Below are 72,089 nucleotides of genomic sequence, written 5' to 3' on the forward strand. Positions count from 1 at the left end.
ATCAAGCATATCTTCAATAAATCATAGACACCTGAATTTTGGTCTTAGGCTCTTCTTCTAAAAAGTCCCAACCCATGATCCCTCTCTTTTGCATTCTCCTCTCCAGCCACATTGCCCTTGACAAGAGAAAATTCTGAGAAATCCCAAATTAAATTACAGCAGGCTAGAGAAGACAGCTGAAACCAAAAAGACTGCTGACATTCCTGAATGTGTGTTAAAGCCACTGCAGACATTGACATATATGGCAGCACAAGGGCAGTTTGCTTGCTAAGGGAATAAAAACCTTACCTGATGAGCTATAGGCTTTTCCAGCAAATTCAGGTCACTCTATTATGGAAATGCACTGTAGTATCCTTTTTATTGTAACATATAGAAATAATAGAGAAAAATAGTCCACTGTCCTGGCAACCCTCAACTGTAAAAGGTACTGCTTCATGTTTATAAAGTTTGCCTAGAATATAGGATGATTTGAAAAGATATAGAGAAATGTGTGCGTGTGTTAGCCGCTTGTTTTCTTTGTTTTTGTTTTTTTTAGGAAGTAGTTATTTTTTTAGTATATTTTATTGATTATGTTGTTATAGTAGTTCCAATTTTTTTCCCTTTGCTCCCCTCTGCCCAGCACCCCTCTTCCCCCAGCAATCCCACCCCCCCTTAGTTCATGTTTATGGGTTGTGAATATAAGTTCTTTGGCTTCACCCTTCCCTATATTATTCTTAGCTTCCCCCTGTCTATTTTGTACCAACTAATTATGCTTCTCAATCCCTGCACCATATCACCATTTCTCCCCCTCCCCCCTCTCAGCTCATAATCCTTCAAATGATCCCTATACCTATGATTCTGTGGCTATTCTGGTTTGCTTAGTTGGATTTTGTTTCTATTATTTAGATTCAGTTGTTGATAGTTGTGAATTTGTTGTCATTTTAGTGTTCATAATTTTAATCTTCCTTTTCTTAAATACGTCCCTTTAATATTTCATATAATAATGGCTTGGTGATAATAAACTCTTTTAGCTTTACCTTGTCTGGGAAGCATTTCATCTGCCATTCCATTCCAAATGATAGCTTAGCTGGATAGAGTAATCTTGGTTGTAGGTCCTTGCTTTTCATCACATGAATACTTCTTTCCAGTCCCTTCATGACTGCAAAGTTTCTTTTGAGAAATCAGCTACAGCCTTATAGGCACCCCTTTGTAGGTAAGTCTCTGCTCTTCTCTTTCTCCTTTTAAGATTCTCTTTTTATCTTTCACCTTTGGCATTTTAATTATGATGTGTCTTGAGGTGGTCCTCCCTGGATCTAGCTTGTTTGGGATTCTCTGTGCTTCCTGGACTTGTATGTCTATTTCCTTCACCAAACTTGGGAAATTTTCCTTCATTATTTTTTCACTTAAGCTTTCAATTTCTTGCTCCTCCTCTTCTCCTTCTGGCACCCCTATGATTCAGATGTTGGCACGTTTAAAGTTGTCCCAGAGGTTCCCAAGCCTCCTCTCATTTTTTTCAATTCTTGTTTCCTCATTCTGTACTGGTTGACTGTTTTTTCCTTCCTTATGTTCCAAATCATTGATTTGAACCTTGGTTTCCTTCCCTTCATCATTGGTTTTGCGTGGATTTTCCTTCATTTCATTTAGCATAGCCTTCACTTCTTCCCTTATGCGTTTGCCGTACTCAAGCATATCTGTCAATCCTGTGAACATCTTTCACCAGTGTTTTGAATTCTGCATCTGTTAGGTTGGCTATCTCCTCATCACTTTGTTCTCCCACTGGAACCTTGATCTGTTCCCCCTTTGGGGCCATACTTCTCTGTCTCCTCATCTTGACAGGCTCCTGTGTTTGTTTGCCTCCGTGTCTTAGGTAGAGCTGTCGCTCCTGTTATGTTGTAAGGGGCGGAGACTTAGGTATTCATCAGTAGAGGGCGACCCAGTTCACCATGTTATGGCACTGTCTGGATGAGTATTTCTTCTTTATATCTTTATTTGTTGGACTTCCATGCAGCTTGCTTTCTGGTTGTCTCTAGTTTTGAGGTAGTTGTATTCCTTCTTAGTTGTGGAGGGAGACCCAGCATGTCTGTCTAGGCCTCCATCTTGGCTGGAAGTCTCAGGAAGTAGTTATTTCAAAGAAAGTTGTTTTTTTCTGGAAGAGTCCACCTTTGGTCCATATTTCCACTCTTTAGAGACTTAGAATGAGTTTAGAAGCCTTTTTCCTTCAGGAAAATAAAATCAATTTATAGGGGCTAAACTTCTAAAAAGACAGCTACCATGCTGCCTAATTGTGGAAGGTGTAGGTATTTCTCTAACCTCTAAACCCAGCTGTGTTCACAAGACCCAGAGAAGATGTTGGTGTTTTTGTTTGCCTCAGTATCCCCAGAAGCTAGAATTGAGCCTGACATTTAGTAAGCACTCAATAGATATTGGTCGGATGAAGAGTTACTCACTAATTCTAAGTTTCAAGACTGCCAACATGATCTTGGGTCAGTTTTTAACCTGCTAGTGTATCAATTTCCTCAAGGAAAAGAGACATGAATGAATCTGGGGTTATTGCAAGACATAATGAAACATCTCCTATAAAGCACTTTCACACAGTACTTGTCACTCAGTATCAGAGGATTCAAAATTATTTATATGTATATTTTTAAAAATGTTTTGCTTTAAGGAAATTCTGATGTGGTAACATCATAACAATTAATATTCCCATTTCTGAGGCAGTTTAGTAGGCAGAGATGAGTAATTTTCATAATTTTTCATGACTGTAAACTTTAACCTAATCATTTAAAGTTTTCTTATACACACCCATTTAATCTTAAAGACTTGTTGATAAATGTGCTGCTGTGACTCGTCAGGAAGTCCTTACAGCTTCTAAAGGTCAAAAGCTGTGTTTAAAGTAAGAGAAAGGAAAAATAGAAAAAAAAATTATTAAGCTGTACTAAAGATTCAAAATTGGCCAAAAACATTAAAAAAATAAAGCCACTGGGATATTAATTGAGGTACAGTACTTATCTAAGTGAAAACCTGAAACATAGTTAAAAATCATATTTACCCTCTTTCTGTTTTGTTAGTGACAAAGATAAACTGTAGTCCCAAATCATTATGTGTCAATTTGTTTGAAGGGATATATTTATAAAGGCAACTTATATTGTGTATTAATCAGAGTTCTTTGGGGTCCTTGAACTTCTTTTCTTCCATAACAGCCTCTGTTGCTATGGTGCTGATTTCCTGAGAGTCCAGGACAGTTGTCTAATGGAATGTCCCACCTTCGAGATTTGCCTGAATGTCTTGTCATGGTGTTTAGCTTGTCCCTGTTTTTTTCCATTTATTATCTGTCTTTTAGATACTCTTCTGATACTTAGAAGGGCAAGGAAGCAGAGCAGGTCTACAGACTGGTATAGAAATCTCTGAAGACTAAAGAGGGGAATGAGCAAGAATTAATGTCTAAAGGAATATTTTTGGATTACCTCTAGGTTTAATTTATTTGCGTAATTCCTGGGTGAATGATCACCAGTAACTGACAGAAGAAAAAAGAAAAAAACAAAACCTAAACCTCTTTCATTCTGAGCAAGGGCTAAGAATTGCTAGACACAGGCAGCTTTGTGAAATGGATGCCAATAGGCAAAGCAGGATTTTGATTTTTTGTCTAACAGGCATTCTCATTTTAGGTGGGGCTTTGTGGTACAAGTTCTGACTGGAGACGCCTGTCTTTCCAGAACCAAGTGTAAAGCAGCCAGGCTTAGTTGCTTAGGAAACCAGCAATGTAAGGCTGGTGAGTTATAAATTCTACTTGTTGCTAACGTGCAGTCACGAAAGTCTTTTGAATCTTTGTTCAAAGACAGATCATTTCAATGTGCTTTAAATACTCAGGAAATAGCCGTGAAAAACCTCTATTTAAACCTTTAGGCAAACAAAAACTGTTTCTATGATACTATTGAAATAGACTGGATACATTTCAAAATTATCTACTCACCAAATGTTTGATGTAGCTACTTTTGCCAGGACTGTGGACATGTCGGAGGAGTTGCAAATTTTATTCACTTCACTAAGGGTCAGAGAAAGCCTTATTTCTTTGTGTCCCAATTAAAGTTACATTTGTTCAGAGTCTGCACCTGCTCAGGAAGGTCAATCTCCTGAATTAGGTGTGAGGGGGGAGGTAACCCTTCTCCCTAGGGTGGAAGAAGGGACCTGGCACAGTCCAGACCACTTTTAGAAGGCCCTCTGATCCCCTCTGGCCATTATTGAGATATTCCTGTCAAAATCCACATGGTCCCTTAAAAGCAGTGAGCCAGGGCCCAGCCCTAGAGCTCTTGAAGCCTGGGAAGGTAAATGTTTACTAAACCTCCTCCCACCAGGCACCCAGCAGCTTTTTAGCCTGCAGTCCTTCTGCAGCCAGAGCTGTGATCTCTACCACTCCAGGACCTGCTCTCCTCTGTTCCCTTCTCAGTTTCTCAAAAAGCTCAAAATCTTTTCTCTAGGATTGGGCCACTACTTCCTCTCTCAGCTGGTGCTTCTTTTTTCTTTCTTTCTTCTTCTACCTCCCCCCCCCCTTCCTGCAAGATTCTATACAGTTGTGATAGTCTGGAAGCTTGCTTTGTGCTTCCTTTATGAACCCTCCTTTTATTCCTATAATGCAAAAGTCATTAACAATCCTGGCCGGGCGGGCACCCTCAGCAAACCTCTTGGAATGGGGAAGGGAGAATACATTCTGTGTTTGGGCTGCTGAATTAACAACGTAAGTTAATATCTCAATTTTATGTGTTTTTCCAGCTATAGACATGAAGGGGAGAAAGACAGTCCCTGCCTTCAGGAATCTCACATTTTAGAGTAGAGGCAAATAAAGAGGTCATTAAAATACAGCACTAAAGAGGGATCCCTGCACCAGAGGCTAGGGGGGCTTTTCCTGGAGAAAGTGGCATGTAAAGAGCACTGCCTACCTCTGTGCCAGGCACTGTTTCAAGCAATTATTTATATATAGATATAGAGTTACAGTGGGGCCGTAACTGAAACTCAAGCACTGTAGTTCCAGAGTGCATGCCCTAAGTCCCTAGTCCACAGCTGTCTCCAACAAGACCTGAAGAGTAAGTATTAAATATGAGCTTGCCACCAAAGAGTGCAGCTGTCTGAGAGTGGGGTAGGATGGACACAGTGTCAGGTGCCCTGAGAGGCGCCAGGAAGAGGGAAGTTGAAGTTGTACTACCTGAAACAGGTGTAGCTGAAGCTCCAACAACCCTTCAGAAGTGCGCAACCAAGAACCTGACGCTTGTTTCCCAAGTGCTGAGGAAATGGATCAGGTGAGGAGGGCTGATGAAAGGAATGAAGGGATTCCAGAAAATTCCTTTCAAAAGTAAAAATCTTCACTGACAGCATCTGATACTGGCAAAGATGTAGAGCAATAGAAATTCTCGTTGATGGCTGGTGGGAATGCAAAATGGTACAGGCACTTTGGAAGTCAGTTTGGCAATTTCATACAAAACTAAACATACTCTTACCATATGATCAGCAATTACGCTTCTTCATATTTCCCTCAAAGGAGTTGAAAACTTACATGCATGCAAAAACTTGCATACAGGTGTTTATAGCAGCTTCATTCATAATTAACAAAACTTGGAAGCAACCAAGGTAACTTTCAGTAGAAGGATGATAAACTGTGGCATGTCTGGACATGGATTATTCAGCACTACAAAGAAATGAAGCTTATCAAACCAGGAAAAGACATGAAGAGACCTTAAATGTGTATTAACAAGTTGAAGCAAATCCGAAAAGGCTACGTACCATATGATTCCAACTATATAACATTCTGGAAAAGATAGAACTATGGAGACACTAAGAAGATCAGTGGTTGCAGTGTTGGGGGGTCAGGGGGTGGTGGTGATGAACAGGCAAAGCACAGAGGATTTTTCGGGCAGTGGAGCTACTCTGTATGATACTATAATGGTAGATATATGTCATTACATATTTGCCCAAACTAACCAGATATAAAACACCAAGAGTTAACCGTAACGTAAACTATGAACTCTGAGTGATAGTGATGCATCCTTGTATGGTCATCGGTTGTAACGAACATACTACTCTAGTGGGGGATGGTGATGATGGGGAAGCTGTGCATCAGAGGGAGGAAAGGGGCCATGGGCAATCTCTGTATCTTCCTCTAAATTTTGCTGTGAATCTAAAACTGCTCTAAAAAAATAAAGTCTATTAAAAAAAGTAAGAATATGTCTTCACCCAACTTTCTATCAATTAGATTTTGATTACTAACCCTTTCTCCTGAAATGGAATTATGCCCTGCAAGGAGTTAGGTCTATGTTTGGATTTATACCCTGTTATGAGGTGTTGTTGTTTTTTCACCAGAAAATCAAATTGCTTTTCTCCTACCTGACTCTAGCTGGTTGGGGAGGCTGCTCTAGAAATAGGCTCAGGACAGACACCAGGTGAAAAAGACAACAATACTCTTTTAGAATAAGGTCAAAATATCTGCCACAACATATCGCTGGCCTCTGCTTGACCACATGCTCTCTCTGCCACTTCAGCAGCATTCTGTTTTATGTATTCAAAGGGCTTTGCCTGTTGTAGGCTATGGCAAGCAGTTCTAGAATATTAAAGTACTAGAGTTACTCTTGGGATGTCTGCAGCAGCACTCATGAGTGAAATAAAGGATAGGCCTGTCTCAAGGTACACTTGAGAAACAACTGTTCAATGTATACTCATCTTGGTATTTTAGATTTTCCCCACTCAGGCTGAAATCGCGCTCTTCAGGGCCTGGTTTGCCTCTCGCTGAGTCTGGCAGTCTGAATATCAAATCCAGATGAACTGAAGGCAGCCAGAGCTCTGGGTCAAAGGCCCTGAAGCTGAAGCTGAGCTGGCAACGTGCCTGTCGTGATGACAGTGACAGCTTGTGAAGGAAAGCAGAACCTGAGCGCAATCTTTCGAGTGTCACCTCATTTATACCCGACTGCTCTGCTTTTGTGAGATTTGACATTATTTGCTCCTTAGAGAGGCAACAAGTGACTCATGAGGTCCTGTGATTCACAGAGCCTCTCCCAAAGCTAGGCAGATGGCAAGTGGAGAGCTGGGACAAGAAAAGATGGCAAGTGAAGGGTGAGGGCTTCAGGGGCCACCAAGATGCCCCCCCCTCCCCACACTCACACTCCAAGAAATCTCCCCACCAGGAAACCAGCCAGAACCCCTTTTGCCAGCAGGGAAGAGGTGGTTGTGAGTTAGTCCAGAGCTCCTGTGGCGGTGATCTAGGTTCCTACCTGCATTTTGATTTTAATCCATCTCACTCCTTCCCCGCTAGGGCTAGTCTTCAGCCAGCCACACTGCATAGCACTCTTTCCTGCCTCCCCTAAACTGCTTGTCTGGGTCCCTCTCCCTCCCTTGCTGTCCAAGCTTCTATACTTGTCTTTAAGAATAAAAGATCCCTGGCCAGCGTGGTTCAGTTGGTTGGCTCATTGTCCTGTAAACCAAAAGGTCACAGGTTCAATTCCTGGTCAGGGCACATTCCTAGATTGCAGGCTCTGTTCCTAGTTGGGAAGCATACAAGAAGCAACCAATTGATGTTTCTCTTTCCGTAGACATTTCTCTGCCTCTCTCTTCTTTCTTTCTGCCCCTCTCTCTAAAATGAATAGGCATGTCCTCAGGTGCAATTTTTTTTTTTTTTTAAGAACAAAAGAAAGAGGGGTGGAGAAGCAAAGGAAGGCTGAAGCTCCAGCACATGCAAAAGAATGAGAAGGAAAACATCAGCCAGTCCGTAAGGCCCTTGGAGAGCCTAAGATAGATGTGTTGGAGAGGCAACAGGAGCTGAATCATGCAGGGCCCTGCTAATGAATTTGAATCTTTCCAGAGGACAGTACAGGAGCTATGGAAATAGTTCAAGCTGGATGGAGTCTGCCATGAACACTTTGGCACTAAATTAGCCTCATTTTTCATAGCATTAGCCAATGATAATCAACTCTGTGGTCATGACCCTGAGACCCAGTAGGAAGCTAAAGCTAAGCCTAAGAAAGGTTCTCTTTGGTATTTTATACTTCTAGGACAAATTATATTTTATTTCATATTGATTTTATTTTATTTCCTTTTAATTCTTTGGGAAGTGATCAATTCTTTGTGGGAAGGATCCTTGTATTTTTTTCTCTCATCTATGAAAGCACACACCAGATTTGTCCAACAAATACCAAGTGACTAGTTCATATAAGCTGTGTACATCACATAGTCCTAACTTTTAGCTGTTTAAGGCAATTAACTGGAACATTCTGAAGCAAAGTAGAAATGAAGGTGGGGACATGGGCTAAAAGACAAATGTCCTTGGCCTATTTGTTGGAAGTTAGACTTCTGTGTAATGGAGCGCCGTTCATTTTAATCACAAAACCAGTGAGAAAGCTGTTCCTTTCAGACCACAAAATGGCAAAAGGTTATTTCTGACTTCTACTAGCACAATATAAAATTAGCAATAGAACTATATCCCCTTTCATTTGGAGGGGGAATACCAGTGAATCGCATGGAGGAACATGGTCTGGGGGATGTACTAGGGAACACGGATCCTCCCAAACAAGAGCATGTTGATGAACAGCCTTGAACCCAGGATCACTCATTCATTTTTTCAACTGCTATGCATTGAGCTCCTCCTATATCTGGGATGCCAGGTAAACAACAGTGAACAAAACAGATACCATCTTGTGCTGTAGCTCATGAAAATTACACTGAAGCAGGGGAAACAGGCTTGAAACAAATAAACACCCTAGCAAGTATAATACATAAAAACAACTTGTAGTAGGTGCTATGAAAGAGAAAAAGAAGGGAGCCTTTACTTTAGGCTGAGCCGAGGTCGAGACAAGTCGTCCTGAGGTAGGGTCAGAGAAGGATGAGTAGGAAAATGCCAGGAAAAGACTGGTGGTGAGGGGACCCCAGGCAGGGGAAGTTTCCACGCCAGGGCTCAGGTAGAAAAATTCAGGTAAACATGAGGAACAGAAAGGAGGCCATGGTGGGCAGTTGGAGGTACCCACGAAGGGGTGATCACTGTGGAGCGGCTAAGGTAGGAGGCACAGAGGCCAACATCAACAGGGGGAAAAGACGAGAAAGGATGAGGCCTTGCTACGTGGTCCACAACCTCTCTTTCAAGTCAACACAAGTAAAGGCACCAGCAGCTTCCTCCCACAAGTCAGAGGCTAGGAGTGGCAGGGAAGCTAGGGGACAAGGACAAGGAACAGTTGAAAAAGAAAGCCTGGGACCAAGCTGACCCGGCTTTGACTGCAAACTCCCAGTGTGGCCTTGCACAACTCAGTTTCCTAGCCCATCAAAAATGGATAATGGTACCCACCCTAAAGGGTTAAGGAAAGAATTGCCTGGGGGTGGGTGAAATCGGTGAAGGGGATCAAAAGGTACTTCCAGTTACAAAATAAATGAACCATGGGGTTGCCATGTACAGCATAGTGACTATAATTAATAACACTGTATTACATATTTGAAAGTTGCTAGAGAGTAGACTCTGCCCTGGCCCGTGTGGCTCAGTTGGTTGGGCATCATCCTGCAAAGCAAAAGGCTGCTGGTTCCTATTTCAGTCAGGACACAGGCCTGGGTTGCAGATTCTGTCCCAGGGTGGGGGCATAAAGGAGAGGCAACTGATCAATATTTCTTTCTCCATTGATCTTTTTCTCCCTGTCTTTCTTCCTCCCACTCCCTCTCTCTAAAACTAAATAATATATTTTTTAAAAACAAAGAGTAGGTCTTAAATCCTCATTCCAAGGGGAAAAATTTGGGAAAGAGTAACTAGGTGACTATGTATAATGATGGATGTTAACTAGACTCACTGTGGTGATCATTTTGCAATGTATACAAATGTGGAATTATGTTGTACAACTAAAACTAATACAATGTTATATGTCAATTGTATCTCAATTTTTTTAAAAAAAGGATTGCAGTTAAGTGAACGTCAATGCCCAACCCAGGAAGGGTGTTCCATAAATGATTGTTTCACTATTGACTTTAGACGAGAGGAAAGGAGTTACTTGAAAGACATGGAAGAGGTAGGATCTACCAGATGTCAAGACAATTCATGAGAGTGGGGTGGGAGTTTGTAGCAAGAGCCGGGTTTGGGCCTGAGAGTTGAGTGTGGGTGCTGATGCTGCCGACAGAAGAAGGGACGGCAAGGTGGGGAGTAGAGGTGCGCCAGCTGCCTGAGAAGCCTTGAGCGAGGGGGCGGAGCAAGAGGAGGAAGGAGAAGGCTAGAGGCGCGCTCAGAGAGGAGAGGTGAGTGGTCCTGGGCCTCCCGCGGGCCGCGTGGGGCAGGGGCGGGCGCGGGCGCGGGGGAGGCGCGCGGCGGTCCCGGCTGTGCCGGCGGCGACGGAGGGATTACGACTCTGCGCTGAGGGCGCGGGAGGCGCGCGGCCTGGGCGGTGACAGCGGGAGAGATGGCGAGGAGAAGGTGGCCTTCTCTGGCCGCTTCATTCCGGGGGTCCTCAGGAACCGGGCATTTCGCAGGCCGCTCCGGCCGCCCGGGCCAGTACAGGCCGCCCAGAGTCGTCCCTGCCCACTCCTCTCCGCTTGGCTCGGGCTCGGCCGGGACTTGGGTAAGATTGGTGTGTTTGAGGGTGTACAGGCAGCCTCTGATTGGGGGTGGCAGCGGATTCCCGCAGATTGATTCTGGGCTCCCTGCCCCGACCAAAGAGTGCGGTGCCCCTCCTCGGTCTGTCCCTCCGACTACGTGCCCCCGCCCTGATCCAACTGCTTACCTCCCTTCCACTGCCCACCTGTCAGCATTCCTTTCCCACGCCCAAGAAGCGGAAGGACCCAGGCCTGGTGGTGGAAGCTGCACCTGGAAGGCAAGACCCTCAGAATGTTTGCTTAGATGTGGACTGATGATTAATTGGATGCAGGGGACTTGCCCACCAAAGCTGAGCTGCAGTGGCCCAACCCTGACTAAGCATAGATATTCTAATTGGCCTTGGGTCAGCAAAGACTTAGTGGAGATCTTCAAGAACTAAGGTGCCCAGGTCTACTCCGACAGCTGCCCTTTACTACTAGCACCCTGACCGTGCGCTAGGCGCTAGGGGTGGAGCTGGGGCTTAAGGACCTCATCCCTCTTCCTTGCAACAGCCCCTCAAGGTTGCTTGTCCGTTACCCCCACTTATCAGGTGAGAAAGCTGAGGCACAGACACAGCCATTCATTCGCCCCAAAGCACAGGGCTAGCAAAGGAGTAGAGGCAGGACCTGAATTCAGGTCTTTCTGATTCCAGGGCTGTTCACTGCAGGGCGTCATGCTATGTTTACAATAGCATAAGGTACCTAAGGTGAAACATGGTACAGGTAAGGACTGCTCATATGCCTGGCAGTTTAGCAGAAAGCAGACTTGTGTCTGATAAGATGTTCATTTTACAGGGAAATCAGTGGTTGTCATGGAGTCCATGGCTGCAGAGGGCAAATGGCCATTGGCTAGGTGAGGGCTCATAGTCCACCTGGACTGTGTCCATCATTGCCAAATCACTTTTCTGAGCCATGTGACACCAATGATTCATTCCCTCCCCTCTGTACTAGCTTTTTTTTTTCTAGGCATTTTCTTGGCCTTCCCCACCCCCCCACCCCCCGCCCCGCTTCTGTTAGTATTCATTTAGCCACAATGCTCACACTCTCCAATACTCTTTTTAGACAATTCTATTTTTTTCTTGATTTACTTATCATGAATTTGGCAACGCCCAAATTCATCTTTCCAGTCTCCCCTTAAACTCTAACTCCAGACCCAAAACCTCAAATACTCTACTCCTTATTGGCTGATTCCAGTGTCTGCACCCACAGGCAACCCTAATTCAGCATTTCCAAACTCAAATCAGTCAGCTCTATGCTTCCAGCCAGGGTGTTAGTTCAGGTCTCTATGTACCTTTCAAACTGGTTTTTATGCTGGGGAGTTTATTCACCTTCTATAAGTCTCTGGTGTGACCTGACCAGAGAAATTAGACCATTCCTCCTCTCCTTCCTTAGCACCCCGGCATAGCTAGCTCCAGGGGAGCCCTTGGCATGTTGGGAAACGCTGACATTTATTCTTTCCCTTTAGACTGTGAGTTCCTTTAGCACTGACCTTGCCTTGTCCTTCCTTATATTTCCCTGGCCGGGCACCTAATAGACACTCAGTAAATATTTGTGTAGTTAATGGCCTTGTAATGAATTGAAGTTCCTTTTGGGACACAATTTATAAGTAGTAAATTCACTGTTCACAATGTGACATTTGATACTTGTGTGTGTGTGGGAAGCATTAGAAAGTAAGTTTGCAGGGGGTTGGATATTGACTAGTGACAAAATGAAAACACGTTTTCCAAAGAGAATGTTTTTAAGGTCATTATGAACATTCAGTTACAGCACAGCGCATCTCTTCTACTTTCCTTAGACTCCGGGTCAGCGAGTCAGCTGAGTGCCCTCAACTAGAAGAGACGCAAAGACCAAGTCAGCATGGCGTCAGGGTCCCCTCACGGAAACCACGATAAACCGCCGCATTTGCCACCACCAAGCCAGCAGGTATAGTTTTAGTTTGCCATCAGAACGTCATACAGGACTTTCCTTAAACCTCATTCTTGACCAGTCATCTTGCTGGTTTCAGTCTAGCACTTTGTTGGATGGGTTCATGGAAAATGAAATAAGGAAGAAAAGTGTGTTTTTGACTGCTTTGAAAAGCATCTTTTCCATTTTTATTTTCAACATCCTTCCTTTACTCTTCCTTATTTAGCATCCAGCTTAAGCAACTCTTACATAGGGTGTCAGTGACTGAAGGGGCTCCCCTTAGCAGAGCAAACTCTTAATTGAATTCAACAGAATGATACATGATCCTTGCTCTGACATTTTTGTTACCAAGGCTAATCTTACTAAATTTATGCTGCTGACAGGTGTTTCTGTTCAGGATAACAGAGTCCTTAACTACTAAATTAGCCATCAGATTGAGAACCCAACTTTTCAATTTGTGAAGAATGAATATTATGTGTTTCAGGCACACGTAAGTGAAGACAAAAGAAAGTATTGTGATGGTTAAATGAAGTTGATGTTCTCTGGGGTCAACTTTTCAAGTTAAAAATCATTTATGGAAGAGGTGGTATTCAAGGAGCAAAGTTTAGGAGAGACAAACAGACAAATGATATCAAACCACAAGAAGTATTTAGACACCCGAGATACCATTGTGAAATGGAGAGCTATAAAACATTTATGGTTATATAGAAAAGGGTTGCCAGAGCTCCTCTAGGATGCTTTGCAGGAGCTGCAATCTTGATTAAAGGAATCACAGTCATTGTGATAGTTGGGGTCCCTGACCCTGGATGTGTGTTTATATGTGTATGTGTTTGGGGGAGGGGAGAAAGGAAGGTGTTCCTTATTTCTGGCTCAGCCCAGGCAGAACCAAGAAGAGAATTTACATTGGGATAAGAGGGAGTGCTTGCTGAGGAAGTAAGGTAAGTGGAGAGTGAGAACAGCTCCTTTTTGTTGCTGTGACTCACCCTGGCCACCACCTCCATGGACTGTGCTATGGGGAGTTGTAGAGAAAGAAGAGAGAGGTCACCTGCTTGGGTTGCTTGTAGAGCTCTGAAGGCATAGGTGCCACAGAGTCCTTCTGCCTTGTTATCATGAATGTAACGTGCTTGGCCCAGTGCCCAGCCCATGGGAAAGTGCTCAAGAAATGGTGGCCATTCTCCACACTGACATCTACTACCAACAAAAGGTTCCAAAAAGAGCGTAGGCAAAATCAGCTAGGTAAACTTCAAAAGCCAAGAAGCTGCACCTCAACAAGAAAAACACTAAAACTCCCAAAGGTAAAGGGCTGAGAACCTACATAAATAATTCACAAACATGGAAAGACAAGTGTGACTTTTTAGTAAGGAACAAATTAAATAAAATTTGTTTTTTAAAAAATGAATGAACCACCCACAGAATGGGAAAAATTATTTGCAAATTGTATATCTGGTAAGAGTTTAGTATGCAGAATATACAAAGAGCTCTTACAACTCAACAACAAAACGACAAACAATTCAGTTAAAAAATGGGAAAAGGGCTTGCACAGGTATTTCTCCAAAGAAGCTATATAAATGTCCAAGAAGCAAATGAGAACATACTCAATGTTATTAGTCATTAAAGAAATGCAGATCAAAACCACCATGAGATACCATTTTACACCCACTAGCATCACCATAATTGAAAAGAAAAAAAAAAGAAAAGTGTTGACAGGGAGGTAGAGAAATTAAAACCTTCATACTTTGTTGATGGGATTGTACAATGGTGCAGCTCCTATAGAGAACAGTTTGCTAGTTCCTCAGTTAGTTGAACATAGAATTACCATATGGCCCAGTTGAATGTGTTCAAACAAAAACTTGTATAGGAATGTTCATAGCAGCTCCATTTACAATAGCAAGAAGTGGAAACAACCCAAATATTCATCAATAGATAAATTGGTAACAAAAGAGGCAATGGAATATTGCATCACAAAATGAAATGAAGTACTGATACATGCTATGACATGGGTGAACCTTGAAACCATTATGCTAAGAAAAAAAGCCAGCCAGCAAAGCTCATCTATTGTATAATATCATTTACACAAAATTATAGAACAGACAAATCCATAGAAATAGAAAGCAGATTAGTGGTTTTCAGGGGCTAAAGGGCAGAGAGAATGAAGAGAGACTGCTTAATGGGTATGAGGATTCTTGAGGATTCTTTCTGGGGGTGATGAAAAAAATTGTAGAATGAGATAGTGATGATGGCCATACAACATTGTGGACCTATGTACATAATGGTGCTGAATCGTGTACTTCAGAATGGCTAAAATGCTAAATATTATGTGTATTTTACCACAATAAAAAATTAATGAGACAATATATAACCAAAGATGACAGCCGAGAGCCTGTTGCAGGAGTTCACAACCTCAACACTAGAGGCGAAGGGGGCAGTCTGGCTGAAGACTATGTAGAGATGCTCAAACACATTCATTATCAGAGAAATGCAAATAAGACGAGAAATTATTACTTTATACCTATTAGACTGTGAAAATTTAGAAAACTAGATAATGCCAAAGTTAGAAAATCCTTTCTTTAACCACGTTGGAATCCAGCATAAGTAGCCCTGTGCAGGCTCTGTAGTCCTAGAGGAACATCCAGGCACTGCTGGTGGGAGTGAATCTGGCGTGGCCAGAGGGGAGAGCAGTATAGCAAGACTTCATCAAATTGGAAATGTGCATGCCATATAGTTTACTTCTAGATATATATCTGAAAAATGTTCTCACATGGGTCTGTGTGTGGGGGTGGGGGGGCGGGGCTTGGACACATCCTGGAGAATTGTACAACAGAAGCAGTGGACTAGATGAATATAGCAATAAGGGTGGACCTTAAAAACATACATAGAGTTGAGTTAAAAAAAATTGTTTTAAAGATTTTATTTATTTATTTTTAGAGAGAGGGGAAGGGAGGGAGAAAGAGAGGGAGAGAAACATTGATGTGCAAGAGAAACATCAATCCATTGCCTCTCGCATGCCCCCAACCAGAGACCTGACCCACAATCCAGGCATGTTCCCTGACCAGGAATCGAATTAGTGACCCCGTGGTTTGCAGGCCAGAGCTCAATCCACTGAGCCACACCAGCCAGGGCAAGTTAAAATATTTTTAAGAATAAAATTAAGTATATAAAATAATACCATTTACATTAAAAAGATGCAGGCACCCAAAACAAGGAACATTTTGCAAGAATGCATACATATAAAAAATCCACATTAAACACCCCGAATGGCAGTGATGGGCAGAGGGGAATGAGAGTAGAGAATGTGGATAAGACTGAATAGCACATACATATCTATGAAGGAGGAAGATAATGAAAGATGGGAGTTAGTCCAGATTCTAGCATATCAACATGATGAAAAAATACTGTAGAACTAATCAAAGTAATTATGTCAAACATATCAATCAGTCCACCAGAAATTATGTGCAGACCACTTATAAAATACGTTTTAAAAAAATAACTATCAGGATAAAAGGAAACTATTCAGAAAAATACAAACCAGTCTGCTGATGAGTTCATAGTTTAAAAGTGCATACAGAAGCATAAATAGGTACATTAGAATATAGACCTATAAATACCAAACCTGTACTCTAGAGCTTGGAGTGTGAACCCAGGTGTGTAAATCGTGTGCCTCAGGGGAATCTCTCTCTTCACCCTGGAGGCCACACAGAACTGGGTCTGCAGGAATCGTAGGCTGCAGGGAAGGAGGCTGGAGGTGACAAAGAAGTGTGGCCTCAGCAGGAATTCTTTCTGACCAGATCTCTGCTCCATACTCGCTAGTTAATGATTCACTCTGCTTCTTTAGCTGGGATTATTTCCTTGCCTCAGTCCTCCCAGTGTTCCCAGCTGGAAGGCACTCGCTGAAAGGGGTCACTGCTCTGTGCTGGCAGCCAGCACAGGACTACACGCTACAAGACCAGAGCGGGGAGATCACCCCGCCCTCCTCCAAGCAAACAGCGGATGCTTTCCTGATGAGTTCAGTGAGCTCACCATAGAACTTTCCTTACAGAGCCTGTTGTTTTGTCCAAAGTCAAAACTGCACATCCACAGAGCGGAGATTTCAAAGATTATCAGGGAGTGTCAAGAAGAAAGTTTCTGGAAGAGAGGTAAATTGCACCCCTCTTAACGTTTGTTAACACTCTATGTGTTGCAATAAACTGCCTACATATCGTATTAGAATTATGGTAATGATTTAGTTTTGAGTAGGGACTTTGCATAATTCCTTGAAGAACTTTGCCATCTGGGCTGTTTAGAGTTTAAATCCATGCTAAGACCCCTTTTAAGGGCAGAGGTAATCTCTGATTAGGTGCGCTTTACCGCAGCAGAAAGTGATTCGCACATAACACTTTCCTTCATATAACGTAGAACGTGTACCAAGAGTGTTGTTTAGAACTTTTTGAAAGAGTAAACTTCCCTAAATCCCACTAAACTCTAACCTCATTGAGTTCAGAAATAATGTCAGGATTATTGCTTCATCCCAGAGCCAAGCACAGTGCTGCACATCTAGAAAGTACCTAGTCAGTATTTGTGGGATGAATGGACATTGGCGGCATCCATTACTACTTCTCTTGACAATGTCTCTGAAATAACCTTTTCCACTGAGTCGTCTCCTTTCTCAGCCTGCCTTATATAAATAAGGCAAGGGTGTGAATTCTGGCTTTGCTTTAAGGTCCCTTTCCCATTTAAAAAATTCATGATTTGTCATTTGAAAAGGTCAGAATAGAGCCTAGAGATCTAGTCCCAATGTTTGCAACATTGCTGACATAAGGATAATTTTATTTTGGAATACTCCTCTTGATTTCTCAAGTCATTCAAGTTCAGTATCAGTTGTTTTGAAAGAAACACCCTTCAGAAGTTGATATTCATCATGCATTGTTATGATGATTGTGTTCCTAGCAATTCATGTCTTTTCTGACAACCTATGAGTAAGTAATTTAACTAAGCCCTGGTAGACTAACATTTCAGTATGATCCATTTGCCTACCATCATGTAGATATGAGTGGAAAAGTTAGTTACTATTTTATTTGTTTTGGTTGCTAGGAAGAACTATATGTTTATCACTGTTCTCTGCTCTTCGAAGAAGTCATCTGATGCATTTTGACAGACCTAGAAAATGCCCTTTCCAGACAAACTTGCCTGTTTTAAAAAACAGCTAAACATCATCCATGTTCAACATAGATGTAGTAATCATGTAATCTTCAGAAAATAGACATATCCAAATTATGTAACAAAATGTCATGAAAGTAAAGCAGACAATTATCCTAGACAGGATATGCAGGAGGTTTGGGTACTGGTTTTTTACTTTCATATAGCATTGAAAATTTCAGAATATATAGTTAAAGGCAACTCCCAAATTCAACAGCCACGTGTCTATGCACACACAAAGATACCTGTGTTGTATGGAGTGATCAGAACCTGATGCATGGGGTCATGCAGTAAAGTGGATGTCAGAGATGGAGATCCATGGGCTTTAAGTTTGTTCAGTGCCTGGGACAGACCCCAGAAAATTCCTTAGGTGGTACTTAGTAAATATTTGTTGAAGAAGTAAAATAACAAATGACTAAAAAGTCATGCCAAGGTAAGAAAGAGAAAAAACTGAGGAGAGTTTCCCCTGACTTCTAGGTGAGGTGTGAGTCCTAAAATACCAGTATTGAAGGGTATTTTTGTTTTACAGCTCTGCCTTTTTCTCTTGTAAGCATGCTTGTTACCCAAGGACTAGTCCACCAAGGTAAGAGGCAACATTTGTTCAATAACTGAACCTAAGAGAGCCCAGTTTTCTGCGGCCCTCCTGGCTATTTTTTGGATTTCTTTTGTGGTGAAGGATTTCTTTATGCAGGCTTTTGCCTATTTTCAGCATAAACCCCTGCTGCTGGCCCCTCCAGATGTCCCAATCCCCGAAATGTGTGACTATGTTAGGTTACATGGCAAAGGGAAACTAAAGTTGCAGATAGCAAGGCTGTTAATCGGCTGGCCTTAAAATAGGGAGATTATGCTGGATTAATGAGATGGACCCAGTGTCCCAAATCGGTCCTTAAAAGTTGGATCAGAAAATGGAACCAGAGAGATGGCAGCATGAGAAGGACCCATCTCCACACACTTGGCTTTGAAGATGGAAAAAGAGGCCAGGAGTCCAGAGGCCAGGGACGTGAGTGGCCTCCAGAAGCTAGAAGGCAGGAAACCCTAGAATCTCCAGAAAGGCATGCAGCCTGAACCTTGATTTTACCTGGCTACCGTGGTCTGAATGTTTATGTCCTGCCCCCCCCCCTCCAATTTCAGTTGTTACAGTCCTAACACCCAAAGGTGACGGTGTTAGGAGGTGAGGCCTTCAGAAGGTGATTAGCCCATGAGGGTGGAGCCCTCAAGAATGGCGGTGCTCTTACAAAAGAGACCTCACAGAGCTCACCAGCGCTTTTCACCACAAGAAGTCTGCAAACCCTAAGAGGGGCCTCAGCAACCATGTTGACACCCTGGTCTTGGGCTTTAGCCTCCAGAACTGTGAGAAATAAATTTCTGTCATTTATGAGCCCCCGAGAAGATGATCTAGTTCTTTTTGGGGTCTCCAAGATCACATGTCATTTATCCAGGAGAATCCCATTTGAATCAATGCTATTCTTAAGGATTTAAGTTGATTTACTAAATATGATTTCATTCTTATAATTTGAAGATAGACTTTCCATAGAAATATATTCTCCAATCAGTAACAAGTCTTTATCAGACCATTTTTGACAACAAAAACATAGGGTCATGACATCAATAAGGGTTATGTTTTATAAATATTAAACTTCTCAAAATCTATCATATCTTACATGTGTGCAAATATACTTTTCCAGGGTTGTGTATTAGTTTTCTACATCTACTATAACAAATTGCCACAAACACAGTGGCTTAAAACAATACAAATTCATTATCTTACAGTGCTGGAAGTTCGAAGCCCAAAATGGGTCTCACTGGTCTGAAACCCAAGTGTCAGTAGGGCTGTGTTCCTTTCTGGGGGCTCTTGGGCTGCCTTTCCCTTTCCAGCCTCTGAAGACCACCCACATTTCTTGGCTCAGGTCCTCTTCCTCTATCTACAAAGCCAAGTTCTTCTCATGCAGCCATCTCTCCAATTCTGTCTCCGAATCCCTCTTCTCCATTCAAAGGACATTGGGATTACATTGGGCCCACCAAAAGGCCCAGGATAATCTTCTTCAGGTTATCTGATTAATCTTAATTCCATTTTTTTACTGTAATTCCCCTTTGTTAAAATAGAACATATTCAGCTTCCAGGGTTTGGGATGTGGACATCTTTAGGAGGCCATTATTCTGCCTATCACAGGTTGTAAGATTTTTATTTTAAAATTGTGCTATATGTACAGCATGTGTTGAATAACAACATTTCAGTCAATGACAGGCTGCATATACGATGGTGCTCCCATAAAATTATAATGGAGCTGAAAATTTCCTATGAACTAGTGGCATCATAGTCCTGCTGATGTCAAAGCAGAAGGCGCTTCTCATGTGCTTGAGATGATGCAGATGTAGACACGCCTACTGCGCTGCCAGTCATTTAAAAATATAGCACATATAATTCTGTACAGTATATACTTGATAGTGATAACAAATAACTATGTTACTGATTTTTGTAATTACTATACTATACTTTTTATTATTATTTTAGAGTATACTCTGCCTACTTAAAAAAAGTTTGCTGGAAAGCAGTGTGCCATGTTACGGTGGCAGCAGCCTCCTGCATCTGGTGTTTACTGTGTCTCTTGATTGTTTCACTTTCTCTCGTGCTTGATTTAACCTTGTGTTCTTTTGTACAGTGCCATGCTGTACAGGCTTGTAGCCTAGGAGCAGTAGCTTATACCATACGGCCGAGGTGTGTAGTAGGCTGTAGCATCAAGGTTTGTGGAAGTGAACTATGAAGTTCATACAATGATGAAATTGCCTAAAAATGCATTTCTTACCATGTATCCCTGTTGTTAAGTGACGCATGACTGGTACATGAATCTCTAAGTTGAAGTTTTGTGCTGAGTTACATAAAAAGGGGAGGGCACAGTGATTAATTGCTTGGAAATAAGTTGTTGGCTTCACCTTTGCTTTCATATCTTTAAACAATTTTTAAATTGTTTCACGTTCTTTTTCTATACATTAAAGCTGGCACTTGCAACTTGGCAAAAATGGCTATTTGAGAGTTAAATTCAATCAAGAATTGAATTATAACTCATTTAGGGTCATCTTTTCTGATTAAGAATTCTTGTATATCTTCAACTTTGAAGGTTTCTTTATACTTTATAAATTTAAATATGTAATAAAATGAAATAACAATGTACTTATATATTACTCCTTAGGTTATTTAGCAGCTAACCCAAGATTTGGATCATTGCCTAAAGTTGCACGTAAGTCATAGAAGTAAAAAAAATAAAAGTTGTTTTTTTTTAAGATATTTATAGCAACTGGAAATATGAATGTCTAGGTTAACCAAAATGCCTGCAATGACTTTCTGAAAAATCAGTCTTTATTTTTTTTGCCACTTCGCAGTTCTTAGTTCATTCAATACTTTCTGATACCAAGTTAAGCAATAGGGGCCTCACCTTAGACAGTCCTCTTTAAAGCATGGACCAGGCGCTCCTGGCCGGATACACAAGAGGGAAGCTACAGCAGAGCCTCACAAAGATAGGTCCGCTAGGGATTTACATTTTCTTCTTTTGGCCAGTCTTTTCAAATATTTTTTTTTTTTTGGTGAGCACAATGAATAATGTTTAAAAATCAGGGACTTCCTAATAATACACCTACCACAAACTCAGGGTTTCATCTTCTTCCACTCGTAGTAGATAGACCTATTGTGAACAAAGAGGTTGTTTTCCAGTTTACAGTCTGCAACTTCACTCCCAGCAGGAGGAGCAGGTTGGAGACTTCTCTGGGAGGTTTCCTCTGCCTGGTGACCTCCTTCCCCACTGCAGGCGGGATGGACTGCAGCTCCCCACACTCCAATCCATAGAGAGAATTTACCACCCAGTGATTTGGAGGCTACCAATAGGCACAACCCAACGCCCTCCTCCTTCTGCCCTGGTGGCCTCAGATATCTGTTTGCTGGCTGGGCCTCCCTGAGGCTGCCTAGCTTGGGCCACATCTTTGCTGGCTCTGTCCTGGCCCTTCCACCACCAATTCAAAACTGAGTCAGAAAGTCTCCAGTTCCTAATCCTGCTCTTTAAAGGGGGGCTTCATTCTCAAGAGTGTTTGCTCATTGATTGATCATGGTTCTTTTATTATTAAAATTACTATTATTACTAAAGAAGATTCTAGAAGATAACTAACGGAGGAGATTCTGAACCTTTATATAAACTATCTTTCTTAACCTGCTTTTACAGTTGCTGGTATCTTAGGATATGGCCTTGGAAAGGCATCATACATAGGAGTATGCCAGAGCAAATTTCATTCTCTCGACGATCAGCTACGTGGGGCTGGTTTTGGTCCAGGGCATAACAGGTTTGTAATGTGTTTGATTGAGGGATTGTAATCAATGTAATTATAAAGAGGTAAATTTTTAAAAAATCATTCACCATTTATAATATTAAACAGTTTTTCTTAACATCTGTATGTTAGGGAAAAAACTCTTTAACCCTCAAATTTCGAGTTGTTGCTATTCAATTTCAATAATAATTACTTCTTATTTAACTTAGTTACCTATTTTATTTGTTTAACAAACATTTAGAGAGTACCTGCTGTGCTTAAGGCATTATGCAAGTCTCAAAAGAATATGGTAATCAGTCGTCATGGCTTCTACTATCATGGGGTTACACCACATTTAAATAGGTTTCTTTACTGCAGGACTTTTCAGAGCCTTTACTATATATTGTGATTTACATTTAGGAATATAAGCAGTAGGACTCTGGAGTTAAAGGCATTACCTCTGCTGTTAGAGTACCTGGGTTGAAAACCAGTTCTACCCTTTACTAAATAAACTATGTAACCTTGGAAAAGTTTCTTAAACTCTCTAATCTTCAGTTTTCTCATTTGTATAACATGGTGAGCAGAACTGCTTTCATGGAATGTTATAAGGAATAGAAATGACTATTTATGACACTCAGTAAGAGCTCAGTAAACAATAGCTGTTTCTCCTATAACATTAGAGGACTAGTGTTGGGGACACATTTCACTAAAGACCTCACTTGTCACAGTGGATTCTATTTGAGAGGCAGCACAGTACTGTGAAAACAACATTGGACATGAAGATCATGATTAACCTTTTTAAAATTTTAATATTTTATTGTTTATGCTATTACAGTTGTCTCAATTTTTCCCCCTGGGCCCCCCTCCACCCAGCTCACCAGCAACACCCCCTGCCCCAACTCCCACAGTAAATTCCCATATTGGCAATTTTTTTTTAATGAAATTCTGGCATTCTCAAACCAAGAAACAGCTCCTGTTATTCCTTAAGAAATTAGGCCTGTGAGCTTCAGCATAGGAAAATTGTGTTAAGACTAGAGCTTCCGGTTTCCAAGCACAAACCTCTCTTGTTTCTGTCCTAGGCACTGCCTGCTTACCTGTGAGGAGTGCAAAAGCAAGCATGGATTAAGCGAGGAGCGACATTCACAGCCTTCGGCTTCCTAGGCTCTGTATCTTTGGCTTTTGAAGTCTCTTAAATTTCTGAATGTGTATACACTGAAAGTTTCAAGTGTACTTTAAAATAATATACTTACAGTGAAATAGAAGCATTGTGATTCTATTGAAATGTTTTCTGTGGAGGATTCTCAGTTGAAGTGGGTGTTGTATGTTTTTCTACTATAAGAACATGCTGGGAGAGTACACCAAAAAGAAATTATGTTGTATTCTAACTTGCTCACAGCGAAGTAAGAGAATTTAGGGTCTTCTCTTGTTCTCCCCATCTGTTCTCTCACACAGCTTTAGTTCTTGGTTTCAAGATCTCTTACCATGGACAGGAATAAAGATTGAGGAACTTGGGGAGTCATGCCCCAGAGAAAACCATTGTGGGTGCAGGTGGAAACCCAGAGCATAGAAGATTGCTTCTTATAGGTGTGTGGAATACTTTCTAAAATGTAAGGAGCAAGATTTTTAACTTCATGAAAAATACATCACTTGAAAGAGTCACAATATAAATCAACTGTCTTTTCAGTGACCTTGGTGACTATGCCTTGTTGGTGTGGTGCGGTGCTGCTTAGCTAAGGGGTCCCTGCTCGTGGTCAGCACTCCAACCCTCGGTTCTTTTATGTACTGCTAATGGCTGGAAGAATAAACACCACTTCCCACGTGATCTCTTCTTTTCCCAAGGAACAGTTTGTTATGGGAGGAATCAGGGGAAGAATTAATTCATAGAATAATAAACGCTTAGGGCTGTAGGGAGCTCAGAAGCAGCCAGTTCAACACCATGAGTTGGATTCCTATTTACTGCCAGGAGTTTGTTTCTTTTTTTTGCAAGAAAACAAAAACAAAAACAAAACTCTTCCATTGACAACCTTTTGTTTTATGGCAGGTTGTGTGAGCCCTTCTTAAAAACTTCTCTTGTATCTTTGCACAATGTTTTACATGTGTGTCACTGTTTATATATTGGGCACGTGTGTGTGTACACGTTTGTGTTTTTCGGCATACATCTTGAAACCAGCACCATAGAAATAATAAGGGAAACCTCATCAGAAATGAATCCTTGATATGAAATATTTCATTTTAAACATCAACATTATTTGCAAGTTTCTATTTTACATGAACATTAAATGTATGAAATGGACTATTTCTCTATGTGTCTATCTCCCGGTTTTTCAGCCAATAAAGTTCTCCTTCTATAGATCAGAATAGCAGAGCCAATATCCTTGCTTCTTGGATGCGGTTTAAGTCTTGGCTCTGACAACTAGCAAGTGGTGACTCTGTTATCTCAGCTGTTGGTAAAAATTCAGGATTGGGCACATTCATTTCCTGCATTCCAGAAAATAATCTCCCAGGGACCAGCACATTTTCACATTGCTAAGCACAGCGAGTCAATGTAGAAATCAGTCTCCAGGTACTGGGAAAAGATTAATCTATTATTGTTGAAAAGGCGCATTGTTTTTATTGCTGACATCTTCATCATTCTGAATCAAACTGGGCTTTTTGTTTGGGCTCTCTGCTTTTCCTACGTAGGATAAGTTATTCATTGAAGCAGTTTTTTCCCACAATGACCTTAGTGTGAAAGGAAATCAATAAAGAAAAAAAACTAAAGGGTCATCTAAGAACTCTCAAATATTTTGCCTCATTATCTGTTGTATATATTAGGAAGCAAGTATCTGGGGGACAGTGTCTGTTTCTTACATGAAGACATGTTGTTAAAGGAGCAGCATTCGTCATTGAGCATTTAGCAATTACCAACAACACTCACCGCCAAGCTGGTCATAAGCTTATGAAAGCAGTATCTTCATGATTAAAAAAAAAAAAAAAGGACATACTATACACAATGCTTATATATTTTTAAAATTCTCATTTAAGCAGCTATTCTCTTCCCTTGCTGTCAGAATGGATGATTTATCTATTTTGTGTGAACATGATGAAAATAATAAGATTTATGTTAAAGGACGTGATTAAGCCATGAAAATGTCATGTAGGTCATTTTCTTGCTATCCAAATAGTGCAATCTGTTTGTTGCCTGAAAGCTTTTACACTTTGGAACTTTACCCCCAAATTTCAGCTGTAGAGTTTGATTCTGCAGACATTTAGAGTGGGCAGACATTTCAGTGATTAAGCCACAGGCTGCAACATTGAGGACCAAATAAATAATGTAATTAAGTGAAGCTGGACCAGCTGCATGTTAAACACAGACATTGTTTTTACTTCCACACACATAGGCGGGTGGGCCTGCTGTTGTCAAATGTTTCAATTTGTCAAAACAAATAAGTGCAGGTTTTTATGTGAAATATCCTAGTTTCTAAATCTTTATTCTTTCATATATTTAATTATTGAGAATCCACTGTGTGCCAGCCACTGTCCTAGGTCCTGGGAATGTGACAGTGAGCACAACCAACAAAATTCCACACCTTCCTGGAGCTTATATTCTCATCACCAGTCTGAGGTTTGAGATCCGACCCAACCTCCCACCCACTGTGGAAATCCCCTCTGCTGTCTGGACAGGTGAGGTTCCAGGACCCACATATGTTCTTCCATGGGAAGGACACCTGCTGCCATTTCTGTAACCCAGTTCACTGCCCAGCTGCAAAACTCTCCAGAAATGTCTATGGGAGCCCAGGCCTGCCTCCCTACCCATCTAGACTAGAAGCTCCTCCAAGACAGGAAGTGTATCCTTTTTAAACTTGTCTCTGAATCTTCATCCCCAAGCTGAGTTCTTGGTCAGATAAAGGCACTTTGTAAATGTCAGCCTAAACTTGTGATTTCCTTGTGGCCACAGAACAGAATTCTTATTCTTCTTTTGCATAACAGCCTTTAAATATTGCAAGGCACATTCCTTTCAGAATTCTAGCAAAAGGGCCCAGTTTCCCCCAACCATTAGAGTGAGTTTCCAGCCGTGTCACATCCTGGTCTTGAGACCTCTGGTTTGTGATGTCCTCACACACCAAGACTCCAAAAATGGACTGAACAGTTCAGAGAACAGGGTTATTGTGCTTTTTGTTTTAGGCATGTGAACAGATAGCAAGAATGGCTCTGCATCAGGCGCTGGGCTCAAATCCAGCTCCACCACTTACTGGCTATCTTAGATTCTTCATCTGTAAAATGGGAAGATTTTAGATTTACCTGTAGGTTATTCATGAGAATAAAATGAGCTAGTAAGTACAAAATGCTTGGAACAGTGCACAGCTCAGAGTAACCATTCAGTGGATGTTAGCTACTACTACTACTACTATTACTACTACTACTACTACTACTGCTGCTGCTGCTGCTGCTGCTGCTGCTGCTACTCCTGTAGTCCAAAAAGGTGTAATTGTGTCCCATGATGGGCTTTTTCACATGACCTCCCTTTAATTCTCCCCATTTTGTTTATACAACCAAGCATTCTGATCATGTATAACTCATTATATATGCATGTATCTCTTTTCAGTTTCATGATGCTGTTTTCAGACCCAACTATTTATCCTTTTTAATCCAAAATTTGTGATTTAACAGATGAGTGATGTGTCATCTGCATTGGAAAATATTCGGTTTACCCCTGTGCTTTTTTAATGTATAGTGTTCATGGCACATGCTCCAACAATCTGTTAACTGAATGATCGCCTTGGAGATTTTATTGTAAAATACAAACCTCAAATAGTAGTCTGGTTTATTAGATTCTCTCATCTTTAGATGTGAGTAGGTCAAGAAAGGGTCAGAATGGGAAGGTGACAGAAGAGAAGGGAGCTAGGAGATGAAATAATAGTGGCGAAAGAAAGAGCAATAAGAAACCTCCCTGAATAAGGCTTTGGAAATCAGGGCTGTCACCACAGCCTTCTGATTTGGAAGCCCAGAAATAGCTTCATTCATTAATTCAACAAATATTTTTCAAGACTGACCATATGCAAGGCAATGTGATGGAAGAAACAGGAATACATTCATACATAAGATAGTCCGTGCCCTAAAAGAGGTAAGTAAGGATCTGTAGCTAAACAGCTGCAATAAAATGTAACATCTCTCTGTGGGGTAGATACAAACTAAATGCCATGAGAATTCAGCAACAGGAGCGGTCACTTTCGCTACCCCTACAGATTGTGTTACCGGTCCAATTCTTTACCCTACCTCATAGCTGTGCCTTTTGCCATAGAACTTTGCATTTTCTTTCCACTGTGAGTGGGGCACACTTACCAATCTCTTGACCTTGGGTTTGCTGTAGGCAAAATGTGAGGCAGAAATTAAGGTGTGCCAGTTTTGACCTTCGGCCTGAAGAGACTCTGTTTCCATTTATGTCTCTATTATGAACATAAGAACATGTTTGGTGCTAAAATGCAGAGGCAATAACTTGCAGATTGAGCCATCAATTCCACAACTACCTAAGGTCTAATCCCTACCATGAACCCTCTACTCCGCCATCACTCAGAGCAAGTCTGCTCTTCTATCAAATTCTTAATACAGGGACTGGGTAGCTGCAAGTAGGATACTTGCATAACAAACCCCCGAAACATTGGTGTTGGGGACAAGTGGCATATGGATGCTGGCAGGACCTTGAGGAGATTGTTAGTAAAAACCTAAAGGGCCTGGAGGAGGGTGCTAACAGAAGCCTGAAGAGCTGCCAAGCAGGCTGTCAAGGAGGGATTACGGAAGGGAGGGGAAAACATTATAGGAAGCTGGGACTGATTATGTAGTCAGGTTTAGCACAACTCTACCTGTGGCAACAGGGAAAATAAGACAACGTATCTGATGAACTTGACCTAGCTAAGATCTCTGGGCAGCGTTGAGGGTCCCACCTGGCTGCTGTCTACAATGAGAAGTGAGCCATAAATATTACTCCATTTCCAAGTGATTTGGAGGAGCTATACAGGCCCAAAAGTCTTTTAAACCAGTGAGCAAGTTGTTCTCTTATTAAGGAATGGCTTTCAGGCAAAGACCAAATCCAGAGTGGGGCAATGCCTTTTTGTTCAAAACCTCAGAAAGATGGCAGTGCACCATAGGACATTTTAGACACACAAATGACCTCTACATGTCTTAGGAGCATAACCCTGTAGATCCTCCCCAGGGCTTTTGTGGATTTTCAATTGATGCTTAAGAACTCCACAGATTTAAAAAATTATGCCAATTTGGACAGGAACAGTATAGAGGCCTTGGGATCCTCGGTTTCTATGGGCAGGCTGAGAAAAGTACTCAGCTGCAAGCGTAGGCTTCCTTCATGGGGAAGGTAGAACCACAAGCTGGGATGAACTCCCAGGAGATATGCCTTAGCCCGGAGCAAGGAACTGGCAATATAACCAGAAGTTCTGGCCAACTGACTGATGTGTGCCTTACATTTCACTTTTTGAATGAGTATGTGTAGAGATACAGTATTATGCCTAACAGGTATTCCATTTAAACAGGTAACTTGAAAGTTCACAAGTCTTCAGACCTTTACACGTGCCTCACCCATACCTGGACCGGGTTAGATGACGAGCTCCTTGATTTTGAGCTGTTAGAATGGATTCAAATCAGAGTTCCTATGAAAAGCTGAGTTGATTATGTGGAAGGAACGTGAATTACTACTGTGGACTAATGCTGCAGTGAAGATATGTAGTTGGAAAATGTTCCATCCCACGTTCTTTCAAAAATGTGAGTGTGGGAGTCTCTTGTTCCTGCCCCTTGATAGGCAGGTTTGTGTGAAAATGCTAGACTTGAAGCTAGTTAGTTAATAAATGGCAATGTAGCTTTTAACATACTAGCTGGAACACTCACGCCAAAGCCCCAAGTGGTCATGTAAACAGTCTGACTGCTCTGCGCATTGTTGTGAGGGCCCACCTAACCACCGAAGAGACAACGTGGCCAGGCTGATACTAACTGAAGAGGGGGATGGTGCCCTGGCCAGGCCCTGCTGCCCTAGGTCCCTGCTGTTTCCCTCAGTTCTATCCCTCATCTGACTACAGACCTAAGGCCAAGAACCAAATCATTCAACGGAAGTCCTTATTTCCTGACCCACACAAAAAGTGGTAATAAATGACTGGGTTTTTTACTTTAAATAATTAATTTTTCAATTACAGTTGATATATATTATAGTTTTAGTGTACAACCCAGTGATTAGACATTATATAACTTACTAAGTGATCACCCCAATAAATCAAGCTACCAATTTGCATAACACCAAACACTAACTGAAATACTAAGTTTCTGGTAGGACTGTAAAATAAATAAGAATTCAGATAAACCACAATTTCATTTTCTATTCACCCAAACCAGGAACATAAAAAAAACTATACCAAATCTTTATTCCCCTGAAATTTGCAGTTTTTGAATATGACCACTGTTTTCTTAAGGCATTAAGCTATCTACGATATGCTAATTAATCCACGACTCACAGTCATATCATTAAATATTCAGAGATAGAAGGCTTTATTTCCTATAGCTACAAATACAACTTATTTCTAATTGTGCTTAAAAAGATTGCAAACAATAAAACTATGACATCAATGAAGATGCATGTCCTTTATATTTTATTTACCATAAACATTAATACAGCAAACACTGAAGAAAAGCTTTTCAATAATTTTTTGATATAAAGAGTAACACTTAAAATTATGCTTGCTCCCCCCACCAACCCCAATTCAACATGCAGATGTTGTTTATTTTCACGTATGCTGATTCTTGAGCATTACAATCTCTCGATGGTTTCGTAAGAGTATCTTTGTCCTGTAACTTAAATTTCACAAACTGTATATGGTCATGGTATAATGCCATCATTCATACAGTTCCCCAAGGTAAAGTAAATACGTTCATACAATATTAACATTACAACTTGCATTTTTTAAACATTATTTTTACAAGCCAAACCACGAAATACCCAGGTTCTAGTTTTAAATGTATTTACAAGGACTGCAGCTGAGCTCAAAGCATGCAGATAATCGTGACCACCTAGATGAAGCTGGATATGGAAACTCCTTCAGTAGGTCCAATGCTGCATTTTTCACTCATCCCAAGTATCTCCATATTTGTTTACTTTGACTAGGAAAAAAGCACAAATAGTTGATGATTCCAAACAGTAGTATGTAAAAAGCACTATTTTAAGTTTGCTATTTTGATGAAAAGTTATGCTTCTCATCTGAATGTACAGGAGAGTCAAATTAAAAAAGGGATGAGCCAGACTTAAGCGAACTGGAGGTTGGACATAAAAAGTAATGCACTGCACCAAGAACCTTACGTAAATATTTGTTCCTCCTAACCACCTTATAAACACGAGCCCCATTTAAGAGAAAACAGATTAGTAACTTGCCCAAGGTACAAGCCTAATAAAACAAAACTAAAATTTGAAAACATCTGTTTAGCTCCAAAGCCTGGGTGCCTTTACAGCTTTACCATACTACCGAAGTATGGTATAAATTACAGGACATCCAAAGAAATTACCAGGAAATTTTAAAATAATGGTGACAAAATTAATTTTTTCACAAAAAACATAGAAACAGTGAAGTCTTCACATATAGTTAATTCAATCTTCTCTTATGAACCGTGATAGTAGTGGAAGAAGGAAAGTTTCCAATATTCCTGCATTTTACATAACATTGTATTTTGAAACATGCTCCTGTCTTCTCTACTCTTTCACCTTTTAGCCTCTCTTTTACATAGTCTTTATCTGTGAATTACAAGTAGTCATAACAATGTAAAGGAGCAGTTATCGAAGTATGGACTAGGGACCCCCTTCCCCAAGACTCCTTCAGAGTTTCTGAGAGGTCAGAACAATTTCATTATTATACTAATACATTATACAGTCATACCTCGGTACTCACTGGCTTCAGAACTCATCAAACCCTGTACTCATCGCATCTTGACAAGAAAAAATGTTTCAGCACTCGGCACTTGCTCAGGACTTGTCACAACTGCTAGAACTTATGAGTCACGACATTGCCCCGCAAGGGAAAATGCTTCATTGTTCAGTACTCATTGGTTTGGCATGTATCACAAGTTCCAGAAAAAATTAATGACGAGTGCCAAGGTACCACTGTCTGTCCTTTTCCCTCATATTATGCCGTTTCCCCTTGCTTTCATTCCTTCATTAGTACAAGGTAGAGTTTTCTAGAAGATGCATGTGTGGTGATATCATTGCTCTGACAGCCAACTGGAAATGTGCATGTTTTTAAATTTTTTGTCCTAATTTCTAATTAGGTAAATGTCATCCACAAAAGCTAAGACTGAAAAATTTAAGTGATACTTTCTGACCTAGTGAAGCTATACTATATTAATGTCAAATTTTCTGTCTGGATTCTAGAATAGAACGTTCTAGAAAATCACTGAAACTATTTCATAACTGTCTCTTTTCAAATAAAGCACAAAAATATCAGCTTTTTATAAAGAAATAATTTCATATTGCTATGTCATTTAACAGAACCTTAAAAGACTGCTTACAGTCAAAACCACAAATGTCAAATTTTAGCAAATACCAAATGTCTATATTTCCTTTTTATAATCTTTATTACTACAGAAGACCCAACAAAACACCCCATTTCTGATTTATCAGTGTATGGTACCATGCTTTGCAGACATATGAAAGATTACAAAAATGAGGGAAAAAAACCACTGCCTGCCCTCATGGAGCTTACAGTCTAAATCTCAAATTAAAGAGCAAAACAAAGTACCAGCAAGTCTTAACGTATTACAGAGTAATGCCTATTGAATGCATAAGGTTTACACTAATTTTTTTTTAATGACAAAAATTACCAAGTAATGTTGATTACAAATCTATTTTAAAGCTAGATTTTTTACATCAATAATGACAGATACTATCCATCATTATTATGAAAAGGGAATTCTAAATGAAGCAACCACTAACAATTAGAAATAAAACTGGCTCTAAAAGAACGATCATAATAAAAAATACTAAGAATTTTTATGTATTTTTATATTCTTTGTGGCGTATGATTTGTAAGAAGGCACTAAGAACCTATTCCTTTTATTTTTAAAGTAGTAGAAAACCTGAAACAATGACACATTCTCTAAAATTCTTCAAGAGTTATAAAATCCTACATTAAAAGTTACAAACTCCTATTAAAACACCCTCTCCCATTAGAAGTAAACTGTCAGAACATTTACTCCAAAAAGACTTAAAAGAAACTGTCATTTTAAAATTTATAATTAATTCCGGAGCTAAACTACCATTAGAAAGAAGTCAAACTCCTCCTTTGGAAATGTACTAAAGCCGCTCTGTACGAAATATAAACTATTTCAATTTCACAAACTAAGAAAATCAATTTCGTTACTTAATCATGATTCTGTGGTTCCACCCAAAGGGATATTACAACCCAATTATCAACCTTTGGTCACCAGATCTTGTTTTACGCAACAGATGCATCATTTTTAGAAACAGTTTCCAAAGTGACTTCTTATAGTGAAAACAGTCAAAGTGGATATATAATTTTTATATTGTATTATAAAACCAGACTTACTATCTTAAGTCATACTACTATTTAGACTTCATTATTTTCTAACATAATATGGCCTTTAGAACACACTAAAAACAAATGACGTGGTAACTGTGAAATAGGTATTCATTTAAAAAAAAAGTTACTTTGGTTAATTACTTGTAGAATTAAATCACGTTAGTATGATTAATGTTTTTAATTGCTGCAGTATCCAATCCTAAAGAGTAGTGATTAGACTAAACTATCGTACCTTCTTTTTTGGGCATTCTTTCCTGCATAGGCCTGACTGAGGGATCAGTCTTATGTGCTAAAGTTACTTCATATGCCTCTCTGTTTTTACTCCTTAATTCCTCATATGTAACACTTTTTCTTTTAGGACTTTCTTCAAGGTTGGGATCAGGTCCTAAAACAACAAACAGTTAATAAATGGTGATAAACGGATTTGAATAAATCCAAAGCAACTAAATTTTATAAATGCTCTTACCTATAATAAAAATAGAATAAAGTGAAATAAAGGGTCAAATTATTACCACCACTTCAAAAGTACTATATTTTCCCCAAAGTAATCACAAAACTAAAATCCACTTTCTTCTCACATTTTCAAGCTTTTATTTCTAAAACTTAAAATTAACATAAAAAAAAATAAAAAAACTAACCATGCCAAAAGAACAGATAGCATAATATATATACATCAGCACAAGTTAGACTCATTAACATCTTAGTGGTTAAAACCGCAAAGTTATTCATAGTGTTTATGTAAAGAGAAATACATTCTACGAGTGACAACTGAACAAAACTTGATACAGTATGGTTTTTATTTGGTACTCTTTCCATAAATGTTTCTATAACCATAACCTACGCACAAACAACTCCAGCTATTTTTTAAAAAATGTTTATTTTACCATCTTTGTATCTAAACAAAAATAATGTGAAAATAGCTATTGAAAAGTATAAAACACAGCCTTTAAGCATCATTTTCACTTAGGTCTAATGAATGCAATACTGAGGCAGAAGAAAATGGCAAGTATAATATAATTTCAACCGGGGAACCAGCATTTATTCTTTATCTCTCCCAAAGAGTCAAAAGCAAGAACACATATTATCAGTCAAATATTGATGAAACATGTGCAAGTGGTTACTCTTAATATTGGTTGACAGGGCCAAATACTGAACATACTTTATAAAATGTATAACCAGCCAAAGAGGCCATATAAACATTTTTTAAAAAATTAACTAATGCTAACACAGCATTCAATGAACAACTACTTACAATCTTACTACTCCAAAAGTAATGTTTTTCGAAGAGGTTTTTAATAAGACATACAAATTGGGCACATTGTTTTAATTATGATTTTTTTTAAAACAATTTTTGTTAAGCTGTACTATTTTGAGACTCAATGGTAAGGCCCCACAGAATAATCAGAATTTTTAAAGCAATGTAACTATACATTTAATGCTTTCAACCATAACTATTTATTTTAATACAAAGTATACTGCATTGATAAAGAGCATTTAAATTTCTCCTTATTAGTTCTAATAATATACCACTGTTGAAAAGTAAGTTTTTCTTGCTCAAAAATTGCAAAGCATTAAAACATTATATTGGGTTTAAGAAACACTTTATATTTCACTAGTTAATGAGTACTTATTGGACTCATTTCCCTTCACAATAAATGATATTTTTAAAATTCTGAAGGAGTCATCAGAAACCCTAGGTTCATTCCTACTCTGCAGACAATCAGTGAACGTCCTTGGGCAAATCACTAAGCGTCTTTAAATCTTGTTTTTCTCAGTTGTGAAATATGGAAGTTTAACTAAATAGTCTATCTCTAAAGTTCCTTTCAGGTCTAATACTTTTTCATTGTTCTGAAATCCTGTGACAAATAGTTAAAACATAATTCAGACAGAATGTTAGGGAAAATTTTTACACTTACAAAAGCCAAATGAAAACATCCTATATTGTGTAGGGAGCATGAGTTACTACTTTGAGAAGGTTATAAAGAGCTGGAAGGAATAAGACAATGGAAAATAGCACTGATTTAAATCTAACTGTAATAAACTATAATAAAGGTCATAACGATGAAGGAACGCTTTCTACTCTGAATAACTTTAAATTTTTGGTAAGAGAAATACTAAGAGGACAAGTAGTTCTGCTTAAACAAAAGGGGAGGGTGTCTTAGTAAGGGGGACAGCAGCTGGGGTGAAGCAAAGAAGGTCACGCACTACTGGTCTCTGCGGAGAGCTGCAACCCTGACTCAGAGAAGGGGTGAGAAAACACAGTGCCGGACAAGTGGGGCTGCTTTGGAGGTCATAAAACATATTCACATGTGGGCTATGCAGTGGTCTGTAGGTAGGTACCAAAAGGCTTTTGGTGTGTTCGCTATTACTTGAAAAGAAACTATGTAATATGGAATGGAATCTGCTAATACAAATGCAAGGAAAGATGCAAGTCATTACAAGGCTAGAACACAAGCAGAATGGATGTGAACTTGAGAGATGGGAAAAACAGATGCCATGAGGGACAAGGACAGATGCCTTTAGAGATAAAATAATGACTTGAACCACTTTCTTTAATCTGCCCCGCTCCTTCCCTTTCTGACTACAGTCCACCCTTGAACAACATGGGTTTGAGCTCTGCAGGTTCACTTACAGGTAGATTTGTTTAAGTGGACGCACACGGTTCAAACCTGTGTTGTTCAAGCATCAACTGTAATTAGCTGTCTCTAGTTCCAACCATTCAAAAAAAACAAAACAAAACAAAACAAAACGGTTGAGGATTAACACTCTCAACTTTCATCCACTAAAAAATCTAAATTAACTTCCATACTCTGCTGGTTCTTCTGCAAATGCTCACCCCCTTACTTTTGCTCTAAAGCAGTGCTATCCAATGTAACTTTCCGTAATGATGAGGATGTTCTGTACCTGCAGTCCAACACAATAGCCAGTAGCACATGAGGCTACTGAACAACTGAAATGCTGTCAAAGGAATTGGATTTTCCATTTGATTTAATTAACCAGTCACATATAGACAGTGGCTACTTTATATTCTGACACACCTAGAACCCTTCTGCAGTCTCTGGAACCTCATTTGATCTACAGTCAACTTCTCCCTTTCCACTGTATCTCCTTCCTCCCTCCCCTTAACATACATAGATGGATAGGTAAGACAGTTAAATCTCTCCCATCTTAAACCAAATGTTCTTTAAACCTTGTTTGTTCTCCATAGTTACTGGCTTATTATATTTGGTTCAAAACAAGCATTTTAGAAAAATACCCTTATCTTCAACCCTTTATCCAAACCCTTGGAGTCAAAAATGTTTTAAAATTCAGACTCTCTCTGAGTTTAGAAAAATATTATAGTATGTGGACCTTCTATTATTTAATATCCACCCATTCAGTAGTTAAGAACAGCAATGAGTAAAAACACAGTATTTCTACAAAAAAAATTAAGAAAAATCATATTAAGATAAAGATCATAAATAAACTTTATCAGTTTAGGTCAGGGGTTGAAATGAGTACAGGTCAGACTTCTGTTTTCAAAGACCTTTGGATTTTAAAGTTTCAAATAAGAAACTGCAGACTTGCACTTTCTGTTTCTAATTCCTCAGTTTTTACTGCAAACTAGACTGAAGGAGAAAGGCAGGCAACTGACAATGGATGAGAGCCTATTACTTGCCAGGCGTCATCTCTGATTACTTCATCTCATTAAAAGAGGGATTATCATCTCCATTCAACAGATCAAGAAACTGAAGGGACCACAAATTACAGTTACCTGCCAAAAATCAAACAGCTAGTAAAAGTCAATCCTGGTTTAAATCCAAGCCTTAGGCCAAAATTGATGTGGTTGCACTTACATCATGTGATCTTCAAAGCTAGTATTTACACATACTTCACAAAGCATATTCACATGGATTTTCTCACTTGCCAACAGTTCTGTAAAGCAGGTAATTATTATTTTTCTCACATTACAAACAAAAAAGCTGAAAGCCTCTAAGACCTGCTTAACACATGTAACCTTTTAAAAGCCTCCTGGAGGTACAACTTATCACTGCTTTGATATTCCACTAAACTTGGTTAATATTTTCAATTAATAGGACATACTAGTAATTAATCCTTATATTTCTATATCTTCTAACAGACTGGACCTCAAAAGACGTTAAATGAAGAAACAAATGAACAAACATGCTGAGTTTAGGCTGATGGTGGAACATACAGGTGACACCCAGCAGAAAAGGTCATTAAATAAAGTTTATACATACGTTGGACCATTAAATGCTGAAATTCATTTCAAGAGAAGTTTCTACCTTGGGCAATATGGTCAGTAATACCAGTGGGAGTAGATTCATTCATAGAAGCACTAAATGGAATTGGCTCATAGTGAGGAAATCTCTCTCTTTCCACGTTGTCTGCTGCTGGGGATGTCACAAAAGATGAATGATCACTCACATTTGAGTCGTATTTTGACTTTTGAGAATAGTGCCTATAAAAGAAATTCATATTACATAAGAACATGAATTATTGCCTATACTTTATTTTAAAAAGTATGCTAAGGTATAAAAATCAGTAATCTATTTTCTAAAGAAATCATATTATTTAAACACTTATTTAAAATAGTAAAATTAAATCTGCTCATTTTTGTCATAAATAAAAATTAAAAATATATTCTGACCTACTTATTTAAACTCTATTATGATAAAGCAGATAAGTAAATCTAGCACTCATGGAGTTTCTACTGCTTGCCATTTATGATATGACAATACATCAACCAAATCTACTTAATTACCTTATCACTTATCTGCTTACCCAGACAGATTCATTTATCTATATCTATACAATTTCCCTACTATTTTAAACTACAGGATTAAAAAGTTGAAATTGGTTGAGCTGGAATTAATAGAAATTGGGAATTCAAAATAAAAGTTCAAAATAGAGGTAACCAAAGGTATCTGCCGAATTAAAATCCTTTATTCTGAAATACATACTCCCAATAGGATGCAAAGGTAGACAAATCTCACTCCACCTTTAAAAACCAAATTAACTTTAGCTTGCAACAAAGCGGTAAGTTTCCAATGGTCCTTCAGTTAGGCAATGTTTTTCACGTCCTGAGTTATGGCAACATCTAGTCACAATTTTTTAGATAAAATGAAAAACCTTTAATAAAGAATCTGGCCTACCCATGCGATGAAGAGCGTCTCGCCTGTCCTGATCGTAAAGCTTCTCCAAGAGGGGAATTCTCAAGATTCTTGAACTTCTCTTGGCAAGTTTTCACATAAGAAAGCTTTCCAGCAAAGTATCCCATGATACAAGCAACTTATTTGTAAAAAACAGAGAGCATAACTCAATGTGCTTTTTTTGGACAAGAACTTTTCTAAAAGTACATTTAAAAAAATGTGATTCTAAGTTTGTCTTTGGTGTGGAAAGACTGAGATTTCCTGAAGAAATGGTAAAAGTATCACATTAAATCAGATTCAGAATTCACAGAAAGACTGTGGATTTAATTCACTGTTACAAAATAAAATAACCCCCAAAAGTTGCTATATACAAATAAGTGCTACTTTACTGCTTTATTAATATAGATAAGAAAGATGCAATAAAGATATAATGGAATAAAGAATCATAATATCAAAGCTCCAGTCTAAATCATAGAGATTTAGGTCATTTTTTTTCCCATAAAATGAGAATTATACCATTGGCCCAGCTAATTTCTTCAGATTATTTTTAAAATCAGGCTCAAGTCTCTTAAAGTAATGATTTATTACATGCTGCCCAAATACAATTATTAGTGCATCATTTGTCCGTTTCTCATACAAAAGAGAGGCTAACCCAGAGAGATTCATAAAAAGCCTCAGGTATCTTTTTTAAAGCAACTTAGCTCTTTTCTATTAACCATATTGCGAAATGTAAAGTAGTTACGATTATTTACATTTTAATGTAAATTTAAGATTTATTTGTTCAAATTAGGTTTAATTTTAATACACACTTTTAAAAATTTTTATTTTAATTTATTTTTATTGTTTTGTATTACAGTTGTCCCACTTCTTCCCCATTGCTCCCCCCACCTTTCTCCCACAGTCTATACTTTATTTTGATTAATCAGAATCACTGAACAACTTTCTTTCCCAATAGACCAAGAGAATTTACTTTCAAATACTGTATCTTTACAAAATAATTTAAAATAGTTCTATTACACTATAAAAAGAAAAAAAATGCGTCTTTGAAGTAACCCATTATTTTTAGTGCTAGCAATAAAAGCCCTAGTAGTCCATTTAATGAAAAGCTTAACCAAACTGACTTGTCAAAGCAAATAACCAAGTAACTATTCTAAGACAAAATATCTGATAAGAAACATTCTTACATAAAAAGCTAAGAAAACAAGTGTTCATACTTACATATGAGTTTAGGGATGGAACCATATTTGGGATGACTTGAAAGGATTCCTAAAGACAAAAGTAAATATTTCTGAGTAACATTAACTGAGAGAGGAAAACACATTTAAATAATTAAGATGTGTATCTTTTACTAAGATAAAACAAATTTATGACAAGTTTATGCTACGAGTATTTAAGAAAATAACATGGGGGGAGGGAGAAAAGGGGAGTAAGTAGGGGAAGGGTGTAGTAGAGGAACTAGTATAAGTAACCCATGAACATATACAATGAGGTGGGGACTGACTGCGGGAGAAGGGGTGGGCTGGGTTGGGGGGGGCAATGAAGGAAAAAATGGGACAACTGTAATAGAAAAACAATAAATAAATCAACAATTTTTAAAAAAAGAAAATAACACTGAAATTGTGATAAAAATGCAAAGGAACTATTTCTGCTAGTCATTATGTGGTCACTTTTAATATGAGACAAAATAAGTTCAGCAACACAGTATGAAGTAAGATATGTCTATCATCAGAAATAAGGAAAAATATAAAAAGGAAAATGAATACAGACACTCTTTGAGTGTTACCTAACAACAATAGTTTTTTCCATAACCCTAGAGAAGTGTCTAAAGCTATTTAAAAGAGAGAACCAAGTAAGCCTAACACAAATATGAAAATTTCAGAATAAGTGAATTTAGCAAGATCACCTGATACATGGTCAATATACCATAAAAAGATTTCTTTATACCAGGAACAAACAAAAAACAAACATTTTTTAAAAGATACAATTATAACACCAAAAAACATCAAAACCCAGGAGCAATCTAATGAAAAATATGAAAGACCTCTACATTGAAAACTACAAAACTGAAAAATAAAAGCTAAATAAATGGGAAAATATTCCACGTTCATGAACCAAAGACTAAATATTATAAAGATGGTAAGTGTCCAAAAATTCATCTATAGATTGAATGCAATCCCAATTAAAATCAAAGAAAGTTTCCCCCCAAATTAAAAGCTTATTCTAAAAATCAAGAAACACAAAAGGGCCAAGAAGAAGTGAGGCTATACTAAAGAACAACAAAACTGGGGAACTGCCAACAAATACCCAGATCTATGACTATAGTAATTAGGACAGTCTTGTTCTAAGTGCAAGAATAGATAAACTGACCAAAACCAGAAGAGTCCAGAAACAGACCCACAGATGCAGTCACTTGATTTATGACAAAGGCAACCCTGCACTGCAGTGAACAAAAAAAGGTCCTTTCAAAATACAGTTCCGAGTCAACTACATCAAACAGAAAAATGCACCTTGATGCTACCTCATACAACATTCAGAAACAGTCCCAGGTGACTTGAAAATTTAAGCATAAAAAGATTAACTAAAGCTTATAGAAGAAAGCATAAGAGATTCATGTCCTTGTAATAGACAAAGATCTTAAAAAGACCACAAAAAGCACTCATCAAACTAGAGATCTGATATATTAGATTGTATTAAGAACTAGTTAATCAAAATGGGGGGAAAAGACATAATATATATACATATATCTGACAAAAGACTCATTTCCAAATAAACAGAGAACTCTCACAAAACCAACAGGAAAAGATGACAGTCCAATGGAAAATGGACAACAGACTTAAACAGATACTTCACAAAAAAAGACATATTCAAATGGAATATACTGTAAACAAAAGAAAAAGTCCTCAACTTCATTGGTCATCAGATGCAAATTAAAACCACAATGCAATCACTATCACTGTTCACTCACCACATGGCTAAAATAGGAAAGACACAAAAATAGCAAGTGTTGGTAATAATTTATTAATAGAATTTTATTAATGAATTGGTAGTGAGTGTATAAATTGGTCCAAATAGTTGGGAAAGTTTGGTAGTATCTACTAAAACTAAATATATATACCTAATCTACTAGCCAGCAAAATACTTACCAAGAGACACTGTATTCATGGTAGAGATACTTATAATAGTCAAAACTGGAAATTATTCAATTGTCAATATATAAACAGATGGATAAACTGCTGTGGTATATTCATACAGTGGAAAACTATATGGCAATGAAAATAAATAATCTAGAACTACATGCAACAAATGTGCATGAATCTAGTTATGTGCTGGTAAACCAGCTCTCCAAATAAAAAGCCCTGATTTATAATTTTGGTTGATTTCTGTAGAGAGAAAATAACCTGGACCATGATCAACTTCAAGGTAATAAATGGTTTAAAAATCAGTTTACCAAAATCTTGAACATCTACAATCAGCTTTCTGTAGCTGATACAAGCCAATTCCAGCACACCACTGGATAAACTTCACAAACAATGTTAAGAGAATGCTTACTTGTCTGATCTCATGTACATAAAGTATAAAAACAGAACTCATTTATGCTGTTAGTCTCGGTTCCTTTTACTTACACAAATAAGATGAGGAAAAGGGAGATGGTAATAATATCTACCTCTATACAGAAAAGATTCTCCTTCAAATACAGACCACTTAGCACACATTGTGCTCGGTAATAGTATATAGATTGAAAACTGAACTCTGAAAAAAACCTCAAGTGGGAGGAAGAAAAGCCACACTAGAATGTAAGCACCAAGAGGTTATGAATTTGTCTTTTAGTGCCAATTCCAAAAACAGTGTATAGTACATATCACTCAAAAAAACACGAAAAGGGAAGCTGCTTGAGGTAGGAGAAAAACGTGCTGTCATGAAACTCAAGGGTAGAGATTTTCAGGAAGACTGGTTAACAGTCAAGAACAAAAACTGTCCATCAAATTTAAGCAACAAGGAGGTTGCGCTGATAACATTTTCTAAAGTTTTGGTAAATGCAAGAATATAGCCACAAACTATGACCTAGACTGCAACGGGTTAAAGAAGTATAAAGTGATGTCTCATGGTTGAAGTCTGGCTTCAAATGCAAGGCAGATGGAAGCAGTTGGGAAGGGATATAAGGGAAGATTTTTCTTTTGTATATTCTCGAGTTAGAACAGACGTGAACATGCTTAAATGTTTTGCCAGAAAAAGAACAAGTACAGAGGGTACAGCTAAGACTATGCTGAGTATGTCACATTGCAGATAAAAGTATATACAAAATGTTAGGCATCTTAATTAAATGTGAAATATCTCGGTGAATTCTGAATTCCTTTTCTAAAGTCTCTTTCAATTCTGGGGGGGGGACTGACTTTTTTATTAGAATATCCAACAAAAAAACAAGAATCCAATACAATTTCAACAATAAAAGACCTCACTTCTCTGAGATAGTAACACGAGTGATATATCATCCAATGTTGTTATTTTTAATTTTTATGCAAAAGTATCAAAACCCCAACAATAACAACAAAGTCAGAAAGATGATATATGAAATGCTGAATAGAAAATGTTATTCTACAAATCAGATTAAATCACTGCAACAATTTATCCTTTCTAAAAAATGGAGCACTAAATTCCACTGTGAGGCTCCAGGCTCAGTCATGAACAATTACAGAGAAGGATGTTGGAACAATGTAAATACTCATGGTATGACTTCTGCAAATGAAATCATAAGAGGCATAAGCGGTCAATGATGACAAGTAAAATAACCACCAAATGAGGACTAAAAATTCAGGAGCTCTGGCTACAATAATTTGCCTCCTCAGTAACAGGTTCTATCATTTTCAGGAGGCTTCACCTTAACTATATGATAACAGGATATATCTGCAACTAGAAAAAGGAAATGTCTCTTGTTTATTTTGTCTGCTTCAGTAAAATCAGTTATGTGTAGGGGTAAAGTATTCTCAAAATAGACAAAACAAATAAACACAAACCCCAGCAGTGGTGATATTGTTGCAAATATAAGGTCTATCTAAGTATATATAATCTACTCTCCCAACTGTACCTGCTTCCGAGTTACCTTCAAACCCACTTAAGTCTCCTACCTACCTAAGCCCCAAAGCTCCAGTTTATCTTCTCTGTAACCTAATCAAAACCACCATTTCTCCAGGGTCTACCTCAGCTACTGAATGGAATTTTCATTTCTCCCTGCATGGTTTTGTCACTCTAACCATGTCATTCTCCTGACTGTCCCTCCCAACAGTTGTGCTTATTTTAATAATCAGGTCCCTCCTTCGATATCCCTCCTTCTCTTCTTATCTAAATCCTGCCCATCTATAAAATCCACTCAAGAAATTTTCCTTGATAGCAGTGGTGCTGAAGAAATCTTTCTTCTTTGAAGACTTACAGCTCTTGAAGTTTCTGTTACACAACTTAGTAACTTATTAAAGATTTAATATTCTCTACTTGTTTCAACGTTGTGCTCACAGTTTCTTCAGAGGAACTTAGCCATTACTAAATGACTGCATTTCGATACAAACAGGCAGTACGATGAATGCAATTTTTCTGATCCTAACTCCTTGTGCCATAGTTTTTCCTTAAAAGCAAGGGAATGAAACGGTTTTTGTTTCTCACTACAGAAGGAATCCTAGTCTCTCAAACAACTTACTCCTAAAGCACATGCAAGTACACATGTATACTGACTTATTTCCATATTTAAAGTTCCTGACATGGTAGCACATTGTAAAGGGGTTCTTTGAGAGTACTTTAAATAAAAAACAAAATTTTAACCCCTCATTCCTCCCATTTCCCTCCAAAACTACTTTTCTCAACTAGTTCTATCAGTAACTTCTAAGTACTTCACACTGCTAATAGGAAAGGTATAATTTTTCCTATCACAGTCTCATTATAGGAGTTAGCTAACTAAAAGAACAGGTGTTCAGGATATGTACAGGCCATCCTAAGGTCGCCACCCTTTTCTGGGACATCTTATTCCAAGGAGATTGTTCACAAAATAAATGTTAAGTGTATTTCACTTTAAGACGTAGATACATTTAATACTTATTCTAAATTTTGGGTATGAAACACTGTACTATTTAAGCCAATAGGATTTAGGAAAAGGAAGTGTCCCTACTCCGCCATGATTATAAGACAAGAGCCGGTTTATGGAGTCATTCATCTTTAAACTAGTGCATAAGTATCACCAGGAGTTTGTTAAACCAATGCCTGGGCCCCAACTCAGAGATCCTGACTTAAATGGGCTGGGGCACATGAATTTGCTTTTCAAACAGCTCCTAGGTGATAGTGAAGTGAATGACTTATATAGACCAGGTTTGTCTTTCTGCCACCCTGTAACCCACCCACAGGCTTTTAGTTACTTTCTTACTCTTGTAGACTGTTAATGTTGCTATAATGCAAAAGGTTATCAAATTTTCAAATCAAGATATTTGTGCCAGTGGGTCCATGGAGTCCTAACTCTTCTAGAAATTTATCAGTGATTATGTTTAATATGATACAGTACCATATTTACTTTATCTAAAAACTCAGGAAAATACCACATAAAAACATGATATCCAAAATGCTAAATAATTCAAATTTTAAATATTTACCTTTACTAATTAATCCTTGAGTAATCAACATACTTGTTGCAGCCAAAGGCACAGCTACAAGAAGAAAAAGAAGCTGTCAACATCAACAAAAAAATACTGTCTCAGTTCATTAGGAGAGATAAACATGCACCAGTAAAAGCACCCAGGAAGTATGCTGCACAATTAAGATTTTTTAAAAGACAACTTTCCCATGTTTAAAAGCTGTACTGTATGTATCAGTGAAAATACAAAATTATTTTTAAGAAAAATTACAAAACATTAAACAGTGTAATTCAGAAAGAACTGCTTACAAAAGTTCTTGGCTGATGTCTGGGAACTTGACTGGTACACTGATACAAAACTTTACCTGAATGATGAGTGGTTGTGTCTAAACTGGCTGCACAAAGAGTTTATGCTGCACACCTGCTTTCCTTCTGAGAGGCTGGAATTTTGGTACCGTCTAGGCTGAGGGTGCCTCCATCACCAGCCCCCAATAAAAACCCCAGGTGCTGAGTCTCTAATGAGACTCCTGCCAAGATAACAACTTCACGTATTATGCAGCTGGGGACATTTAGCGCGTCCTTTGTGTGGGGCTCCACTGGGAGAGGACTCTTGGAAGCTTGTCCGGTTTCCTCCGGACTTCACCCCATGCTCCTTTTACCTTCACTTACATTGCTTTGTATCCTTTGCACTGTAAATTGTTTTTAATTTAAATAGCTACATGTGGCTGCCACATTGGACAGTGCAGTTTCAAGCTGGGGATTGGGAATCGTTCTGTAAAGAGCCAGATGGTAAATATTTCAGATTTTGAGTCACAGTCTCTGTTCCAACTACTTAACTGCCATTTTAAACAAAAGGACTGAGGCAATATATAAACAAATGCACATAGCTGTGTTTCAATAAAACTTTATTTATGGATGCAAAAAATATGAATGTAGACATTTTAGCTACAGTGAGACACTTATCATTTAGGTAAAGGTTTATATAAGTGTAGGGGACTATTTGCCAATACCTTTTGCATGTAACAAAATATTATTTCTTTTGATTGGTTTCAACAATTTAAAAATGGAAAAACCATTTTTAGCTCATAGCCATACAAAAACAATATGGCCCTTAGGTTGTAGTTTGCTCAATCCTGGTCTAGACAATATATGGGCAATTTAAGAACCAAGGTAATTAAGACATTTGAATGATCAGATTTCATAATTACAATCTATAACTTTGGAGTAGGACATTAGTTTTGCCACCAATTTGCACAAGCCCTAAGGTTTGAGTCCTCACTCTACTACTTACTAACAGATTTAAATTTTGCTTGAAAATGGTTTAAAGTTGGCTGGTTAAGAGTGCCTTCATGTATTATCACTTAAGGTTTTTCAAAGGAAAAGTCCCTTTTAATTAGAGCATCAGTACAATTTGCAATTTTGCTCCTTCAGCTTGGTTCAAAGACTGCAACAAGAAGCAATGAGTAGTCATATAAGAATGGAAGGTGATGAGTTGGTTGGCCATATCTACAATGGATAGTGCTTTCCCTATTTTACTTTCTTCTTAGGCCATGACGATATACTACAAAGAGTAGCATCCTGATTAAGAAGATCTTATTACTACTTCTGCTATTCATCACTATGTCTTTGCATGAATCTCAACTTCTTTGCATGCTATAAAGGGTAATGTATTAGAAATAAGGTCTCAGCAAACTAAGTAGGCAACCAGAGTGGAAAAAGAACTATAGGTATGGGGATCATATAGGGGGGAGGTCAGTAGGGAGGGGGAAGAGGGGAAAGGGAGAGAGATGGTGCAGGAATTAAGAAGCATAGTAGGAGGGAGTGGAGTAGACAGGAAGATGTTGAGGAACTATATGCACAACCAATGGGCATGGACTAAGGGGGGGGACAACTAGATGGAGGGGGGATTACTGGGTGGAGGAGAGAAGAGGGAAAAGAAATTGGGACAACTGTAACAGCATAATCAATAAAACGTATTTAAAAAAAAAGAAATAAGGTCTCTTTCCAACTCACTTATTCTGTCACTGAAAAGGAGAAAGGTAAAACTGAAAGGGACTTCAGAGCTTAGTATGTAGTCCTCATCCTAATCAGAGTAAACTGATATCCAGGAAAGACAAAGTCATTTGCTTAAAGCAGTAGAAATGGCTAGTTTGTGATAGAGCTTAGATCAAAACCCTAGCAGCCTTTTCCTCTGTACCACACGACTCCTCTTTCAGAGTCAATTAAATAGTTTCTTTAAGCAAATCAGTAACACTGCTGACAAGTTAATCTGCATTATGATCATGATCCCAATCATATCCAATACAAGAACCCTTAAAATTCCTTTAATTCTTCCACCCTTACAATAGCAAAATACTACTCTAAATTCATAATTATTTTCAATGGAAACTGTTATCTCCTTAATTACAGTAACATTAACAGCCACTTAATAAAGGTAGCTTAACACTTATATAACAAATTAAATTGAATTAATCGCCATAACAATCCCATGAAATAGATTATCCCCATTTTACAGATAAGGAACCTGAGGGAAACAGCCACCAGGAAACTTGCCTGAAATCTCAGACCAAATACGTGATGAAGCTGGGATTTGAATCCAGACAGGCTTCAGTTTATACTCTAATCACTCATATTATCTCATTTGAAAACCAGGAGTTCACATGTATGAAATATCATTCACAAATTCTATACATGATGCATGAAACAAATATGAATTCATACACCTTTTCAGTAATTCCAGATGTTGAAAACTACTCTAACACATAATACACATCATGGATTCTTTCATTACCTACATAAATAAATAACTTCAGAGTTAAGCCTTAAGATTAACAGAAAACAGATCAGAGTAGAAATAAAATTACCTTAAAGAATGGCCCCTAGATCAACAAGTCTAAATTTAAACCAGGATGGGCATAGTATTTAACAGACTTTACAAATCTGTAAAAATTACCTTAGTAAATACTTTTTCTACACATTCCTAGTTTCATCACAACCTTTTTAGATCAAAAAGCACAAGATGATACTCTCCAAAGAAACATGGATTCCATTATTCGTTTACATAAATATAGGTAAGCATCACATACTACAGAGAATATCCTTATATCAAGACACAAATGTAAAGTACAAAATTTCTTAATGCATGAGTATTACTCTGTCTCCTGGTAATTATATGTTGAATTCACTATCATCTGTAGTTATAGCCAAGGTTCTATGTACTTTCAATGTTTGATGTCATTACATTATGCAACACCAAGGTATCTCTGTTTTAGGAATAATCACTACTTATTTTTTGGCTGCTGAAATTTCCCAGTAATCCAGATATGTATACAACAAGCTGTTTCTTAGTCTGTCCTTATTATATCTTCTCTAACTTGTGATTAACCTGTTTTAATAAAATTATTTAGGCTCCCATTGTTCACATACTACATATCCTACTTTAAACAGCCGAACAGACATGGGTACCCTACCTATTGATCACTGCCCTTCAATGTACTTTTAGCATAGTTCTGTTATAACTATCTGGAATGTTAAACATGTACAGCAGCATAAATTTATCAGCCAGAAATAAATCTGGACACCATAGTATCTACATAGCCACCAGCCTAACACAACAACGATCTCAAACCCTATCTACCAGATGTCTTTTTCTTAATCCTGCATTATCAAGACTTGAAAATAGATCGCCTTATTGTATAGTATCTACTCTATGCAATCCTTGAAGACAAAAAAATCTGTTGGCAGAGTACAAATGAGTTCTCTGAGAAATTATTCTTGTATTATGAACCATGTAAATTTTTCAGAAGTTCCTGATCCATGATGACTATGCATTTAGAACAATTATTCTCACCCAGAGATGTACATCATCGCCTAACTCTCACACAGGTTCTTTCCACTTTGGAACTTCTGTAAGTCTCTGAAGATTGAGGATAAAATGCAAGATTTTATCAGAGCTATTACCTTAACTGCTCTTTCTTAGTCTTTGTTCATCCTCTCACCACCACCTGGTTCCCTTAGCCTTGTGCGCTACCCAAACTTAGTCATTTATTCCACCTTTCCTAAGGATTGAGCATGTGATAGATACCATTACCAGTTTCATGGTTTTATTCCTACACTTAATTTCTTGGTGAATTCACCAACACCCCTAACACCACAAAGGTTACTTTCTCACGCACACCTTTGTTTTCATCTCTAGTTCTGTACAGACCTTCCACCATCAGATGTCTCATGAACTCAGAATGTCCAAACTAGTTTCCTTCTTCAAACAAAAACTCCAATGCAAAGCTTCCCAGACCAGTGCTGCCCCAAGTCCCTGGGCCCCCAGGTCACCCCTTTGTGAACCCAATCAAGCACATGTGCAAGGACCACACAGATACCTAACAACAGGGTCTCTCAAAGGAAATGCTAGCAACACAACAAAACACGAACTCCGTCAAATTCTACCTTTTAATCAGTAATGCTATCATTAGTCTCCTAAGCTGAGTAACCTAAAGTTAGTATTTTCTTCATTTCTCTCTTAATCTATTTAAAAATCTATTATATGTCCTCTAAAAAATCTTTCATTGCCAGTCCATCTTCTCTAGACCAAAAGACACTACAAAAACCCACACCCTCAATGGCCATATGCCTGAACTACTGCCAAAAGCTTATGACAGATTTCACCAAGTACAACTTTTCATCCTTTTAACTCATCCTGCACACTAACTAATCTTCCTAAAAAAAAAAAAAAAAAAAATTGTACCTATCATTCCCTTGACCCAAGAACCTACAATCTATAATGAATCAAACCTTTAACTCCTTGGCATTATGTTTATTCTTCTACCCCAGCCAAGGATCTCTGCTCCAATCAGTTCAATCTCAAGGCTCTAGTTGAGATAGCGTCACTGTAGAATCTGCCTTTGCTTACTTTTCTTCTCATCTAAATGCTTCTCTACCATTCTTCTTCTTTTACCTAAAGGCCTACTAGTTAGGTCTCCAGTGTTTTGTAAATCCTTTTTAACTAAATCAATTCCAATTAATTTATCTCTTAAAAATTCCTATTGCTGCTTTGTACTTAATATTTCTCAGAGTGTTTCATGAATTGGCTCTGTCTCAACTACACCATGAAACAACTTTAGGACAAAGACTGTGTTTCATAAAACTTATCTCCCAAGCACAGCACCTTACACATTGTAAGCAGAAATACTGGGCTGATTGATGAAAATGTATGTCCTCTTTAATAACTTAGGTCACTTCTCCCTTTTCAAAATTGCTTCCTCCTTCTTTGTTAGAATTACCCTCATCTGAAAACACTGAAATAACCAGAGAAGCAACACCAGGACTCTATTCAAAGGTAAGATAATGTTTATTTCTTTCAACATTCTCTGTATCACACAAATAAAACCTTCATGTATAAGGTCTCTAGTCAGAAATCAAAAGCTGGTAACATTTCAACATGGTGAAGTGGGAACTAATCAGTGTTTATCAAGTAATAGCTAAAAGTTTAATAGCCAAAATCATGAGCTTCGGCTTTGGACAGACCTGGTTTCAAATCCTGACATCACAACTTACCAGCTGTGTAACACTAAATAACCCATCTCACCTTGCTAAATCTCAGTTCTCTCATCTGTAAAGTGAGGGTACTAGTTATCAACCTTATTAGGTTGTTTTTTAATATAATGCATGTACACGTGGTAAATGCTATATTAGTACAAACAAAAATATTTCACAACCTTGAAAAAATTCTAGAAATTATTCTAAAATGCATACAATTCTATTTCCTTAATCAAACTCTTAGTAATAATCATGCTACACCAAAAATGTGCCCATTTTTTCTATGTGAGGTCATTAAAATTTTAGGCACTAAAGGTCAAATTTTGTTGACTATAAAATTTAACTTACATCTGAACCAGAAGCTTTCATCATTGCATTCTGCGAAGACTCTTCTTTCTTCCTCTGTTGGAATGTAATCAGCCCCTATGTCTTTTTACCAAGGAAAATCAGCAAACGTTAAAACACCTGTGGAAAAACTAAGTCTAAAAAAATTACCTTCGTCTAAATGTAACAAAACACACTCATTTTAAAAAATGAAACAGGCTTGTTATAAACTTAACAAACTGACTTCAAACAGAAGTTAATGATACTATTTACTAGTTAGAACTGTCTACATAATATGCTATGTCCAATGCTAAATAAAAATTGAACCTCTTGTTCAAATTATTAATAATTTCAAGATGGCAACAGTAGATCATTAAACCATGTGTGGCTCCCTGTGTGACTGCACAGGTCACACACCCATGAAGCTAGCCCAGTTGCTGTATTGGTAGTCAAGGCTGTAAAATTCCTCTACTATAAAGTGCTTCTAATCATAAATACTTAATTGATAGTTACGGGGAATTGGTCTTCTAACTTCAGCATTCGGCTCTTGAAAATCAGCCCTGCCATTCATCTTTCCTGCATCGAAAATATTTATATTAAGTATTAGAAACAATTATGATACGTCAAAGTAGTCAGAATATAGTCTAGTCATATTCCTAGTTTTCATGGTAATCAATCAACAAATATTTACTAAACACTACTATATCTTAAGTAATGGACATAATAATGACCCAAATAAAAGTCACAGACCTATTAACTATTTTGAAAATGATTACTCATCTTAGGACCCTTAATTGAAAAACAATATATGCTTTATAAGTACAGTATTTATGAAATAATTATATTGTTAGATATAAAAGGATAGCAATAAAATAAGATATATTTTTCCTCCTGAAGATGGTTTATTTCGCACTGTCCTAGACTGGGATCTTCTCGGAAATATATGCCCCAACAACTAGGATAATTCCCCAAAACAGAAGAAAAATTTCGAGTCATCTCTGCACTTAATTTTTTTTAAATACAATAATTATCAGTAAACATACAAGGTAACCCACAAAGCAGTACTTCCAAAAACTGGAATAACAAAGACGTCATATCCTTCTCCTAGTGGTGTGAACACCAAATTCTGTACATTCCAAACTTGCCACCCTTCCCAGACTTAGGAGAATATGACATATAAAAATGCGTAGCATTTCAAGAACACTTTTATTGTTTTAACCTATGCCTGGGGAATTAAGAGACCAAAACATAATTTGTATTTTGCATAATGTTCCCGTAGGATCATGATTATTCCCATCTTAAAACAATTTACATGAAATGGGGAAAAGGCGTAAGTGATGAGGATAGTAATGGGGCCCTTCCATAGCTCACTATTTAATGGCCATCGCTGAGTGTCTACGACATAACATGAAGGAAAGGTAAGATGAATTCATGGATGGAACTGGATGAATAAACTACTCATATCCTAAAACCATCGTAAAAGAAGAAAACCCTCTTATGTCCCAAACAGCATCCTACCTAGAATTCCTAAAAAGAGACTGTGAAGGCCTAAAAGGACTCTTCGGACATCATTTTAATCTCTTATATCCCCCCAATAAGAGCTGAACTGAACCACGTCGTGGGATTCTCGCATTCCATCCCCCACCCACTATATCTGCATCGCCACCTGCAACAACCTCCAACACACATGTCCGTCACCCTGAGCCTGTCCCATTCACACCCTCCCAGAAACACTCCCTCTCCCTCCGGGGTCACCAGCACTCAGAAGCCGGAGACCCAAAATACAATCGGCTCACTCTCACAAGCGGCAAAATGGCGGAACGTGCAGAGTAGCGGATGGCCAAGCTGAAGTGGTAGGTGGGCGGGAGGGGGTTGGGGTGGAACGCGGTTCTCTGCGTCACCTCACCCACCTCAGAGGATAGCCTCGGGTAATGGCGCGGTGAGCCCGGGCGATCAGGGGCAGAAGGCCCAGAAGGATCAGGAAAAGGGGAAAGCGCGCGGAAACCGGAAGGCGCGCGGGACCGCACCTGAGATGGGGGTAGAAAGCCGACAGCGACTGGAGAGCCAAAAAGGGACCCACTAGGGGCTCAAAATGACCGCAACCCGGAAGCACTGGAAACGCCCGGAAGGAAATGACTTTCAGCCCTCCCTGGGTGTCTAAGAAGAGCAGCCTCGGAATAAACGCATGCGCCTGCGTCTGTCTGCACCCCCTCGCAGCACCCCTCCCCGTCCGCTCGGCCCTCTTTCCTGCTCCCCCAGGCCGCGGCGCTCACGAGCTGTACTGCGGCTGCGCTCACCGCCACCGCTTTCGCCTTCGGGACCAGGAGCCCCGCCCCCTTCTTAGACCACCAGGCAAGGCTTTACTTTGGGTAGTTGTGACGCACCGCTCTGATCCTCTCGTTACCTGCTGGCAGAGAAGTTCTAGAACCCCCTTTTATACCCTTGTTGAAAGTTACAGACTTTTCATAGAAGTCTCAGTTTTTAGTCTTAACATAATTAACTTCATTCTTTGAACCTCTGAGCCAAGTAGTGTAAAGTAGTAGTTACCAGGCATACGCACTTGAGTCTAGCCTGTGACTATGTCTAGAACCTCAAGCGTGGTACGTTACCTCTTTTGAGTCTCAGGTTTTTCTCGTCTGAAAAATGGAAATAACCTCATAGGGTTGGTAGGATTAAAGCAACACACCTAAAAAGAGGCTGAGGCATTCAGTTTTCTCTATTAATGCAAGAGTTTATATTTGAAAGCGGGGCTTATGACCTCTGTTCATCAGACATCACGCTGCCACACCTACCCACCATTCAGTTCATTCCTTTATTCATTCTCCACATGTTGAGGGCTTATTATGAGCCAGATACTTAAAAGTTATTAGTAGCTCAGCAGTGAACAATCTGCCCTACCCATTTGTTTCATCAACTCCTAAAAACCTCTCAGATTTCTTGCCTCTTTCCGAGCTCCGCTACTACCATCCTCATTTCACCTCTGTCACTGCTTCTAGAACTGCCCCACATTTATTCTCCCACAGATACATTTAAGAGAGACAGCCTGTGATGATCTATCTAAGGCACAAATCCAGTGCTGTGATTCCTTCCTTAGAGCCTTTTGATCGTTCCCATCATGCAGAGAATATAAGGCCCTTCATGGTTTGGCCTTTCTCTTGAGCCTTGCTTTCTTCTATTCTGTTCATCATAGAGACACAACCTGCACCTGTGCCGTGTCCTCACCCCCGTTTCCCCCAGCACTCTTTCCTGCCTTGTCAACTCTTACTGATATTTCAAAGTCCTGCTTTTATATTACCTCGTTTGTGTAGCCTTCTCAGAAACGCACCCCAATTAGTCACTCCTTCTTAGCACCTTTTTATACATACATTTTGTCACTACAATATCTGTTTTGCACTGTATCGTGTTTTTGCTTATGTCTATGTTACAGAGCTCCTTTAGAACAGAGACCTTGGCTTATAAATCTTTACACTCTAAATATATCCCTAAGATAATCGATATTAGTAATTAATATTTATTTTGTTCCTGGGAAACACTAAGCTGGTTCTGGGCTCAGGGCCTCTGCATTGCTGTTCCTTCCTTGAGAACACTTACCCTAGATGTTCACTTGGCTTCTAGTCTCAGTTTGCAGCTGGTGTCACCTGAGGCACTTTATCAAATAGACCTTCCCTGATCACCCAATTAGAATATTATAAATATTTCTTTCTTTTTTTTTTATAACTCAGCATTTCCTTTTTTAAAAGATTTTATTTACTTACAAAGGAAGGGAAGGAGAAAGAGGGAGAAAAACATCTATCAGTTGCCTCTCACATGACCCCACCAGGAGACCTGGCCCTCAACCCAGGCATGTGCCCTGACTGGGAATCAAATCGCCGACCCCTTGGTTCACAGGCTGGTGCTCAATCCACTGAGCCACACCAGCTAGGGCAATAAATGTTTCTTAAATTAATTTGTTGAATACGTTTTTATAAAAGAAGAAATAGAAAGAAAATTAGAAGACATACTGGGTGAACTTTATGATAAAGCAAAATCTGTTCTGTTCTTTGCTTTTTTACTAGATTATAAGATTCCAGAATTCAATTTATCATATTTTTTATATTTACTAAGCCAGGCCTGACATATTGCACATGGTAAATATTGATGAGTATATTTTCTGTTGCCCACATATTTCTCAGTAATGAAGTTAATTAGTAAATTGGATTTCTATTGATGAAAGGGTGTGGTACTTTTTCTGTGGAAACAAATAAGATTCTAAACATTTTCTGTGCTGGCATTTAGAAGTATTAAGTCCATTAGTAATTGGGCAATGCAACAATCAAAGAATTCAAACATATATTAGTAGGATCCAAACTGGAAGTTGATTCACATTTACTGGATTTATTAGCCAGTTCAAACTCTTGGTGAGTTAATCTGGAACTGTGAGATCACCAGAAATCAATCTACCTGGATTAAATTATATCAACTCACTTCAAATTACCTCCACTGAATTAAGAGCTAATGAAATGTCACCATAAGAAATGTCTACTCATTAGACCTAACCTTGAAAAGTTAATTATAAAGGAATTGCTTAGGGTACTCATTCATATAAATAAAGCCCAAGTAATAAATACCTTGATTTCAGTGTCAAGAAAAGTTTGTCTTATCAGATGAACTCTTGAACTTCCTGATCACAATTATTACTCAGCATATTTCCATTTATGCTCCCTGAGGGAAGAGATTATATCTTAGTGTTCAACATGTACTTATTGCTCAAAATGGAATGTCATAGAAAACAAGGAAAGAGAAGTTTTCAAGAAGGAAGGAATGGTCAATTATATCAAATGTTGGTAAGGACTGAGAACTATCCATTAAATATAGAAATAAGGTTATGCATAACTTTGGCAAATGTAGTTTTGTTAAAATGTAGATTACAATAGGATGAGAAAAGAATGGTTGGGAATAATGTAATGAAAAGTATAGAAAACACTGTATAAAAGCTTTGTTGTTTCGTGAAAGACATGCATTGGAGGCTGAGAGGAAAATAAGGAATGGATGAAGATTAGTCTTGTTTTTGTTTTTCGATTTTCATAGAGTCTTGGTGGTAATTGTCAAAGGGAAAGAACCAGTAAAGAGTTGAAAATACAGGAATGAGAAGGGATCATTAATGGTATAAGGCACATTTCCCAGCTGGTGGCGGTCCATGAATGTGCCACAAACCATTGACCTACTTAGCCTTCGAGATAAGCTGTAGGCAGAGCCCGCAGGCCAGTTCCCTGTAGTGTGAGCAACCTTCTTTGAGGTCCTCTGAGGGAAGCTAGTAGGGAATAAAGAAAGCCCAATGGCATGCCCGTGTATTCCACAGATGATGAGAACCATGCACGACATTCAGCTCTTCTCTATGTTTTAATGTCAGAAAATTCAGCCCAAGGGCGTGTTGCTGCCCATCATGGCAAGGAGCCCTTGGGGCTGTCAGAAATATTTATGTTCCGGGTGCCCAGGGAGCATGGCAACCATGCCAAGGTACAGCAGGGTGAAGACACAAGGAGACAGGACAGAGGCTCCTATCAGGCACAACTCCAGGGAGCAACTGTAAATCTGTCTTCATGTTAATTGGGCACATCTGGCCTCTTGTAGTTAATGCGTCCTTTTTAAGGTGTTCAGACCACCTGCACCTCTGAACTTCTGGTTGGATATGTTTTCCTGGGGTGTGTTTTGTGCTTAGTTTCCCTTTTACAGCAGAGGAGATTAAGAGAAGCATCCGTAAAATTAGGGGCTCATGTTTCTGTATTAAAATGAACCTAAGAAAAAAATAGTTGACTAATATCTCTGAGATCGTAAATTGTATAAAGTTATATGAAAGCACCTAGCACAGGGTTCAGCACTTAGTTTACATGCAATAAATGTGAAGGTTTTTTTTTTTTCTTTCTTGAAGATCCGAAGGACTAGAAAGGAATTTGGAGAGATAAACATACAGGTGATGTAGCCTAGATTGTAAATTCCTAATTAACAACCACAAATAGTTGTCTGGATTTCTCATTAAAATTTAAAACAAGAAGCTGATTTTTAAGGGCAATATAAGGCTCTCAGTGATGAAATAGTCCGGTATTAATCAATGCTGTTTGGTGGTTGAACCAATTGCTTTAGATCTTTGTTTTTTCTTAATCTCAGCTCCATCTCCAGTAGCCTGACTATTGTGTTCAAACATGAATCTGTCTACTTTGCTGTAACTATGTAAAAAGTCAACTCTTTGGTAGGTTAGAGAAGAATAATTTTTTCCACATTTAGGTGATTCTCTTTTGCTGAGACTCTTTTCGCTACAATGAATATTGGAAAACAAAGACTTTCTGAATAGCCATCCTGCTTTTTTTTTCTTACATGACAGTTTCACTTGCAGGCAGAATGCAAGGGGTGGGGGGCGTCCTCCATTGGAGGTGACCCTTGCTGCAGTGCTCCTCATGCTGTCAATCAACCAGAGGACCATCTGTCCCACTTTAGATTTCAGGAGCCATTTCGCACATCTGTTGTGCCTTTTCTGATGTCACTTACAGATCCCACTAAAAGCTGTTAGATGAATTAGGGGAACCAGAGTACAGCTGCATGTAGCTGGTTTTGAATTTTTGCAGCTGGTTCCTACACATCACTCTCAGTTTTGAAATTATTTTTTTATGAAATTAGAACCACAAAGTCAATAATTGACTTTATAACAATAACTCCTAAGAGACTGAGCCTAAAAATTCTATTCTGAACATTTAAAAAGCATATATATTAACAACTCACACCAAATATTTTAAATTCAAGCCAAGAAATGGTAATTAATAATACCTAACATTTGTTGTGCACATACTATGAGTCAAGCACTGTTCTAAACATTTTAGCACAATATTGTGTGAAATCCTCACAACCTCCCCATAGGTAGTAGGTACTGTTACTAGCCCACTTTATGAGGGATTCGAAGTACAGGGAGACTGAGTAACTGATTCAAGGTCACATAGCTAATAAGTGAGTCAGGATTTGAATCTAGCCCATAATCTAAATCAGTGCCTCCCAAACTTTAAAGTGCTAATGAATCAACTGGGGATCTAAAAGCAGATTCTAATGAGTGGGTCTGAGGTGAGGACTGAAGTGCTGCCTATGTAACAAACTCCCAGGTGAAGCCAGTGCTGCTAAATTTTAGGATCACCTTTGAATAACAAGGGTCCACCTCACCGATTCTCAAGTTGGTTATGTATTAGAACCACCTGGACAGATTCTTTAAACTAATGAGACCTAGGTCCAATCTCAAATTAATTCAAGCAGAGTCTTTGCATGTGGGCTCTGGGCAGGGAAGAAACCGGGTGTGGGGATGGAGCTTTAAAAATGACTAAAGTTATTGTAAAGTATATGATTGTCTAACCACAATACTATACATCTGAAATTAATACAAAATAATATTTAATGTAAACTGTAATTGAAAAAAATTTTAAAGAGAAAGCAAAAAAGGTGACTAAAGTTAATTTTAAAAGGGAAGGTGGGGGCAGTGTTGATAGTGGGCCATCAACCACAGACTATGATTAGTCTAATTCTATGTGTGTCTGTGACCTAATTTTTTTAAAAAATCACAATTTGAAATGATTTTTAAACATATTCTGTAAATCTAAATTAAAAACTACAGTGTTTCTGAGAAAAGATAAAGAAAGAAAATTTTAAAGGTGATTTAGGGAAAGGATGAAAACCAACAAAATATGAAGTTCATTTCCAAGGTTAATGAAGAAAATGTTCTAATGAAAGCAATAACAATTTATTACTTTCTTTCAAACGTTTTCCCAAATTTAAATGACAAATGCTAAAGGCAGACATGAAACTATAAGCGAATAAAATGTGAGTAGTTCTAATTTTAGAAGACAAGGATATTGTCTTTTGTAGAGATCATTAATTTATAAAATCAGCATACCCACATAAAAAAATAAAATTGCTCACCACTTAAAATTAAGTGATATAATTTTTTCTAAATAACTGCAAACTAAGCAGATATTTAGACAAACTTGGAGAAAAGTGATGAGCAAGATTTCTGATAAATCTTACATGATATTCCTTCAAGTCTATTTGAAATAAGTAATAATATTAGACATATGAGGATTTAAATTATTTATTACCTGTGTAATTCCTGTATTAGCTATCAATTGCTGTGTAACAAAATTACCATTAGCCCTGACTAGTGTGGCTCAGTGGATTGAGCACCAGCCTGTGAACCAAAGGGTTGCTGGTTAAATTCTCATTCAGGGCATATGCCTGGGTTACAGGCCAGGTCCCCAGTTGGGGGTGTGCAAGAGGCAACCACACGTTGATGTTTCTCTCCCTCTCTTTCTCCCTTCCTTCCCCTCTCTCTAAAAATAAATCTTTTAAAAAATTATCCTTAAATTTAGCAGCTTAAAACAATATACACTTCTTGTCTCATAGTTTTTGTGGGTTAGGAATTCAGGAGGGGGTTAGCTGTATAATTCTGGCTTAGGGTCTCTTATGAGGCTCTGGTTAAAATGTAGGCTGGATTTACAATCATCTGAAGGCTTCACTTGGGGCTCGAGGCTCAATTTCCAAGAGAGCTTATTGCCCTGGTTGCTGTGGCTCAGTGGATTGAGCGCTGGCCTGCAAACCAAGAGAGCTTATTCACATGGTTTTGGGCAAGGGCCACAGTTCCTCTCCATAGGGCTGCTTGAGTGTCTTCATGATCAAACAATTGGTTCCTGCAGAGTGAATTTTCTAAGAAAGAGAGACGAAGCCTTTTATGACCTAGTATGAGAGGCCACCTTCCTCACTTCTTCTGTACTTTTTGTTAGAAAAAAGTCACCATGTCTAGCCCACACTCAAGGAGAGAAGAAATTAATCTCCACCTCTTGAAGGGAGGAGTTTCAAAGGCTTTGTGGACCTACTTTTAATCTACCACAGTCAGGTAGAATTACAGCTTGATGTCAGGGTTGTCCATCAAGTGGATGATTATATATTTTCCTGAAAAAGTCACCTACCTTCCATATATCCAGTGTTTCGCTTCCCATTTATTTCTCAAACTACTCTGTTACCCCATACTTTTCCTCTAAACCTCTTCTCCAAAGGCCACTAAAGATCTTAGTCTCTCATTGAACTGGATACTTTTCACATCTTATTTTTATGCCTCTGCAGCATTTGATACTGTTAATCACTTCCTAAATGAAATTATCTTTCTTTTAGCTTCTGATATAATACTGCTTCCTGGTTTTCTGTTGTGTTGTATTCAAATAGTGTTTTCTCAATGCTGGCTGCACAGCCCAGCTTGCTAATTTTTACCAGTGTTTTACATGTGAAGTAATTGATCTTATTGTTGTTTTTATTTTCATTTCACTGACATTTTGAAGTATAGAGTCCTCGGGGAGAGGTGAGGACGATGTATTAGTTTCAAAGGATTCTGTAACTAAGTACCAAAAATTGGGTAACTTAAAACCAGGGATTTATTATTTCAAAGTTCTAGAGACTAGAAGTGCGAAATCAAGGTGGCAGCAGGGTCATGTACTTTCTGATGGCTCTAGTGAAGAATCCCTTTTTTGCTTCTTGAAGCTTCTGGTGTAGTCAACAATCCTTGGTGCTCCTTGGCTTGTAGATGCATCACTCCAGTCACATGTTCCTCTTCTCCCTGTGTCTCCACGTGGTCTCCCTCTGTGTGTCTGTCTCTTTGTCTAAATTTTCCCTTTGTATAAAGATATCAGTCATACTGGATTATGGTTCACCCCGATGACCTCATTTTAACTTGATTATTGCTGTAAAGACCCTATTTCCAAATCAGGTCACACACTAAGGTTCTAGGGGTTAGGACTTCCACCTATTTTGTGGATACACAGGTTAACTCATAACACAGGGTATATTTATTTCTATGTGAAGCACCCACTGCCAATTAATGAAAAGGCTGTGATATATTATGTAATAAATATGAAATCAGCTGAGTACTAAAGATACTTGAAAATTTTAAATATCAGATGATATAGTATAAAATGTATTAGTTCAGATTATTTGATAGGTATAATTTAGTCAATAGATTAGTTCAACAAATGATGATGCTATTGTCAGGTTAAAAAATAACTATTATACATAGTGAGACAGATCTATATCTGCCGTAACAAACAGTTATTGTTGCACCTGCCCTTTTGATAGCAGTGCCTGATTTTCCTCTGTGAAACCAAGTGTTGCTCCCTTTCAGTTAGTGCGATGTGGTTGGAGCCGATTATATCCCTCTCTTCTAGCTATGGGCCCCCAACACAAGCTGGGCTGGTGATTGTCCACTATGGAATTTTGGCTGAAAGTAAGTATTGGGAAAGAGGTGCACTCCTTCCAAGGGTGTGGATAAGATGCTGGTGCCTGCCTGGGAAGGAAGCTACTGCAGAGGAAGGCAGAGACTAAAGTAGATGGGGGGTGGGGGGGAGGAGAGAGAGAGAGAGAAGAGAGGTGGAGAAAGAGTTTTTTGATGCTATCTTTAGAGTACTTGGATCCAGCTGCACATGAAGTACAGATCTATCTCTGGACTTTGTAGTTGAATGAGCAAAAAAGAAACCCTTTTTAATATAGTCAGATTCAAATTGGTATATAATTCTTGCCCCAGAAAGAGTCCTGATTGACACATGGACCCCAGCATGGAAGGATGTCCAGGAAATCCTGAAAAGACAAAAAAAAAAAAAAAAAAAAAAAGCAGGAAGATGCAAAATATATAGGATGATTCCATTATTTGTAAAAAATAAAACAAAATAAAAATAAGAAAAATAATCCTGGAAAAATATATATGAAACTCTTAGGAGTGGTTAATGAACAGAGAGAATGATGCAGAGGGGATTTTTAATTTCTATCTGATAGATTTCCTTATTTTTAAAAAGGTGTATATTGAGTGTATATTTAATTATCACTAGGACAAATGAATATGATAGTGAAAAATTGGTAATAGCCTAACTACTAGCCCACAGTTGGGGATAATTAGATAAATCATGACTCATCCAAACAACAAGTATTATTAAAAACCATGTTTTTAATGCATATACTATAATATCACAGTAAAATTGTCACTATTTTATGGTAAGTGAAAAAGTGACACACCAGTGGTACACACAGTAGGATCTTAGTGTTGTAGATGAAATAATGGAGTGCTTCACAGTAGGGACTTAAACATCAGGCAGCCACATAACTTACAGGACTTTCAGCAAGTTAATCTCTCTGAAGTGATTTTTTTTTTCCCTATGAAAGGTAGAAGATGCTCATAGTATCTACCTCCCAAGGTTGTTGTGGAGAGTAAATTATTCATGTAAAGTACCTGGCATGTACAAACACATCATACAGGTTATAAATATGCATTAGGAAAGATTTAGAAATACAGAAAAAAATATTTTTTAAAGATTTTATTTATTTATTTTTAGAGAGAGTGGAAGGGATGGAGGAAGAGAGGGAGAAAAACATCAATGTGTTGTTACCTCTTGCATGCCCCCAACTGGGATCCTGGCCTGAAACCCAGGCCTGTGCCCTGACTGAGAATTGAACCAGTGACCCTTGGGTTCCCAGGCCAGTGCTCAATCCACTGAGCCACATTAGCCAGGGCAAAAAACTTTAATAGTTGACTTTTTGGGTGGTGAGCTTACTGATAAATTTTTTCTTTTATATACTTCTGTCAACAAACAGGTATAGAATTTTTATGAGTTTATTTGAGTCAGACTGACAATTGCTGGGAAGCAAAATCTTAATGCATTGAAAATATGCCCTGGAGAACTGTAATTTTGTAGCATATTTAAGGAGGATTACATAAAATCCATTGGTGGTTGATTAAAGGGACAGGAGATCTCTGGAGTTGGATAAAAAGTAAAGTGGGGAGACATATACTTCTTTTACATTGGTGGGTACAGGATAGTTAGTAATTAACATTTACAGCACATAGAGATGGTATTCAGGGAACAAGATAACAACTAAGAAGGGTTCTTTAGTCTTCTGCTCTATTGCAGTGGTTGTGTCCTGAGGGGTCTAGAAAAGGAAATCACCCTGACATTTCAAAGGTATGTTATCTTAGATGCAAAAACGCAATAGACAGGCTCAGTTAAAATAAAGGTTGACCTTTGTCAAGGAAGCTACAAGCCTAGGACGTGATGACTCACCATGACTCCCTTTTAATTAGGAATATGTATGTTCAGAACATCCAATGTGGTTTCTTTCTGTCTCTGAGTTTATGAGGCGCACCATGAAGGCCTCCCCTGAACTTGTTTGGTTTAGTATGTGGCCCTTTTTAGACTCACAATTCCCCCTTTTGGTCATAAATCAAGGCAATGACCAACCTCTTGGCTGGGTAATGTGGTCCCACAGTGCTAGGAAGGCTCATTCCTAGGAAGTCTTAGTATTGGTGTTTGTCTTGCTGAAATGGTAGACCAGTGGGGATGCCTCACTACTATAACCTTGGATGCAAGTCAAGGTCAAATTTTTCACAAAAAGGAAAGGCAGATAAATGGGAGGCAGTCAGGTCTTATAGGCCTTTGTTAAGGAAAGGAAAAAAACATTCTGGATCATTTGTAACCTGCAAGCTGTCATGATACAAGATTCGCTGTCTGTCTCACTTTTCTGTATTTTGCATCTAATATAACATTTACTTTTAGTTTAGGGCACAACTATACATCTGTTCAGTTTTCACAATCTGACCATGAGATGGGTTCCCACTTACTGGTATTGTTGTTGTTGTTGTTGTTGTTTTAATGTGGTCCATCTACTTCCCATTGGAAGCACTCAAGGGCCATTCATTATTAATCTGATTCCTGCTAGTGGTGCAGTTGGGAACTGAAATTTTAAAGTTTAATTGAAGCCAAAACTGTAAGAACACAATGTTATAAATTACAATTACCATCAAAAAATTTCCAGAGGCCAGGAGGACAGGAAGAGTTACATAAGTAAATTTCCTGTGTTTCAGCAGTCATTACAGAGGACCACTTTATTTATTTATTTGTTGGTTTGTTTGTTTGTTTATGTATTTATTTATTGCCACTTCAGCTTCCATTTAAATTAATATCAGATGTCACAAAAAATGTATCCACAATTTTAATGATTATAAAGTCTGTATTTATTAGCATACCGTTCCCTTACAATGTTCACAATAAACTACATAAGTGTACTTTTTTATACTTAGCACCCATTTTCAAACTCATGACCATTCTGGTCTAGAAATTGCTAGCAACATGAAGCAACAGAATCACAAACATCAAGAATTATTTTATTTGATATTTGGTCACGTTCTCTTTCAATGGCTACTCATAATTCATCAATGGTTTTAGGTTTTTTACCATAACCGTTATTCTTGAGAAATCCCCAAAGGAAAAAGTGTAGTGGTGTGGGGCCTGGTGAATGCACAGGGTGATCTATAAGACCTCTTCACCCAATCCATCTGTTAGGCAGTTTTTCATTAAGATAGGCCCTTACTATACTTCCAGCCAAGATGTAGGCATAGACAGACACGCTGTGTCTCCCTCCACAACTAAGAAAGAATAACTGTACAACTACCTCAAAACTAGAAACAACCAGAAGTTCCAAAAAATCAAACTGCATGGAAGTCCAGCAAAGATATAAAGAAGAAATACTCATCTAGACAGGTAGGAGAGGCAGAGCCAGGATGAAGAGGACACGGTGTGGTGGTGGCAGCAGCAGCAGCAGCAGAGGCAGGCTGGCAGAAAGTGCAGTCACATGTTTTAAAAAGTCAGGAGGGACACCTGGGGAGCATTCCCAGCTCCTCATCGGACCTCGCAGCTCACTGTCCCAGCACTGGGGAAAATCAGGCCTCATTGCTTCTGACTGTGCAGAGCAGTGGGGGTTGGGGTGGAGGCAGAAACTGCCAGTCTCAGCAGAGTCCGCTTGTTTAAAGGACCCACATGGTCATAGAACGTCCACAGACCCACCCACTCTGAGAACAATGGTCAGGGTAGCAGCTAAAGGGGCACCAGTCTGGTGTGGAAGTGGGAGAGGTGCCTGGAAAAGGGGAGAGTGCTGGGCAGGCGGCATTGTTTTCTCTCGGACCCCTCCCCCACATACAGTGCCACAACATGGTGAACAGGTCACCCTGTACTGACAATTCCCTAAGGCTTTGCCTCTTACAATGTAACAGGAGTGACAGCTCTACCTGGGATGCAGAGGCAAACAAACACAAGAGCCTGTCAGAATGAGGAGACAGAGAAGTATGGCCCAAAAGGGGAAACGGATCAAGGTTCCAGTGGGAGAACTAAGCGACGAGGAGAGAGCCAACCTAACAGATGAGGATATAGACAACCTAACAGATGAAGAATTCAAAACACTGGTGATAAAGATGCTCACAGGCTTGACAGATATGCTTGAGTATGGCAAACGCATAAGAGAAGAAGTGAAGGCTATGCTAAGTGAAACAAAGAAAAATCCACACAAAACCAATGGTGAAGGGAAGGAAACCGGGGTTCAAATCAGTGATTTGGAACATAAGGAAGAAGAAAACAGCCAACCAGTGCAGAACGAGGAAGCAAGAATTGAAAAAAATGAGGAAAACTTCCCAAAATTTATGAAGGAGATGGACATACAGGTCTTGGAAGCATGGAGGGTCCCTGGTGATCTGGACCCAAAGGGGACCACACCAGGACGCATCATGATTGAGGTGCCAAAGGTGAAAGATAGACAGAGACCTGGGGGCAGCAAGAGAGAGACTGAGAGTTGCCTCCAGGGGGGTGCCTATAGGACTATCAGCTAATTTCTCAGAGGACACTTTGTAGGCAGGAAGGGACTAGCAAGCAGTACTCAATGTAATGAAAAGCAAACTACAACCAAGATTACTCTACCCAGCAAAGCTATCATTTGGAATGGAGGGGCAGATGAAGTGCTTCGCAGACAAGGTGAAGCTAAAGGAGTTCATCATCACCCAGCCATTATTATATGAAATGTCAAAGGGACTTACTTAAGAAAAAGATAAAAACTATGAACACTAAAATGACAACAAACTCACAACTATCAACAACTGAATCTTAAAACTAAAAACAAAATCCAACTAAGCAAACAAGAATAGAAACAGAATCATAGGTATGAAGATCATTTGGAGGGTTATTAGCTGGGAGCGGGGAGGAGAAGAAATAGGGAAATGATTGAGGGACTAAAAAGCATAATTGGTTAGTACAAAACAGATAGGGGAATGTTAAGAATAATATAGGAAAGGGTGAAGCCAAAGAACTTTTATGCACTACCCATGGGCATGAACTAAGAGGGGTGTGACTGCTGGAGGAAAGGGGAGTACTGGGCAGAGGGGAGCAAAGGGGAAAAAAATTGGAACTACTGTAAAAACATAATCAATAACATATACTTAAAAAAAAAAAGATAGTCCCTTACATCACGATGGTAATGTGGAGGAACTCCATCTTGTTAGAAATAAAAGTCCTCATCATGAAAATCGTTGTGAATATGTGGCATGGCTGATTCCTGCAGTAAATTCGAGGAAGTGGCACTGGTTACAATACCTGCAAGAAAGAAAGGGCCAATCAGTCCATGTGCAGAAATGCTACACTTCACTGTCAGTCCTGTCTTTGCACTTCTCCCACATTTTCGTACTTCCAGTAGCACTTCAAAATAAACTTTCTTTGTTCAAACTTAATCTGGTTTCAGCCATTATTTCTCAATGGTTAAATCTAAAACAAAACAAAAAAATTCAGCAAGTTACCAGCTATTAAAGGGTGGGTACATTTTTTGGTGACGCCCTGTAGTTAGTAGTCCTTGTTGGGTTAGGGGATAAGTATGTTCCCATAATTGGAATTTAGCATTATTCATACATGAAATTTCTTTCACAAGAGTCCTTTTCACACCTTCTACAATTTCCATCGTCTTCTTTAGTTTGCCTCTTTTTACTCATTCGGAAAGGGGAAATCCCAAGAAAGTTCTCAGTCAAAGGAAACACTTAAGGAAATAATAATGTCTTGTATTTGTGTAACACTTTTTACTTTTCTTTTTATAAAAGTATATTTTATTGATTATGCTATTACAGTTGTCCCAGTTTTTCCGCCTTTGTCTCCCTCTGCCTGGTACCCCCCTTCCTTCCAGCACTCCCCCACTTAGTTCATGTCCATGGGTCGTGCATGTAAGTTCTTTGACATCTCCCTTTCCTATACTATTTTTAACATTCCCCTCTCTATTTTGTACCTACCAATTATGCTTCTTAATCCCTGTAGTTTACTCCCACCTCTGTTATCTGTTATTCCCCTCCACCATCCCCAGCTGAAAACCCTCCAAATGATCTCCATACCTACGATTCCTTTTCTGTTCTAGCTGTTTGCTTAGTTTGTGTGTGTGTGTGTGTGTGTGTGTTTTAGATTCAGTTGTTGATAGTTGTGAGTTTGTTGTCATTTTAATGTTTATAGTTTTTATCTTCTTTTACTTAAATAAGTACCTTTAACATTTCCTATAATAAGGGCTTGGTGAGGATAAGCTCCTTTAGCTTTATTTTGTCTGGGAGGCACTTTATCTTCCCTTCCATTCTAAATGATAGCTTTGCTGGGTAGAATAATCTTGGTTGTAGGTCTTTGCTTTTCATCACCTTGAATACCTCTTGCCAGTCCCTTCTTGCCTGCAAAGTTCTTTTGAGAAATCAGCTGATAGATACTCTTATGGGTACTCCTTTGTAGGTAACTCTCTGCTTTTCTCTTGCTGCTTTTAAGATTCTCTATCTTTCACCTTTGGCATTTTAATTATGATGTGTCTTGGTATGGTTCTCTTTGGATCTAACTTGTTGGGACTATCTGTACTTCCTGGACTTGTATGTCTGTTTCCTTTGCCAAATTAGGGAAGATATTTTTTAATTATTTTTTCAAGTAAGTTTCCAATTTCTTGCTCTTCCTCTTCTTCTTCTGGTATTCCTATGATTCAGAGGTTGGTGCTTTTGGAGATGTCCCAGAGTCATCTTCTTCTCTCTTTTTGTTGAATTCTTGTTTCTTGATTCTGTTGTAGTTGACTTTATTTATTCCTTATATTCCAAATCACTGATTTGAATTCTGGCTTTCTTCCCTTCACTGTTGGTTCCCTGTTGATTTTTTAAAAAAATATCACTTAGTATAGCTTTCATTTCTCCCCTTATGCTTTTGCTGTACTCAGTGAGTTCTCTGAACATCCTTATCACCAATGTTTTGAACTCTGCATCTGACAGGTTGGCTATCTCCATTTCATTTAGTTCTTTTTCTGTGGTTTTGTTCTATCCTTTCATTTGAGCCATATTTCTTTGTCTCCTCAATTTGGTAGCCTCCCTATGTTTATTTCTGTGTATTAGGTAGAGCTGCTTTGACTACCTGTCTTGGTGCACCTGTTAAGTTGTATGGGGTGATTCCTTAGGTAATCACCAGGGCAGGGCTACCCACTTCACTGCTTTGTGGCTCTGTGTGTAGAGGAGGTGTCCGAGAGGGGACAATGCCGCTACCTGGCTGCTGGGGGCTTGCTCAGCACTAGCCCCATTTCCAATCACTTCACCCACTTCCTGTATGTGACTGATGCCCCTCTAGCTATTTACCTGGTGGCAGTTCCCAGAATGGATGGGTTTGTGTACATTCTAGGACTGTGGGGATCCTCTGCCCTCTAAGCAGATTCTCCTGAGAGACAGGCAGTTTTTCCACCACCTTAGCCCCTCTGGTTTTTACAGCTAGAAGTTATGAGGTTTTATTTTCCCAGTGCCGGAACCCTGGGCTGTGTTATCTGGCCTGGAGCTAGGATCACTCAACGTATCACTGGTGAATGTGGGACTGCCCATTCTGCAGGCCACTGCTGCCACACCGCATCATCCTTTCCACTCCAGCTCCCCATATCCTCCCCTCCTACCCATGTGGATGGATATGGCTTCTTTAAATCTTGGTTGTCGGATTTCCACACAGTTTAGTTTGTGGCAGGCCTGGGTGTTTTTTGTTTTGAGGTTAGTTGTAATTCTTCTTATGGTTGCACAAGGAAGCAAAGCATGTCTACTATGCCTTCATCTTGACCAGAAATCTCCTTTTTACTTTTCAAAGCATTTTTGCAATTGCTATTGAATTGTCATAAAAGTTATAGATACTTCCACTTTACAAACAAGAAGCTGATGCTCAAAGAGATTAAGTGATAAAAATAACAGAACCTAACAAAGCTGCAATTTGAATTCAGGTCTTCTAGGTTAAAAAAAAGATGAAAAAGAACAAAGAACATAGCATTGGTGTGTTTCAGAAACTGAAGGATCTTTTCCTAGAAGTTGCCCATGATAATATTATTAGATATTTTTTTCCCTGTGACTCATTCTGAAAGTCTTTCACTCCTTAGGGAAATTCCACAACATTATTTGCATCTTTTAAGTTTATTTTTATTTTTTTGTTTTTTTGCTGTTCTTTGTTTTTTATTAAACAAAAAACTTCAGTGTGAATAATTACTTGTGTGGTTCTTACAAAAATAATCTGATTCCAGGAGAAATTTGAATAAGGCAAATAGCACTAGAGATTTTTAGTGTGTATGTATTTGTGTTGGGGTCAGGGAGAAGGTAGAGGTAATGGGGAACTCTTACTGACAAAAAGTAAATAAAATGTTTATGATCTAAACATTATTAATGAGCATAAAGAAGTTAAGAAACTAAAAGGTAATCAGTTCATATAGAGAGGAAAATTTCATGTTTTTTTGTAAAAATAGGTAAGAGCCTTAAATAAACCTGGACAGGAATAGTGTGTTTGTTCTAAAGGCAGGGCAAGAAGTCTGCCACTAACACAAAGACCAACAAAGGCCATTAAAGGGAATTTTAGGAAGGGAGTGACATTGTCTGAATGGCCACAGAGGAAGTTGATTTTGGCAGCAGCTTTGGGAAAGGGCTTGAGGAAAAAAGTCTGGAGAAGATTCTCAAGGGCAGTAATGACTGTACAACATATATAGGTGGGGTTGTAAAAATGGAAAAGTTTGAACATACAAGAATCATCCATTTTAAGCTTTTCAAAAAGTTTTCTAATTTAAGTCCCTTTAATAAAATCTTATTTTCCATCTGTCTCACCACTGTACTTTAAAAAAAGTTTTTTATAAGAGTTTGTTTGAGCCAACCTGATAACATATTCTCTAATACTCTTCACCACTATACTTTTTATTTAGCTTTCATTAAGACCTACTCCAAATCCTAACAACAGTGTATTTTAAAATTGTCTGCTTTGACCACCTACATTAACCTTATGTTATGTCCCAACAAGACTCGGGCATGTTAAATCAGTCGTCAGCCTGACCATCTGGGCATTCCAAACTCTAGTAGTAAGCATTAACACCTTGGACTTGAAACTTTAAAACAAAACACTCCTTGTCTCAAACATCATTCTGTGTCATGAATTTATGTTGAGGTGTTGGGGTAGGAGTCAAAGGCTGTTACTCAGGCTCTTTTGTTAGCTTTTTAGCTTACTGGGATGTGAGTTTCAATTCTTTGACCTCTAGTCCCCCTACTGTATCCAGAATAGTTCATTTTGGGGTAAACACCTAGCAGCCTGTAAATTTTCTCTCATTGTTTTGTTTTTTTAATTTTCAAAACTCTTACTAATTTATTTAGCTCTGAGTTGCTTTGTATTTTTAAACTGTAACCAGACTAATGGTGAATGTTAATATGTTTTAAGTATGCTGGGAAGTAAAGTCAAAACTGTCAAAAGGAAAATAATATACTTTAAAGAGTAATTATTTTCATATGTAGTATTTTTATTATGGAATTCAAGGATTTTAATGAACATTAATTATGAGGCTTTTTCTTAGTGACTTTATTTAAGTCCTTTGGGACAGAGCCATTCCATCACATCAGTTTTCATTGGTATAATTTCGAAAAGGCCAATGGCATTCCTAGAAGGATGCTTTCTTGTTACCATTACCTGAGAAATGCTCATTGATTTTAGAGAGAGGAGAAGCGAGGGAAGGGAGAGAGAGAGAAAGAAACATCGATGGGAGAGAGACAACCCACAACCTAGGCATGTGCCCCAACCAGAATCAAACCCATGACCTTTTGGTTTAGGGGGCCTGCGACATTTTGGGATGAAGCTTCAGCCACACCAGCCAGGGCCTAGATGGATGTTTTTCCATCTCAATACTGAAGGATTCATAGGACAAGCAGGGCACAGTAGAACTGTTTAAGCTGTTGATTGATGTGCCTGGGAGCCGCAGCACATGCCTTTGGACACTGAACAAAGGAATTTTCCAGGGGAATGTGTTCTTAATGGCTTAATGGAATGTATCTGCAGAAAGGCTCAGAGAATCTAAGCAAGGGCACGATAACTTGTTTGGCTTTAGTAAAATCAGCCCTTCCCCTCCTGTCACACCACTTCAGCAGGATTGAAGGGAGGGCCACAGAGCTGATAAAGTCACCACTTCTCAATGATCATGATGCCACCTGTCTCTCTCCTACAGAGTAGCAAGAAATCAGGCACAAAGCAGAGGTTGCAAAGAATATTGATACCACCTTCTCTTGAGAGACCATCAGAAAGAATTTCATTATGCCAAGTACCTTATATACTTCAGCAGCACAATCAGAAGTCCATGCCACCGGGTCACTCATTATCATTCATAGACTTTAATACATGCTCTGGGTTGAATCAGTCTTCCCCTCCTCCCTAACCAGCCAAACCCTTCCATTGTGTGCTTTGGAATGTTTGGATTCTCTTTCTTTAACTGAAGCCTGGCTAGCCTCTGAAGATGCTACACCCTTCCCAGCTTTCCCAACTGATTGCTGTGTTCTCTCCTACACCTCATTTACAGAGACCCAGAGGTGATATCCTTGATTCTTGTTGCTACTTTTAGGTATTGTTATTGTTTTTCCTTCCTTAACAACAACAATCTATTCAGCTTCTTTGAAGCTTGTTATCAGACCACTGCCCCTCTCAGTACTGAGTCATCTACCAGCCTCTTGATAACTCTTCCTTATTCAAGGAAGATTTTAGATGCCAGTTTTCTTTCTTTCCACCCCTGCTTCATACCTCTGTTTAGTAACTTCAGCATCCACAAAATAATCAGTGTAAACACCCTTGTCTCTGAGTTTCTTAATATTCTCACTTCTAATATTATTTTCCTCTACTACATTTCAGCAAAATGCTATCATGGTAATATGCCCTCGAGAACTTCTTACCACATCACTACACCTCCAAAAATCTTGATTTTCAGTATTCCATATTCTTCTGACTTATCATTTCTTATTTTTCTAACTCTACCTTCACTACCACTCCCACTCAATCCCTTTGGAACAACTAATCTACTGACCTTCCAGTTCTTCACTGTCCATTTGTCTACCTATGTTACTGTTTTCTCCTTAAGTGGCATACTGCAATCCATCACTCCATTGCCCCTCCTCACAACTGCCTTGCCCCTTTCACTTACTAGAAAAACCCAACCCTGTCTTAAGCATAAATCTTTATCTACTTCATGTTAGCACTGAACTGTTGAACATGGCTGGAGAACAATATTGCAACCATGTTGACTGCTCTTCCTTCAAAATGTTATACCATAAACTTCAAGTCAGCCTATCTTGTTCAACAGTCTTGCTACATTTCTCTGGTCTTCCTTACTGTCCTAGAAAATTATTTCACAGGTCCTCCTCCATCTTCATACGTCAAGTATCCCCACCTCACTTCTCATTTTTAGATAATGACCACTCTTGTAAAAAAATAGAAGCATTTGGGAGAAAACCACCTCATTATGTCTTCACCGGATCTGTCAGACTGCCAGCATCTGTACCTATGCACTTTGCCTTCCCTTCTGTTACCTGCACAACCGCCAGTGGTTCCACCTGAAGCCAACATTCCCACCTGTGCATCAGATCCTGTCCTTTGGGCCCATCAATGATTTCAGTCCAGCAATATCCCCTCACCCATACATTGACGATTTTTCCTTGTCACCTTGATCATTCCCATCAGACTACAAGCAGGATATAAATTCTCTCTAGTATCCTTGTTCTCCTCAAGTAATGTCACATTTTCATATTCCTTTTTACTACAATAATCCATTAGGAGTTGTCTATTATTACTGTGTCCATTTTGTCACCTCATTTTCAAC

At 38.7% G+C, this 72,089-nt stretch overlaps 2 protein-coding genes across 8 annotated transcripts; one reads left to right on the forward strand and one right to left on the reverse strand.

Moving 5' to 3' along the window:
* Positions 1 to 10,139: 10,139 nt before the first annotated feature.
* On the forward strand, positions 10,140 to 23,183 carry OCIAD2 (OCIA domain containing 2). Of its 3 annotated transcripts, none has more exons than XM_090268169.1 (7): positions 10,140 to 10,221; positions 12,350 to 12,477; positions 16,496 to 16,592; positions 18,161 to 18,214; positions 20,820 to 20,867; positions 21,840 to 21,957; positions 23,001 to 23,183. In XM_090268169.1, exons 2-7 carry the CDS (start codon positions 12,412 to 12,414, stop codon positions 23,080 to 23,082), a joined length of 465 nt encoding a protein of 154 aa, XP_090124295.1. In that variant the 5' UTR covers positions 10,140 to 10,221; positions 12,350 to 12,411; the 3' UTR covers positions 23,083 to 23,183. The 3 variants fall into 3 exon arrangements, with proteins under 3 accessions (XP_090124295.1, XP_090124296.1, XP_090124297.1); XM_090268170.1 differs by lacking the exon at positions 10,140 to 10,221 and adding an exon at positions 10,469 to 10,541; XM_090268171.1 differs by lacking the exon at positions 10,140 to 10,221 and having other exon boundaries at positions 12,327 to 12,477.
* Positions 23,184 to 29,987: 6,804 nt separating this feature from the next.
* Positions 29,988 to 52,267, reverse strand: OCIAD1 (OCIA domain containing 1). Of its 5 annotated transcripts, none has more exons than XM_090266901.1 (9): positions 52,127 to 52,262; positions 50,613 to 50,675; positions 50,124 to 50,204; positions 44,263 to 44,316; positions 38,855 to 38,902; positions 37,640 to 37,775; positions 36,770 to 36,945; positions 32,716 to 32,868; positions 29,988 to 30,057 (listed from the first exon to the last, which is right to left on the reverse strand). In XM_090266901.1, exons 2-9 carry the CDS (start codon positions 50,668 to 50,670, stop codon positions 30,020 to 30,022), a joined length of 744 nt encoding a protein of 247 aa, XP_090123027.1. In that variant the 5' UTR covers positions 50,671 to 50,675; positions 52,127 to 52,262; the 3' UTR covers positions 29,988 to 30,019. The 5 variants fall into 5 exon arrangements, with proteins under 5 accessions (XP_090123027.1, XP_090123026.1, XP_090123028.1 ...); XM_090266900.1 differs by having other exon boundaries at positions 52,010 to 52,262; XM_090266902.1 differs by lacking the exon at positions 32,716 to 32,868 and having other exon boundaries at positions 52,010 to 52,266.
* Between the last annotated feature and the right edge of the window lie 19,822 nt (positions 52,268 to 72,089).

This window comes from Furipterus horrens, unplaced genomic scaffold (genome assembly GCF_987537825.1).
Source record: "Furipterus horrens unplaced genomic scaffold, mFurHor1.1.pri manual_scaffold_2, whole genome shotgun sequence".
Classification (NCBI taxonomy): domain Eukaryota; kingdom Metazoa; phylum Chordata; class Mammalia; order Chiroptera; family Furipteridae; genus Furipterus; species Furipterus horrens.

Excerpts from the sequence above, each read along its gene's own strand:
- OCIAD1 (XM_090266901.1), bottom strand. The coding sequence starts at position 50,670 with ATGAATGGCAGGGCTGATTTTCAAGAGCCGAATGCTGAAGTTAGAAGA. Across the intron at positions 44,317-50,123 it reads TGAAAGCTTCTGGTTCAGAT|CTGTGCCTTTGGCTGCAACA; the intron begins GTAAGTTAAATT and ends TTCTTCTTGTAG. Across the intron at positions 37,776-38,854 it reads TTCCATCCCTAAACTCATAT|TTGCTTGTATCATGGGATAC; the intron begins GTAAGTATGAAC and ends TTTACAAATAAG.
- OCIAD2 (XM_090268169.1), top strand. The coding sequence starts at position 12,412 with ATGGCGTCAGGGTCCCCTCACGGAAACCACGATAAACCGCCGCATTTG. Across the intron at positions 12,478-16,495 it reads TGCCACCACCAAGCCAGCAG|AGCCTGTTGTTTTGTCCAAA; the intron begins GTATAGTTTTAG and ends CTTTCCTTACAG. Across the intron at positions 21,958-23,000 it reads TTTGGTCCAGGGCATAACAG|GCACTGCCTGCTTACCTGTG; the intron begins GTTTGTAATGTG and ends TTTCTGTCCTAG.